Here is a 72,089-nt window from a genome sequence, read left to right as displayed (position 1 = left end):
CCATTTCTTTGTACCGGAACGTGAAGATGAGAAACTGACCTATTATAAACTGAAAGTGATATTTCCCCATTCAAGCATTGAAATCATTGGGTAAGCGCAAGTTACTTGTAGCATAAGCAACTCCTTTGGTTTGTATAGTGTCGTACTCATGCTAAACCTTTCTGTAGGCAAAAGGAAGTGAAGGAAAAACTAAAGTCTATGACACATGAAGGGGAATTCCTTTGGTCCTCTCTTCATGAAATAGCACCTCTTATCATCCCACAAATCAAGTCTTCTTTGAACAAATTCATATACATTTCACCAAATACCATCATAAAGGTATTTCATTTTTTAGCTGCTCAGCTTCTTGCCCTGCTATTTAAGGAATAGACTGATAGATTTCTTCATCAGAAGTTAGCTTAATGGATTGGAGATTTACAGTCACAAGCATACCCTTTTGGTCTGTTTCTCATGGTGCCAAGGTTTTAACTTTTAACTGCCACATGGTGGTGCCATGCCAGCTTGGATTGGCACCATATGTGTTGATCCAAAGCCAATTGGCATGAAGGGCTCCTCAATCCTCAACATCAGAACTCAACGCTGGAACCCAAAGTACTCTAATGCTTAAAAGATGCAACTGCTAAAATATGGTTTTGAAACCTAATATGAAATGCAGTACCTACTACTACAATCCATTGATCTTCTTTGTTACTTTAAACTATGGCCAGCAAGAATGAATTTTCTTTCAAAACATTCACCATCCGCGGTCCATTTTTCAAGTGAAGTGCAATGCGTAGACACCTACAAACAGCATACAAGTACTTAATGAAGTAAAAAAATATCCCCTTTTTTTTCTATAGTTAAATTACCAGACTGTCTGATTATCTGCTTCCCTTTACAAATAAACAAAATACTATTTACTGCACTTTGTTTCAATTTGAAATTGATGTTGTACTCACAGTTAAGTTTGATTTCTTAAGTGTCACTAAGATTATTTTCTTATTGTAAGGGAAACATGCTATTTTAATGATCATTCTACCTATTGTTAGTATCTTTGATAGTTTTATTTTTTTGAAGAGAGGAGTTGAAACCCTGCCCAACTTTATTAAACCAAATTAATCAACAAAAAAGAAGAGAATTACAATGCAAAAGCAGGGAATAAAAGGGCCCCTTAGGCCCTAGCCCTCCCTTTTCCATCTTATCGAATAGGTTCATCAAAGGTTTCCATACAACAGTGTATCAGCAATCCTAGAGTTACACAACACTGTCACTCACGAAACAATTCAATGGCTTGTTTATCACAATCTTAGCCAGATTTAAATTGTTAAGGAGGCTTCTCTAATTTCTTTCCTTTCATATTGCCCAACATACTTCAACAGCCAAGTGATCCTGTGGTATTTGCTATGTTATAGGAATCCTTTTCTTTCTCCATGTCATCCAAAAGGGTGCTAGCAAAGTTGATCTTCCTCGAATGTTGAGAGCATTGGTAACCCAACACCACCAAATCTGCCTAGAATAAATACATGATAACAAAAGGATAAGGAATGGTCTTTATATGTGAGTTACATAGAGGATAATCACTATTAACCGTGAACTCTTTAATCAGGTCCTATCTGATGCATAGCTTATCACTGAAGGCCAGCCACATAAACAATTAGTGGGACTCCTGTAACAATATAGATAAGGGTGACCACATCTCCCCATCATTCAAGAACCTATAGATTGTCTTTAGAAAAAAAAAATTCTTAGTCATACCCCTCTAGGCAATATCATCAAGTTATTCATTTCGAGCAATTTGGCATAATAATGTATTTAGCTCATGGTTTACTGAATGGGCTGAACCTCCTGGTTCACCTCGTACCGAGCTGAACCATTGCGGTGCCAGGTTAGTTCGGTCCTATTCTTCAAAACCACATCCGACCCATCCATATCGAGACATACCATCCTGTACCAAGGCATACTAGTCCCATACCTTACCGAACCGAAGTGCATCGACCTGTACCCAGATAAAAAATATAGAAAAAAATAGTTTGACTCGATCTGTTAATCGGACCGAACCATCCAATTCACCCCGTATCAAGCTAAACCAACCACCACTCGGTATGGGTCTTGGTACCGACTTTGTGGACCTTGATTCAGCTGTTGCCATTTCATTTCAGCCTGCCATGTCAAAGATCTTCAAATCTAACTCAGATACTTCTCAAAGATAGAGGTATGGAGGTTTCGACTACCTGTCCAGTCTGTGGATTGGAGGAGTCGATGGAGCATGCACTCTTCTGCTGTCCGAGGGCGAGTTTGATTTGGAGGATGACGGATGGCTAGTCGGAGGGAGCAATCAGTGTCCCTTGGCTTCCTATCTTTCTAGATGCAATCCGTCGGTCCATGGTCGAGGGTTCGCTCGGGAGCAGCATCAGATTTGGCTGTCCAAGAATAGTCTTGTGTTCAATGCTGAGATTGAGCCTATGCGGCGAGTGCTTGAGAGAGCATATTGTTTAACTGCGGAGTACTGCTATTTCGATACTACTTGCTCGAACCGTGCCATCTCAAGTTTTTAGAACTCTCTTGTGGCGTCTGCAGCGATCCGAAGGATTCTATTCATTTTCTGGGAGTTCCCTCTCTTGGAGTTTGTCAAGATCAACTTTAATGGCAATGTCAGAGATGGCAAAGATAGTTCAAGCTATGTTATCCGGTATCTCGATGCTAGGCTATTAACGGCAGGGGGCTCATAGCTTTTTGAGCCAACCATCTCGCTGTAGTGCTTCGTGTCACTTAGACAGGTATCATCTGCACAAGACAGGAGTTGCGGGCTGAGAGGATCTTCATTGAGGGTGACTCTACCACAGTCATCGATTGGATCCGGGATGAGGTGAAGCATCTAGATGTTCATCCGCTTCTTTATGATATCTAAAAGTCCCTTCGTCACTCCACCAAGACGACTATCCGACGTGTTTTATCAGGAGGCGAGCGGTGCTGCGGAATGAGTTGCTTCCTTTGTTGCCGAGCATACTAAAAATGGACCTAGCACCAAGGCGATGTATGCTCCTGGATCCTGAAAAATATTTTGTATTCTGACTCCTTAGGTTGTACTTGTGCTAGAATGGTGTGACCGCCTGTTCGTACCAAAAAAAAAAAAAGGCCTTCAAATTTTTATATTCCAATTGCTATTTTGTTTGTTGAATTGTAACCTCACTCAAACATTTAGTTTGCAAGCCATTTGATAGCTGTTGGGAAAGAGCCAACTTAAATAGAGATCTTCCAACCACAAATCTTTCCAAAACCGAATCTCCTTCCCATTTCCAAAAATAAGACTTATATGGTTCCAAAGTCCAAGGAAGATTTCACAACTTCTTATCAAATTCCTGAGATAATCTTCTATTTCTTTTTTTCCTTGTAGATGGTCCCACATATTCTCTCTAAGGTAAGCCCATCTGACTTGCCTTTTGCACATACTCTCTTTGTCACAAAGGTATCTCCACTCCCACTTTGATAATAAGGCTGAATTCATTGCTTCTAAATCCATAATGACCAATCCACCCTCTGTGGGATCACAAATCTGCCCCTCAATTTTCATACTAGGATAGACATATGACATGAATAAATAGGGTAAAATCATTTCAAATTCACTATAAGGTAGGTTCCATTATTATATATGGGTTCTTGGCTTCCAATGTATACAAAAAGTTATTGTTAATTACCCCCTAAAATTAGAAAACCTCCAATTAAAAGACTTTTGTAAGCGCTGAAAGGAAAGATGATGAATATAAAAGAAATTTGAATTTCATTATATTGCTCACTTAGTAACTTGGCCTAACCGAGGGCAGACCCTAGGTGTCGATAAATGAACAAGTACACCAAAACACATTTACATGTGTATTTAAATTTCAGTAGATATTCATAGTATACATCATGCCTTAAATATATCCAGTTTAATGATATATAGGTCACATAAGTTTGGATATGCCCAATTTAATGATGTGGAGGTCATTATATCATTTTGAATTTATCATGTACATTTCATCTTTGTTCAGTTTAATGACATAAAAAATGGGTGACCAATGCGTAAGGCTCCTCTTGTAGCGAGGTTCAGAGAAGGTCATATGCATGCAATCTTACCCCACAAGCAAAAAGCCTATTTCCATGCTTCAAACTCATGACATCCAAGTGACAATAGAGCAATCTTATCATTGCATTAAGGCTTACACCCTTTTAAACCTCATTACCCAGTTATGATCCCAATAAACCAAGGTCGTGGGAGGGGCAAATAGGGATTGACCTAATCTTTATATCTATATCTATATATTTATAAAGCAGCTGTCCCAGAACTTGAAGCCACACCATTGCACTTCTCAACCCAAGCCTTTTATCACTGCACCATTGCATACATACATACATGCATATACATTCATATATATATATATATATATATATATATATATATATATATATATAAAGCAGCTGTCCTAGAACTTGAAGTCACACCATTGCACTTCTCAAACCAAGCCTTTTATCACTGCACCAAGTGATGGTATCTTTCTTCAATGTAAAGACACAGTGGCCATATTATTTTGGATTCGTCCAAATGACCGATAGGGAGTCACTTTGTTTTGAATTTGTCCAATTTAGTGACATGGTGATCATTTCATTTCTTATTTGTCTAGTTCAACAACAAGGTGGTCATTGCATTTGGATTTCTCTAGTTTAACAACATTGTGGTCATCATTTTGGATTTATCTAATTCAATGACATAACGGTCATATCATTTTGAATTTTATCCAATTTAATGACATAGCAGTCATAACATTTTGAGTTTGTCCAATTTAACGATATGGTGTTCAATTTAACCTCTTCCTTTGATAGATAGATTGAGCTACAATTTGCTGGGGAAGCAAACACTAATGCGTTTTCTCACCACTCTAGAAGAAAGACCGTTTATAGTTACCCATTCTTCTTCTCAACCAAACTGCCTGTCTAAGGATTGAGACATGGTCGATTGGTAGGGTAGAATGAACTGCATTGAGCATGACCAATAAACCCCTGAAAGACACAAGCTTCACTCTCCAAACCGACATTCTGCTCTCCATTTTCTCAAGGAGAGATGACAAGTCCTTACTAGCAAGGCTTTGTCCAACAAAGGCAATCCCAAATATTTAATTGGGGATTTCTTTGACTTACAATGCAATAAAAAAGCCATGTACTCCCTTATTAATTTATCACATACCAACACCACCAATGAGCTTTTATGAAGATTGATGGATGACCTAAGTTCAAGGCAAAGTAAATTTAACTTCAACACAGCTACTTGTCCTTTCTTTACATTCATAAACACCATCATATGATCAGCATACTGAAGTAGAATTGTTCCCAAATCTTCATCTTGTTTTGCAAAGTTCCACTGTCAAGGCCTTTCTCTTGTGAAACCCAAATAACCCTTGCCAAACAATCAGCAGCAATGATAAAAAGAAGGGGGAAAGAGGATCTTCTTGATCGAGACCCCACTTGCATTGAATCTATACTTGGTTCGCCATTGACTAGAACCTCCACCTCACTAGAGCGACTACCTTTTTAATCTGCTGTACAAAATGAACAGGAAACTCCGTGGAATAGGGCCAACAGCAGGATGTCCCATTAAGGCTATCATATGCTTTTCCAAAATCAATCTTCATGAGTCATCCTTGTACGTCTCATCTCTTACTTTGGTGGAGAAGATCATGAGCAGCTGAGCTAATAATAATTTGTCTTGGAGTCGTCTACCTTTTATAAAGACTGACTGAGATATATTCACCAAATCTGGAAGTAGGGAGGTTAATTTATTCACTAATACCTTTGACGCAATCTCAATAATGCTATAAGTTAGACCTTTTTGCCTGAAATCATTTGGTTTAGTAGCCACCTCCTTCCTAGTAATTACAACCAGGTAAGCATAATTGAATACGAGAGGTCAATATTTTTCTCATAAGTTTGCTTAAAGAGTTTCACCAGGTCACCTTTAATCAAATTTAGAAACGGTGGAAGAAGATCATTGCAAACCTTTCTGGTCCTGGGCTTCTGTCACTTTCCATGGAGAACATGGATTTCTATTCTCTTCCTTCAAAAACAGATCGGCCAAAGAGAAAATATCAGGATGCCATTCTGGATATGGTATCAATTTGCTCTAATCTCAGAATCCCTAGCAGAGAAAATATTCTTTAAGTACACCTTGAAAGCTCCAATAACTTCCTGCTTTTTGTCCAACCAAGTATTATTCCACTGCAGGGAAGTGATAGCATTAAATCCTTATGAAAACTTGCTGTCTTGTGAAAGAATTTGTTTCCATATATTTCCTCTTTGGCATAGATATCCTCTTCTGTCTCTTTTGTCATTCATTTTTCTTTAGATTCCTAGTTCCTCCTTGATATCCAGATCTATAGCCTTTAGCAGGTTCTCTTTCTGCTCTTTTCTATTATCTTCTTCATTCTATCCCATTTCCTTAGGGCTTCCCTCACCATTCGAATAATTAAATCCTTAGCTGCATCTTTAACTTCATCAACCTGACACCATGCTGTGTTACAATATCCTTAACCTCTCATTCCTCCAACCACTATTTTTCAAACCTGAATAATTTGCTTTTCTTCAGTTTTGACTTGAAGGACAGAAATAAAGTAACATGGTCAGAAGTCAGAACAGGTATTAGGAAGAGCTTCCTTGAAGTATAGCCGAAAGACAGTCTTCTGCTCTTGTGATACAAGATATTGATCCGATTGTGCCATTGCTGGGTCCTTCCTGTTATTAGACCAGGCTAACTCTATTCTTTTTAGGGTTAAGTCTATTAACTCCAACTGCCTCAACAACTTTTCAAAGTCAGTTGCTTTACAACCCACTTGAGAAATCACTCTCCTCTCACCCTTCAGCAGAATTGAGTTGATGTCCTTGCAAACACCCATAAACCCAAGAAGGTGACTCTAACCTCCTTGAGTTCATTCTAAAGGGAATTCTAAAAACTTTTACATTAGGATCATATGCAGATGTAAGGGAGAAGGGTACTTTAGAATCCATATCTTCTGCCTCCACCATCAACAAAAATGTTTGAGTTAGGGCTTTTTTAAGTTTGAGTTACTTGGAGTTCTAACCAAGAAGCATACCATCTGAGGAGGCACTCATTGATCAATCAACACTCGTCCAATAGAGTTCAAGATTTTCTTGCATTTTTCAAATGCTCATATGGTTCAATTAGGATACCACCTGAGGAGCCATTAGAGATTAGTTTCTGCCATTGGTTAAGCAACCCTTCTCCAATAGAGTTCAAGATTTTCTTGACAGTTTTCAAATGCTCATATGGTTCAATTACATATTTGAACTTCGCAGATTGTAGATAGTCGATACAATGCTTTCAGAGCTAGTGTCAGACTTCTCCTAAGGTTTTTTGCATGAGAGTTTCCCAACCAACTTCAATCATGCCATAAGCAATCCCCTCCTGCTTTTCCAGAATGTTGATGGATTAAAAATGACTACATGATGCCTTGCTATCTTGTCATCCATCTCTGTATTTTATGCCATCAATGATTTTCTCTTGTATATTTAAGGGAGGAAATTGCTGTGATGTAGTCCAGTCCATGATGTATACTCTTGGGTGTTGTTTGGCGCAGCAACATCCTCTCTCTAAACCAGAGGCCACAACTTTCACTTGATCATGTTCTCTGAACTTTAAATCCATGTTTGGATCCATAGGGAAAATACACAATGCATGACTCTATTTTTCATTCTCATAATGTTTTCAAAGCCTTGAGGATCAAGGAATTATGTGTTCAGTAACTATCTCTGATCAAATCATCAACAGAGTAGGTTGGCTTGACTAGATTGTTGTAGATGTTCAGTTATAACCTCCTCTGATCACTCACTACTAGAACCACCACTGCTCTTATTTTCTTTTCTTTTCCCTTTTTCTTGTTTGAAAACCACTGGACAAATTAATGCAACCTGGTCTGTGAATATGAGGTGGGGAACTGCATAGTCACAAGTTTGGCATTTAAGAACAGTTCATGGACATTCAAAGATTTGGGAATTCTGGAAAAATACAGAATTTGCAAAATGCTCAAAAAGAAAAACCACTAGTTAAAAATCCAAAAAAAAAAAAAAAAAAGAAAGTATAGGTGCTTACATATTCACATGGAAACCAAGCTTGGACAGGCAAAAACTAGCTGAAACTCTACTGTATACAATAAATAGCATCGTTGATCTGTAATGATGAAAATTCCTGAATAAAGCTTTAATAATTTGTGAACAAAATATAAATTTATTAAGATATGATTAATTATTCATTAATTGAATTACCTAAAAAAACTATAGAATCATTTGGCCAATGAAAATATTGTGAACGATTCAAAACGTTGCCAATAGTTCAGAGAACATTTTTACTAATTCACTATGCTGGACTTATGGAATAAACTACTTGTGCAAAATTATGCTGAAGTCCATACTTCATAATGCACCATCCTAATTAGCCCATCATTCATAAAGTATCTAAAACAAACTTAGAACTTCAAACAACTAGGTCAAGGTCTTCTATCAATCTCTGGCAAACTCATCAGACTTTTTAATAAAGCTCACAAGAATATCGCTTCTAGAGGTTTATTAAGTTGTACTTACACAACCATGCATACTTCTATGCAGCTTTGTATTGGCTGCTACTCGCCTTTAAGCATTTACATAAACAATAGAAACAAGACCTTAAAATTATTAGCAAATGTTGTCCATATATTGTGTTGGCTTAATGGATCTATTCAAAATCCATTGAAGATTGGGAATTCTTACGATCAGCGCAAATTTGACATTCTCCCTGAATTGATGCAAACTTCCTAGTCAAAACAAGTATGAGCAAGTGAAGAACTTGCCATGATTTTTAGAAGGCCAATCATTAATGTGGGGAGATCTAAGTTACTGGTCACACTGTATAGACTCATAAATCAGACAGCAATTAGAATTCTTTTTGACTTGAAAGGCATTTTTACAAAGAGAGAAGGCATAAGTTTTTGTAGGGAATTTCATTCATCTCCAAAACAAGTAAAAGAGCCGCATTGAAACATTGCTGCCAAACTGGAAGGGTGCTACATGACAACTCGCCTAGAAGCCTGCCAATTTTGATGCTGCATTTGATTTGCCCAAAATTCCTTACTTTGATTTCAGATGTATTAGGTGCTTTGTTACTCTTACACACCCATTAGATCTCCTGATTGACCTGTCATGTACTCCATTATAGTGGGTTTGCTTCTTAAGGCTACATCCTAGCATAGTTTCATTCCAGAATCAGGCCTGAAATAACTCTTAAAAATTCTTTTGCTGCTGCTAATGTTCCGGCTGGTCTGGATTTCATCTACTAAGCTACCTGTCATATACTCCACTGTGCTGAGCTTTTTTCTTAAGCAAATTCACCAAAGATGGGCCAGATATATGGACAAGTAGGATATGGATGAGATGAGTGGGCCCCTTATTTCTCTAATATCATTTGAAAATCATGAATTTCTGAGGATGTACAAGTACTCTTTTTTGCTGATGTTCTTCAATCTCATGAATTTAGATAATCTTTTGTTTTTGATTCACAAAAAGATTGGAGCATCTTAAAACAACATGATAAAATAATATTTTCCATCCTTGGTTTTAAAAATTTACAGTCTTCTTTTCATGTACAGGGAGATATTGGGGAGCTGTATGATGTTGATTTGAGACTGTATGCTATCGCAGCTGCTGAAGACTGCAGCGGGAGGTTGGGTGATTATGTCAATATCGATGTTTTAAATGCCATTCAGAGGACAGCTGCCAAGCCTTGGGTATCTAACAAATTTTATGACAAAAATGCATGTGTACCTGACTTTAGTGTGCTTTCACTTGATGCAACAAAGCTAGAAAATAATCTAGTGGATGCCATCCTATGGTGGACTAAAGTTCTCAATCTGGGAAGTGAAAGGTTTGCTGTTACGTCCAGTTTACATTCAGTACAAGCTTCCCAAGTTGTCGTTTTAAAATGTCATTAAGGTAGTTACTTCAGGTATGGTCATGACTTTCTACTCGCCTGTATGTGAATTTGCAGGAGCAATCAGATCAACCCAGCTATTGCATTAGCATTCTATGATAAATATCACAAGCTTCCTTCTGCCTGGAAGCTTAGTCCTTCTTTGCCAAATATGACAGATGACAAAACTAAAGTTCTTCATTTTGATGGACCTGCAAAGGTCTGCTCAAAACATGCGCATCAGAGTCAAGGATCAGAATATGGCAATGTTTGGCAGAAATATCTTCCTCCAAATTCTAACATCATCTTGAGCCATTGAAACTGCAGATTTATACAACACCATGTTGGTATTTTGTCTCCATCCTATGAGTGTTCCTCTGTTACTGACTGTGGCTTTTCAAATGATAGCTTGACACTTACAGACCGGGAAATTAATTTTCCACCGTAAAGGAGATGCCTATTTATCAGCAAATTTCTGCAAGAAGAAGTCAAGAAAAATTCACTGAACATTAAGATTTCATGCAATTTGATTGTTTTCCCAAGAAAATGGAGCTTCCCATGCTGCCCATGGAGATGGAACTCTGTAAATTATATTCAAGCAAATTATACAAGGTTGGAGATAAGTGTTGATATTGATGGCCTACATTCAACAAATATTGTACTAGTTGAGCCAAGTTTTTTAGATATTGATTTTGATTAGGTAAAATGATTGATATGTGTGATGTGTGCATATTTTTTTATAATCAATTTCTTAAGGAGAGCAGAATTGGGCATTTGTAGACCATTTTGGTGTTTTTCATAGGTAAATATATTCTTGTGCTTAATTGTTATGAATTATGACGATGCTTTTATGCATACTCATGTAGTCATGTGTATTCATTCTTGGGATAGAATTGGTTGATGCTTGTTGGAATGAACTTGCACTGGAATGGAAGAAGCAGGGGAATGTTAAAGTACTATAATTCAACATGCAGTTTACAGTTAGAATAGATAACATTTACTTTTGTCTGGTTCAGTAACTATTAAAAGTATTTGGTGCTGTAATGGGAACTAGGTTTCTACTCTGATGCTGAACTCTTATCAGATCTTCCAGATACTTGAGCCCTGATATGTTGAGGGTTTTCCTGGCAATGCTACTATCCATGCATGGTCTTGGATGGTAGATTCATTTAACCACTCCTCCTGTTTGTGTATCAGATTTCCTTGTATTCAATAATCTATGCATGTGTGTATATATGTATATGTACGTATATATGTATGCATATATCGATGAATGCATGTATATATGTAAATATATGCATAGTTTTGTTTATTTGTGATGTGTAATTACCAGCTTATGTCTTATCAAAACCCAAGGAGTGGTAGGTAACCTTCTTTTACACTGCTGTGGGCAATCCATTTCTTAGCAAAGCATGGTGGAGAGTGCCTGATATTTTGAGGTGGCTTGTGATGGAAGCATCATTCTAGTCCCTTTTTAGAGACATAGTGGCGGTGACATAGAATACAGGTCTGCGTTGTGGGTGCCTAAAACGTGTGGTACTGAAGGCTAATTTTATGTTGTTGGGCAGTTGGAGGGTCATTTCATGCTGTCACTGGATAGGCCCAGAAATGCTGGACTTTTCTGAATTGGGCAAACTGGTCCCCCGAGGGGGGAACTAATTTCCCATTGGACATAAATGCTGTGCAATGTTCCTTCTCCCCTTTTCTTTCCTTTAATTTATTTTATGTATTTATTTTGTTTTAGTTTAGTTTGTATGTATGTTTGTGTAGGGTATGCTGAATAATGTTCAAGCTGCTGCTGCTGCTTTTTTTTTTTTTTTTTTTTTTTGGGATCGGCTACCTTACAAAATCCTTGAGTAAATACATCAAATTGCGATAGTCACCAAAATATCTTGAAGATATCTTGGCATGATAGAAAAAATCTCCTACGGTATCGAAGCAGTATGTTGTCACATAGGAAGCAATCCAATCAGTTGTCCTATTAACCTCCCAAAAATGTCTCATAGTACATAAAGTTATGCTCGTTTTGAGTCTCCAAACAATGTTTAACCTCAATGCTTTTTAGCCTGTTATGATAAGTGTTGAATGTTGGTGTAGGGTGAAGCAGGGAATGGAAAGTTTAGAGGGTGGAAGAAGGAATACATAATTGAAAGTCCCTTTTTAGGGACACAACAGTAATTATAATTCCTGAAATCCTATATTCTTTGTACCATACATAAAATCCTGCAATACACACGCACACACACAGAGAGAGGGAGAGAGATCACTGCCACTCTTCATCTTGGCGATATATCGGTTTCCTTTGTGGAAGGAAACCTTTATTACGGGCAGATCACAATATGTTTCAATCCCATGTACAAATAACCAGAATTCATCAGCCCCACAAAGGAGCATTTTGGTCCCATCTCTTCTTTTGTTGTTGTAGCTTGTTGGAAGTACATATTTTTGGAGAAAAAAAGGGTTGGGAGTACATATAAAAGTGATGAACGGATGAACAAAGGCCTCATAATTGGGTACTCGGACTGCTGGTGGTGCTCATTAATGTAGCATCCTATACAGCTTCTGTAGACTGTTGCCTCCACTTTTTTCATCCTTTCTCTCAATGATAAAGCTCGTGGCCAAGTTTTAATCAATATTCAACCTACATGAGTGCCAATGGATCTCAGCATCTGCCTTTAGAAGTTGATATGATTTTAGGCGTTCATGCTCAATGTCTGATAGATGTGTGTAAACTTTATGTGAGAATTCATGCAGGTGCATGTTTAGTCCCACAAATCGGTTATGTATAAGATCGATATTAGATACTTATTCAAGACTAAGGAATTCAAATAACATCTCCTGATTCATCTTTGCGGATGAGGTTCTAGATTGTTACACAGTCATCAATCCCATGAACTTCTATGCAGCCACGAGTATCAGTAATCTTGGTCATCTTGGTAAGGTTATAAGCCATCATGTTGCTAGAATATGAGACGTAATGAGGTCGGCTTAGCAATTGGCAGGCATGGTTCTCTACAGCAGGTGTTATGATTTGAATCCCCACGCTATTTTTTTGGCTTGCATTGTGGACTTTGAAGCAGGCCATTCGCACATCTAGAGTTGTATGAAGAATGCTAAGTTTAAACTGAAGTAATTTATGGGAAACAAATCATACTCTTAATTACATTGCATGCATGCTTGCCTCCCCTTTAGAAAAAGAGATTCTTCAAAGTCCTGGATACTTGCACAGCAATACCCACTAAGGAAAGCATGGACGTTGCCACATCTCATGCCCATTTCTATCCCATCACTGCGCATGCTGACCTTCGCAAGCAAGCTCTTATTGCATGCATATGTGAGCTACAAAAAATATAACTTTATTTTTCTTTTTCACCCTTTCTCTATGTTCTCCTTTCCCTTGGCAAAAGGAGGGTTACTTTTTATGGTCCACCCTTGCTCCATTGAGGGGTTGTTTTCATGCCATCAACTTCACTATTGAGACATCTCTCGAGGGGTAAAAAATAAAAAAAAAAAAGAAAGAAACTTTAGAGCGTTTTTCTGAACAAAAGAAAAGCTTCATTGCTGAGACTGGTAAATTTGATTTATACTTCAACTATTATTTAATTTCCTAAAGATGACTTAAGATTCTCCGCTTAATTTTTGATGACCTTGATACATGGAAATTATATACTAGTTCTTCAAGTTCTTTTAGGCCCATTCAATCCAATCATTGATCAGTTCCTTGTTTATGTTCTTATTTCTTAAGCAAAACAGCTGTAAGATTATTGGACAGCTGATTAGTTAATTTAACCCTGCCAATTGAAATCCTGTAATTATTAGAGCAAGAGATGTCAGCGTGAAGGAGATTAATCAATGGATTTGATTACATGAGCTGGCTTCCTAAGATTAAAGGCATTTGCTGATGTTACATGCAATGTTTAAATTGGAGGGAGCAAGTCTGACTTTTTTTTCTGATTTAACAAAATTAATATTAGAGTAGAGGTTCTGCCAAAAAAAAAAATTATTGGAGTAGAGGCCACTCATTGTTGGTAGAGAGTTCAACAGCTTGTCCATAAGGCATCTCATGGCTAATGTTGCTTGGCAAAAAATGGAAATCACCAAGCACAGCCAATATTAAGCTAGCTAAGAGCTTATTTTAGAAATGCTCCTCCTTTTTTTTTTATATACATAGGTTATATTTGGTCAATGGCAATTGAGACTGGGTTCAGATTGTATCCCTTGCACGAACGAATAATTTATCATTTTTTGTGATACGTATCATTCGAACAGGCAATAGCCGGTGTGAGACCTATATGAACACGATTTAGTGGTTGATGTCACAAAAAAAAATTAATTATTCTTTCGCATAAAAGATACAACTCAACAACATAAGACGTGATCTTGTGGTGAAAGACACCACTCTCTTAAACCCATACACTGGGTAGAGAGCTTCTGGGTTCAATACAAGAAGCAGGCATTCTTAATTTCCTAGTGTATTAAAAGCTAAGAAATAAATGGAACATAACCAAACATTAGTACTTGGATTATGAGAAGATCATTATGAGGACTTGGTTAAGGATATCTTACTTTGTGCATCGGAAAATTTCTCTTTGGCATAACGAGAATTTACATAAATTATAAAAAAGAAGTACGGTATAAAAAGATGGTTTAATGATAAATTGTCAAGTATAAAAATATAACGAAGGGATGGACATGATTCATATATAGATCGGTGCAATTTATCAGCAAGTTCTGAAGTAAAGTGCCAGCATCAAAAAGTATTTTTGATATCCGTAAGAGAAAGCAAAAAAATAATAAGAGAAAAAAAAAAAAAAAAAAAAAAAACATGTGCACCAACAGGATCCTCAAACATTTTTCTTTGAGAAAAAATGAGTGGTGTCAGAGAAAGGTGGGATGTGATTCCCACGCGGCAACCCCACACGGATGTGGCCTTGGTTTTCCTTCAAAAATGAACACACCTTTAACAAGTTCTCTACGATCTTACGTGACTCAAAAGATTTTGACTTGGTCAAGAGAGATTTTTTTTTTTTAGAAGTTAAGGGATGATCTTTTCTTATGGAGCCCTTTGGATGTGACCTCTTTAATTACATCAAAGCAGAGGGAAGATGTGAACAGGTCTTGTCACATTAAAGGAGATGAGGTCTTTTCACTCTTCAACACATGAGTCCTTTTGTGGGAACATGGGTCTTCTCCACCCTCTCCCATGTGAGAGCTCATGGTTTTTCCTGCTGGTCTACGTATGTTGTGGTAGCAAATGCACGTATGGTCGGGGTCCATGAAAGTGCCCACACTTTCCAAAGAGAATCTTATTATTTTAGAAAGATCTCTTCATGTTAAGACCGTAAATATGGCAAAGAGTGCCATCCAACCAAATGAGCTACTTTAATAAAGAAGATTCTTCAAGTCATATGAACACCGTTGTAGGTGGTTAAATCATGGCTTGCGTGATAGATCCCATAGCCTTTCTTATTTTTATGGATGGATAAATCAGTGCTTGTAAGATTAAATCTAAAAAGATAGATAGAGAATAGTCTCAGAATTAGGATTGCACCATACTCAATGACTACCATCAAAAATTAGATAACTATCAACAACAATACGTCACAAATACATGATGTATATATGACTGTTTTATTTGATAGCCATCCACCTTCATTATCGAATGATGCAACGGCTATCAAATATTATATAATACTTTATAGTATAAATCATGCACTACATGGGATCTGTGCTCAAGCAGTGAATAAAAGTGTAGAGAAAGGGGGGGAAAAAAGTTAATTAGAATAGGCAAGCATGATGTCACAGGCTTGGTTGATGCTAGATATATTGATCTCATAGATAGACTTGTATGGCTTAGAGAAATCTGCATGTCTGTACTCTTTATGCTAGAAAGACTTGGATTTTATAATCTTTGATGGGTTGTGGAAGTAGCATCCTTTTTGTCTAGTCTAGTAATATCAAAAGCCATCCTATCTCATTGGTCTAATTAAATAAGCTAAATTCACTTATACTATTCCATTAGTGGAGCGTCATGATTTGGTCGAAGTGTCAAGCCAACCACTTCCAGTGATAATTTTTCCCTCAGAACTTCTTTTGTCATCGCTCTCTGAGGTAATTAAGATATATATGGATCCTTTCCAACACTAATGGACTACGTTCAGCTCAATATCTATCTCAAGCTGATGTGAGACCTCTCATCTGGAACAACAGCTTTCCATTTTATACAAAAATTCACTCCCTCAATCACGTTGAAAATTGAAGATTAGCATGGTAACCCTACAAAGATGGATATGATGTGATTTTGGACGGTTATAACATGACTCCAATATATTACAACATGACCTCTAGAAGATTTCAGATTCCATGCCTATATTTAGATCCAGAATCTCTCCATAAGAGGTAGGATGGTAAGGTGACTCAAAAAAATTCTTATTCTTCTGAATCTCTGAATCTTTATCCTACACAATTCCGAAAAATTATACATCTAACTTAAATATTAAAGAACTGCTTAAAGTCAACTCCAGTAAAATTTTTAATAAAGTATTATCTTATAGATGAATGAAGATAATTCATATCAGCAATTCGAAAATTGGCAGCAATAATTTTATTTTTAAAAAGAGAGTTTCTCAGAAAACTTCTCATTTATTAATGCATCTCTCTCTCCCCGAGATTGTGCATGTGTGCAGGCCACGTGTGTGGTGGGGGGCAGGTGTGGAGGTGGGTGGGTGGGTGGGTGGATGTGTACGCGTGTGATTGTGCCAGTATGTGGGCGTGCATGTCTGTATGCGTGCGTACGTGCGGGCAGGCTGTTCCAAGTGACAAGTGCTCTATCTCGTTGGGAAGTCAAAACTCTACAACTAAAATGAATTGATACCTAGAGAAAAAAACAGCGAGCCAAATTAGTAAAGATTGCATTTGGTTATATTTTTTTATTTTTAATTTTTAATTTTTAAAAAAATATTTTTTATTATTTTAATTTTTATTATTGAGTGAAAATAAAAAAATAAAAAATATGTTTGATAACTACATTGCTATAAAATAAAAAGTAATATTTGGAGATGGCAGGTGAAAAGCTTGACGAGAGAAAAAGATTTCGAAAGAGAGGGAGAATGAGGTAGGGAGGTGAAGAGCTCGATGAGGGAGAAGAATTCAAACTCTTTATTTTTTGATTTGACGTTTTAAACGTGGAGAAGCAAAAAAAAAATAAAAAAATAAATTTTGGAAGGTAAAAAAATTTTGTTTTGCATATAAAGCAAGTATTTTAATTTTTTTTTTTTTTTTTATCAAATATTATTTTTTAATTTTTTATTTTTTATAAATTAAAAAATAAAAAAAATATTTTTTTAATAACTAATCAAATGCATATACTAATAATAACGAACGTAAGGACAAATTTGTTTGTAAAAAGCTAAGCAAGTAATGCTAAAATATACCTATAACAAGTCATGATATGTCTCGTGGCAATCACCATTCCACATGCATATCATACTCAAGGAGGAGTTTTGAAATATTTCTACATGAATGACACGCCGAGCATAAGTCATAAATTTCTTCTACCAATAGGCAGGAAACGAACAATTCAAGATTGATACCACGCGACATGGGTTTGAAAATTTTCTAGATTCATTGTGACTTTTGAGGCCTAAAAGATTAGCTGAGATGCTAAAAGCTTCAAATGTTAACTGCTATAATTCTTTACCATATCTTTTGTTTCTCCACCAACTTCATTGCTTATCAATCATAATCAACATGGTCAGTCCCCACAGTATCTTCTTTCTAAAGTTTTTTGTTTTTTATCTACTTAATCTTTAGTCCCACTCAGATTAATTAGCTTTGTATATAGCTTTTAAGGTTCACAACTTCGCATTGTCCAATTAAACTAGCATTAAGCGTGATTTGGTGTCTAAGACAGTTTTGTACAAATTAATGCAAAGCTGGAGCATGATGAAAGTGATTGCAAGAAATGGTGTCTGAGGAAAAAAGTTTTGCAGAATATAAAATCAATGGTTGTAAAGTGGCTGTGGCCGACCAACAAATGCACGGAAAAATAATAAAAAATAGCATCGAGATCATCCTTTTATTTAGCTTTTTAAGGCTCACAACTTTTCATCAAGACTATTCATGCCGAAATTAATATTAAACATGATTTGATTTGGCGACCAAGACAGCTTTGCAAAGCCAAAGCTGAAACATGATGAAAGTGATTGCAAAAGTGGGTGATCGAGAGGAAAAAAGGTTTGTTGAGTCCAAATAGTTGTTCAGTGGTGTGGCCTACCAACACAAAATACATTCAGAAAACAGTAAGGCAAATCTTAAACGTGATGGAAGTGATTGAGAAAAAAGGGTGTCTAAATTATTTGTTGAGTGGTGTGGCCTACTGACACAAATGCCTGCAAATTAATTAAAATAATAAAATAAGAGAAAATCTCCGACCAGACAGATTCGACCTGCGACCTAAGGATTGATCTAGGTAACGAGAGTGCTTGTCAAAACTTTAATATTTAAATAATAACATAAAGGATGGGTTCTGCTGCAGAATGTTTTGTATAATAATATTTTAAATTTTTTGTCATTCATTATATAATGGATGATCCAGATTTTCCTTATGGCAAGCCAGTGAGAAGCTCAGATACACATGACAAATACCATGACTAAGGCTGCAAATAGTTCAGAACGAACCAGAGCGTGCTTGATCTTGACCTGACCCAATTCATGTATGGATCTTGATATTGGACTCGAACTCAATCAAATAGATGATCAGATGTTAGGCCGGATCCATGGAAAATATTTTAAAACTAGCGGGTCATTCAAATCGGGTTGAGGTCATGCATGACCGGGACTTAACCCAAAATATTTGTATCCAAGTCAGATCCAGATCTATATTAACAAGATTTCATGAAGAAAATTTTTTCCTTACTTACAAATTAAACTAAAATTTGATTGCCACAAAATTGTTTGTTAATATGGTCAAAACTTCATGAACTAGTGTTTATCTAAAGCTGCAATATGCTTTGAGAGGTTAAAAATCTCAACAATATTTAGTCTTCCTTAAATTAGTGAGATTAGTTTGAGTGCTTTTATCTTAATAGAGGGAAAGAACAAATGACTTGCAATACTTTCTTAGGGTTAATTCAGGTTAGGTGCGGTTAGGTAACTACTAAGACGGTCCAAAATAAACCTATATAGTGGATCGGCAAGTCGGGTCAAGGTTTATGAAATTCAAATCAGACCCAAAATATGTAACAAGTCTGATACGGGACCCTACTCAACCCCATGAATCATCAAGAATAAGATGGATTAGATTCAGGTAGATAGGTTCCGGTCATGGGTTAATCTAACTCATTTGTAGCTTTAACCATAATTCTGGCAAAATCTAAGGGACATAATTGATAGAAAAATTACAAGGACATCCCTTCAACTTTAAGTAAGTTTTACTTATATCCTCTCAACTTTTTGAAATATTCAAAATGTCAATTAGTCTTTCAAATTTTTGAAATATTTTAAAATGATCCTACCATTTATCTCTGTTGGCAGAATGATATGACATAACCGTCATATAATGGTATGAAATTATATTATGACCAAACTATCCTTTATATCATGAAAGGATCCTATTGCATGTGACTGTCAAGTCTAACCTTCCCCTATGCAAACCCATCGTAGGATCACCTGTTGCATAGATCTCATGCTCAAAACTCCTTTTTCATCCATCCATATAAATTTTAAAGCAATCAGTGCATGACCATAATTATCCATCCATCTACACATATCTCAAAGCAACTAGTATATGATCTAGATTATTTATTTGCCTATGCAACTCTTAAAACAGCTGCATGGATGATCTAGATTATTCATCCTTTTGCATATATCTCAAAATTATTAGTGGATGACCATGATTATTCATCTACTTACATAGATCTCAAAACAACCATGGATCATCTAGATATTAATCCACCTATATAGATCTCAAAGTAATCACTTTGTAAGAATGGGAGTAGCGATGAGGGATTGAATCTTGTGTCCATGGAAGACGAGATCTCAAAAATTTCAATGCCAAATATTAACAAGCTAGAGTTGGAAAATGGAACCAATTGGAATCTAGGAAGATGAGATCTCAAAAATTCCAACATGAAAAACTTGAAACCCAGGATCTTAGACTAATTGGAAGCCCTGGATTGATTGAAAGTAGAATGGGGGTGATCATTATCGAAGAGGTGGTGGCTGGCAAAGAGAGGGAGGAGGCCTCAACCGACGAAGTTGTAGAAGAGGTGGAAGTTGTCATAGCGAAGGTCAGCGGAAGTGGCCGGCAGGCCAGCCGAGGTAGCTAAAGTAGGAGATAGTGATGTGAATCGCCATGGCTACGATCTTGGAGAAATGGAGCAAGATCGGATGCACAGAGATTGATGAAGAGCATAGAGGAATTGAGAGAAGGCTCGAGATCACAGGGAAGAAGCCCTTTCTGCAAAAGAGATCACTAGATTGAGTTTAAAAAAGGAGGAAGTTTGGAGCACTTTAAGATTTATGCGATGGTTAATCTAATTATTCATCTACTCACAAACCAATCTTATGAATGATCTAAATATTCATTAATTCAATTGGACAGTTCTTAAAATGGCCATATAGATGATTTGAATTATTCTTCTATCTATGTAAATCTTAAAATTAGAATAGACTAAGAGAGAGAGAGCATTTTCGTCAATTGAAAAGATAGAGTAACGCCATGTAAAGGATAGGATTACTTTAAAACATTTCAAAAATTTAAAGGATAAATTTCATACTTTTTAAAATAGGAGGGATGTAAATAAAACTGGTCTAAAATTGATTGGGTGATTCTGGGATTTTTTTTCTTTAATCCTAATTGATATCCTGTAACAAAATCTCTGCAGCTTGTTTAGTATGTGTATAAATGATTTGGTCATTTAAGAAAATTTCAAGGGTCCTACTTGACGCCCTGTATCAAGAGGTTATAAGTGTAATAATTCTCTTCCAAAATCCTTCCTCTCCTCTTTCGGAGGTTCCATGGTTTCAAGATGTTTCCCGTGATACCAAATGAAGACCATGGTACTACAGTAGCTGGGAGGAAAGAGAACTAGGTCTGGACCTGAAGCTAGAGGTCGAGCAGTAGTTGACCAGTGGTTAACTCCTCTTTCCTCTTAACCCTTCTATCCCCACCGTTCCAATCCATCCTCTACAAAGAGTCGCACCTTTCTTGCTTCACCCCCTCAAAATCGTCACCCAAAGGAAGGCCCATCAAAATTCTCTTGCCAATATTTCACTCATTTTTTTCTGAACAAATAATAAAAAACATACCATGGCAAGTCCCCATGAAGGTCAGCTAGAATTATGATTTGTTATTTCTCCTGCCACATGTTGTTTTGTCTTATAAATTAACTAGAGCTTGTCTTAGGAGTCACATGTGGAGACTTTGTGTTTCCATTTCGGATCATGCTTTTTTAAGTATCTGAATCTGGACAACTATCGTACACTTGGATCCTTTCCTCTCTTTCTTTCTGGAAAAGAATTAATTCATTCCTATATTTTTCATATAATTATATATTTTTTTAGTTTTATATGATATATGTTGGTACTAGATTTATTGATTACACCTCTCTTCCTCCTCTATAGACCTTGCCTTCTGTGTTTTATACGGCAGCAATAAAATATAGGCAAGTTTGTATATCAATTAGGGCACGTAGAAACAATGAGAGAGAAAGAGGAATAACTTTTTGAGTTCATTATGGAACTCCAGCCCTTCTCAACGGTTGGAAGGCCTGTGGATGCTGCTTATAATCCAATGGCTGCTCGATATTCTTTGACTCTCTTTTGTCTCCCCGTATGTTTTTTCTGACTTGAAATCGCCCGTTGCATCATTCCAACCTTTCACCTCCCCATGCTTTATTTTTTGCATCAATTTTTTCTCTCCACAATTCCTTACTTAAACGTTGATTAATTTCTATGGGAGGATAAGAATTGAATACGGGTGGCATGAAAATTAATACCTTACTAACGGGATGTATGTGTTGTGTTAGTTAATTTGGTTATTTGTCTTGTAGCGGATTCATTGTGTACTATTATTAGTAGGAGTGCAATCGAATTTCCAGCTGAATAGCTGAAATTTCAAACTCAACTTGATTCAAAATATTCAGCCTCAAAACTCAGTTCCGAATTGACCGAGCCTTAATATCCCAAGCTCATACTCAGTTCAATGAAAAATAGACAAAAATCGATATCAACTCTGATCGACTTGAATATCAATTGAGTCATACTCGAGCTCTAATTCGAAGTTGAAATCGAACTTTAATCTACTAACAATGTATATTATAAATAAAAATAATATTATAAAAATATATATAAATTCGAATAAGTTGATGAACTTATTAAACGAATGTCTTACTATTGAAGCTCGATAACAATCAAGTCGAGCCGAAGTTGGACTCGAATCGAACTCAAATAGCTCGCAAGCAGCTCGACTCGTTTGCACCCTTAACTGTTAGTATATTAGTTAATATCTGTTACTAGAACATCCTCCAATCTTGTTCTCCCAATTTCTTCTCAATTAATATTATAATATTTTTCATATAATATATAATCATCCGCCAACTTAGTCTGTAGCCAAGTCGGATGCACGATAGATCAGTGATCTATCAACACAAACTTAATTTTTTTACTAAGCAAGTAAAAAATTCAAATTTGAATCCGATCATTCTATCACGTAGGTAATGAAATCAGTTCTGCAATGGATTGAATCGAGTCAAACGGATTAAATAGGTTAAATATTATCATCCTTGGGTCTTATTCAGGTCTTATTCGTTCCACGTCCCATGCATGCACGTGTAGCCCTGGTGCAGTCAAGTTTAAATTCGTGGTCCATCTCTGTGGGGCTCTGGCGTCGCCGGGCTCCAAAATTTCCAATCCAAAGTTACGAAACCCAATCCTTTTTGAACGAAGTTAATCGCTTGGGATGCATGTGGAATTGTCCGAACGTAGGGTATGTCCAAGGAACCGCCAACACTCTATCAACTGATAACCTTCCGCTAGGAACCGCCAACACCCCATTAAATGATATTCCTCCCCCTACTGCGACAGTAGTGGTTGTAGCCTCCGACCTATGGAGGCAGTTGACTGGTTGTCATGTTGCTCCTTCTAAAAGATCTCCCGACATAACAACGTGACCCCCAAAAAGGCCAGAGCCACTCCCTTCCGTTCTATTTCTCGTCGACATTTCTCAATTTCTCAAAGATATTTTCCTTGTCATTGAACGCTTCACCGCATTTAATATTATTTTATAAATTATAAATTATAAATTAATAAGAGCTCGATATGGAGTATGTATAAATATATATATATATATATTATAATTCTAATAATATGAAGAAAATCATTAGTTTCATATTGATTGTGAGTCAAAGAGATCTCGTACTTATAAAAAAAAAAAAAAAAATTCTATATGAAGTATCTTTTAAGAGACAAAATCGTGAAGTCGATGGATCAGAACGGATAATATCTCATGTTACGAACCGAACCCTCGTCTGCAATAATGGCACGTCAGGTAGGGACCAAGGTCCATCTTGATTCTCTGGAGCTGAGATTCATCTCGACTGACGTCTGTGAGGTTCTTCAGACTATATATAATCGGAGTACTCTTTAACTGGAGGGCTTTGTTATTATTCTAATAATGTGGAGAGTATCATTAATCCTACATTGGTTATGAGTCAAGGGAGACTCGTATTTATAAGAAGAAAAAAATTCTTCCCATGTGAAATGCTTTTTAAAGGACAAACCTGTGAGGCCCATGGATCAGAGTAGATAATACCTCATATGACGGATCAAGACTTTATCTGCAAGAATATATATAAGAATTGTTGGTGCAACTAACCGACCTCTGGCCATGTGACAACATCAGGAGGGATCATCTAAGAATTATATTGATCAAGTCAACTTCAAGATCAGGTCAATGAAATGCCAATCTGGTTTAACCTTCAGTTTGACTGTATACCGATCTAAACTAATCTGGATTGACTCAATTGAGCATTGAGATCAGATAAGCCACCTACCGATCTGCCACCTGGGACATCGGTATGAGTCGATGTGATTCAAAATCAGATATACTGTAAATCAGTTACTCTCTAGCTCTGCTACAGTTGTCTTCTGGCTATGTTACAACTACTTTCTATGTAGGATGAACAACCCATAATCTACATACAGCTGATCATTATGTTATAACAAACAAATAGCCTAACAAATAAATCCTCTGAATCAAGCTATTACTAACGGCTTAAAAACTCTCTCAATGACTTAACAGCTAAGTAATCTCTCTTATATAAAGGGGGACAGGGTACTCTCCGAAAGATAAGTCATAACTCAAAGAGCAGGGACTGTGCTGAAATTTTTTTGAGTTCCCCCACTGAAGGGAACTCGAGTTCTCACTCTTTTCACTCAAAATCAATATTTTTCTCTTCCACTTTTCTACTATCTGCTCTCAAAGCCCCAGCTGACTGAAACATCGGACGGTCCTAAACTCAAGGGTACCCAATCGATTTTAGGATTTCTTTTGCAAATTCATTCATAGTCTTTGTTGATTTTATTGGGGCAATCGAATCTGCTCCCTCGATTCACGGTCGCATAGTCGGTAGACTGATGATAGACCATCAAAGCTGCACTGTCGAAGGAGTTCCAATTCAACCACAACGTCTACAAATCTTATCACCCAATGTTTCATCGATGCCATAGAAACGGACTGCTGACTATTAGTCGGTGTGCTGACTAATTGTCGATAACCCCCAATGACTTCCTTAGCAGCTGCAAAACAACCATAACGATTCAGTCAACTACATAATCGATGGCCAATAGGTATATTAAAATCAATGACCAATGGTCAGTCAGTATATCAAAAGCACCAACATGCAATCGGTACGCCTAGATCATCGATACTCAGTCGGTATATCAGAATCGACAGTTATGATACCACAATCATGGGGAACTACTTCACACCATGACTGTTAGTAAAAATCGTGAAGTCGATGGATCAGAGTGGATAATACCTCATGTTACGAACCGAACTCTTGTCTGCAATAATGGCACGTTAGGTAGGGACCAAGGTCCATCTTGGTTCTCTGGAGCTGAGATTCATCTCGACTGACTGTGAGGTTCTTCAGACTATACATAATCGGAGTACTCTTTAACTAGAGGGCTTTGTTATTATTCTAATAATGTGGAGAGTATCATTAATCCCACATTGGTTATGAGTCAAGGGAGACTCGCATTTATAAGGAGAAAAAAAATTCTTCCCATGTGAAATGCTTTTTAAAGGACAAACCCGTAAGGCCCATAGATCAGAGTGGATAATACCTCATGTGACGGATCAAGACTTTATTTGCAAGAATATATATAAGAATTGTTGGTGCAACTAACCGACCTCTGGCCATGTGACAATATCAGGAGGGATCATCTAAGAATTATATTGATCAAGTCAACTTCAGAATTAGGTCAATGAAATGCCAATCTGGTTTAACCTTCAGTTTGACTGTATACCGATCTAAACTAATCTGGATTGACTCAATTGAGCATTGAGATCAGATAAGCCACCTACCGATCTGCCACCTGGGACATCGGTCTGAGTCGATGTGATTCAAAATCAGATATACTGTAAATCAGTTACTCTCCAGCTCTGCTACAGTTGTCTTCTGGCTATGTTACAACTACTTTCTATGTGGGATGAACAACCCATGATCTACATATAACTGATCATTATGTTATAACAAACTAACAGCCTAACAAATAAATCCTCTGAATCAAGCTATTACTAACAGCTTAAAAACTCTCTCAATAACTTAACAGCTAAGTAATCTCTCTTATATAAAGGGGACAGGGTACTCTCCGAAAGATAAGTCATAACTCAAAGAGCAGGGACTGTGCTGAAATTTTTTTGAGTTCCCCCGCTGAAGGGAACTCGAGTTCTCACTCTTTTCACTCAAAATTAATCTTTTTCTCTTTCACTTTTCTACTTTTCACTATCTGCTCTCAAAGCCCTAGCTGACTGAAACATCGGAGGGTCCTAAACTCAAGGGTACCCAATCGATTTTAGGATTTCTTTTGCAAATTCATTCATAGTCTTTGTTGATTTTATTGGGGCAATCGAATCTGCTCCCTCGATTCATGGTCGCATAGTCGGTAGACTGATGATAGACCATCAAAGCTGCACTGTCGAAAGAGTTCCAGTTCAACCACAACGTCTACAAGTCTTATCACCCAACGTTTCATCAGTGCCATAGAAATGGACTGCTGACTATTAGTCAGTGTGCCGACTAATTGTCGATAACCCTCAATGACTTTCTTGGCAGCTGCAAAACAACCATAATGATTCAATCAACTACATAATCGATGGCCAATAGGTATATTAAAGTCAATAACTGATGGTCAGTCAGTATATCAAAAGCACCAACATGCAATCGGTACGCCTAGATCACCGATACTCAGTCGGTATATCAGAATCGACAATTATGATACCACAATCATGAGGAACTACTTCACACCATGACTGTTAGTGGACATAAATTGTCCACTAACTCTATGATAATGGTCCGATAATAGGAGTTAATTATCCTTTTGTGCCATAATAAGTAGGACTCCATATATTCGACGGTTACACCCAATTGCCTATATAAGGGAGAGATAAGGGGATAGCAAGAGTAAGACATGCTGGGCTAACACTCTATCAAATTTCATATTGATTTACTGTTCACCATTTTTCACTAACTTTGGTATCGAAGGGTCCTGCCAAATACAACGGTGATCAGTGTGGATTTGTTTTACAGATCGTTCGTTACCAGACTCAGACTTACTCGGAGATTGGTCGCAACAGATTTGATCTTTAACAGCTCTCCAGTTTCATTCAAGACCGATCTCGTCAACTCTCCTTCGGAGGTTTGCAACAACAAGAATAATGAATGTGGATGCTATTCATTTAATTTAATAAAAATAATTTTATTTTTTAATTTGATAATTATTTATTTTATTTTGTATCTTATTATTATTATAATTGAAATTATTCTGTTCCAAATCATGATTCAACTCTATTTATTTGTTTCTTATTTCCAGTACTACTACTACATAGAGTTTCAATGGCTCGCGCACAGCACACGTGAAATACTAGTTATCGTAAAAGAAATGTCTATATTGAACTCTACACCGAGGAATAGCTAAACTTTATTTTTATATCATTACAAAAAATATCCCTGTTAAAAAGTGCAGATCAAACTATCTTTTTGGAGCACGATATAGTTTCTTTTTATTTTTTTTTTATTTTTAGAGATCATGAACACGATTTCCCTTTTTTTTTTTTTCCTTTTTTTCAATCCTATCCTTTTATTTTGGAGCTTGCTAGCAAAATATGGCCAAAACACTAGTCATTATAATAAGACAAAGTCTCTGCCTACACCTTCATCCCTTGAGTTCTACTTGTACATTACTTAGGCCAACATTCCATTCAAAATCACCTCTTTCTCTTCCCTTATTTATTTATTTTTTTTTCTTTCTGGTACAACCTCCACCCCAGAGGCTCTCACAAATTCTCCTGGAGCTGATGGCCTTCACTCGCAAGCTAACTTATCTTGGACTCCCTTTTTTATATATATATTTAACGGAAATCCCATGTTCTTTCACATGCATCAAACATGCAAAACTTTAATATCCTAAATTTGATAAGATGTGCTTTCCCTGATCGTCTCCTTCAAAGTAAAATCAATAATAAGATAGAATGAGATATATTTATTTAAAAAAATATATATTTTTATATAATGAAGTTTAGAGTTATTAGCAATTAAGTGATTCAAAATTTGGTTGTGTTAATTTGATCAATAAAATAAAAAACACAACAGAATCAAAAAAAAAAAAAAACAAACAAACAAACGGAATTCAACGATAATTATCCATGGCTATCCCGTGACCATATGTGGCCTACTAAACAATCTAATGTGGCAAATCAAAAATAGATAAAGGTTCATTTTAATTTCTCTTTCATATCTAGAACAATCTCTCCAGGATCTGCAATGGATCCACCTTCCTCTACTGTCCGAAACTATGGTGGGTTGAAGCATTAGTTGTTGCTGCTGTGGCCGGAGGTGGTTATCGGCCCCACCACCACATTCATCGTCGTAAGGCGCTGAAGTTCCTTCCGATAAAAGAGAAGCAACATACACTCATTTTTGTGGCAGAGGTGGTTGTTTCCAAGCTTAATTCGCTCCATCTCGCGCTCGCTCTTTATTTGTGCTAAAGCAAAGCCATTTGAAGCACTAGCACTCCAACTACAAGGCCTGGCTCTTATACCCCACTCGTTGCTCCACCATCCTCCTCTTCAGCCACTGCAACTGTTTGTGCTCCTCGTCTCCTGACATCCCCATCGCTCTAGCTCACTCTTCGATCGGCTCCTTGCCGTTGATGATGATGGGGTTGTGCCATCAGAGAGGAAGCTCCGATCGAATATGACGAAAGGGAGGTGGAGGGAGGATTTGAGGTTGGGGGTGAGGAGGGAGTAGGCGCCAAAGAGGCCGGCAAGGAGCTCGATGCGAGTGAGGGCCATGACGTACATGATTGTTGGTCGATGGAGGAGATGAACCAGTTGAGGAAGTGGCCATCAGGCAAACGGCGAATACATAAAACTCTATGCGGTTTCCTCATGAGTCACGATGATGAGTCCCGGCAAATGGCATTTTGGCATCAATGGTGGGGCTCGGCATTGTGGCAGTTTTCTTACGGTTCACGTGCAACCGCTTGATAGCCAGGGATAAATATGGCATTGTGCTCCCTCCGTCTATTTTTCTAATTTAACTGTATTTTATTATTTTATTAATTAAATTAACGTAATTGAAATTTAGATCGCTTGATTGCTTGCTAGTATTTTTGAATTTTATTATATAATTTTTTTTTTTTTTTTTTTTTATTTCAAACGAAAGCAGTTATAGTAGCAAGTACATATAAACTCTTGCGCATAGCGCCCTGAAGTTTGGATTCAGTATTAAATACATGTAGCTTGCTGAGAGTGTAACAAATGTCAGATCATGCCTAGCCTAGCTCCCTCCCACTTGTGAAGTCTAAATCTAGGATGCTGTAAACTTAGTACCTCCCACTAAATTTTTTAGACCAATTCAGATACAAGTAGGTCACACCCAACTTTATGAGACTCACCCTCAATTTGATTGGTGGCCATGTCTGTTTTTGTGACTGATGCTTGACTTGGTCTAAACTTCAAAAATAGATTTTTTTTTTTCCGTAGAAAACTTCAAAAGTAGGTAGAAGTTAGAGTTGGATCTCAATCTATGTGCTCTTACTCAGCCAAATCCACACCAAACATCTGAAAATGGGACATCCATGACATACTAGCTAGAAGTTTATTAGATCAAATTGATCCAATTAATTCCTATCTCAAGCACAAACACCAGAAAAAGATGCCCTAAAAGAGAAGTAATTATTGATTGAATTAGAATCACTGTTTATCTAATGGACTAATCCAACCATGAAACAACATGTAATATATATTTATGTTTAGTCCAACTTAAAATTTCACAAGAGGACCATCATGTAGAAGTTAGGTAGTGCAGTCCATAGCCACCACGGCCCCCCTTGGGTTTGTACTCTTTCAGGTACCACTACAAAATTTTAAACAGCTGAGAAGTGGCAGGTGCTATAGGAGGAGAAGAAGGGTGACAAGGGAACAAGAGGGAAGATTTCTCCTACGGAGCTAGTCGAATGTCTTCACCATGTATGCATATACAGTATACAATGCATATAAATAGACAAAATAAGTACAAATGGGACACTACAACATCTTGTCAACAGAGATGTTCTCGTCTTGCCAAGTCCATACTAGCTCCCCCCCACCCACCCTTCGCTTTCTCACCACACACCTCCCCCCGGCCTCCTTTTGTCCTTGACTCTTACTTTTTCCCTCTCCTCCTTTATTTGTCTTCTAAAAGGTTCCAAGGCCGAACTGCCCGGAATGGGTGTTAATGTGCAGTTGGCCTTCTAGAGGGTCGGCCAAAGAGTGCAGAATTGAGAGTGGAAAGGAAAGCAGAGAGAGAGAGAGAGAGAGAGAGAGAGTAGTGTTAGGAAGTTGAAAGAGTTTGTGATAGAGTGAGAGAATGAGGGAGGTGGGGAGGAAACAGGGGACGGCGTCGCCTTGCGCCGCGTGCAAGCTGCTACGGCGACGGTGTGCGCAGGGCTGCATCTTTGCGCCGTACTTCCCGGCCGACGAGCCGCAGAAGTTTGCCAATGTGCACAAGGTCTTTGGAGCCAGCAATGTCAGCAAACTCCTGCAGGTCCCTCTCTCTCTCTCTCTCTCTCTCTCTCCATGTCTTTGTTGGCTTTTCTGCTCTTAAATTTTAAGTGTTTACCAAGAGGTCTTAGTTGGAGATGTTTAATGGCAATTCTCAAGGTTAGTCATAAGAAACAGCAAGCCACAGAATTGGGGACATTGTCAACTGTCTTCATGGGCATTTTTTTGGAGAAGAAAAAGTTTAATTGTGTTCAATTATGGTTACTATGGGAAGATATCTCTTAAGAACAGGGATGGTCATTTCCTTCAATTCAAATGTCATTCTCTACCCATAAAAAGGGAGCAAAAATGGACTAGCTTTACATTTCAAGTCAGTCTCAAATTTAAAAGCCTTGAAACTCGAGAGGTAGAGTAGAAGAGACTTTCCTGTGGTGTTTACTGCTGCTGATGAAGGGTGTTTTGGGGTTTTGAGGACATTGAGCCTACTTGAATGGTTGTCGTATATAACATATTTAGAACATTATAGAATGTTATCTTGCTCACTCTCGTTCCTTTCAGCAAATAGACTCATGAAGAGGGGCAGGAAGTGTCAAAAGCTTTTGTCGGTCTTTCTGGAAACCAAAAAGATCTTCACCCTACCATTATTTTTGCGTTTTCACACCTCCACCCTGCCCGTTCTTTTCTCCACTGCAGCACCGGGACTGCTGCTAAGTGCTAATTATTGTTGTCCTTGTGTCAATGGTGGCTATATTCAATTACTGTGTAAACTATGGAAGGAGGGGATGTGTATGTGTGTATCTATTGTATGGGTATCATAAGTATGTATGTGTTTTTATATTTATATTATATAGGTGGGACGTTGTGGCAATCCCATGCATGGTCCCACAATTACTAGGTCTTCCACTCTGGGGGTTAGTTTAAAGAGAGCGTATCCTCTAGAAAGAGCATTTATTTATTTCAACAACCATCCACGAACAACTATAGATATAATACCGAATTAAAAATTATAAATCGACAAAGCGGCCATTGCTGTTGCAGCCTTTGTTGAGCAAGGTGTCCACCACACTTCAGGAAACAATAGTATAAATGAGAAATTTTAATTGTGTATTCTTGCTGATGTAACAATAATGCGGTCTTGTATTGGAAATTTCATTAAGAAACAGCCTGATCAAACTTACCTGTCCTGGTTTCTTTATTCTTTTTTTTAAAAAAAAAAAAAAAAGAGAAGAAATTGTAATAACGAAAAGAACTTATATTCCATGGCGAAGAAGCTTGTAGGTTGAATAATCTGATAGTTTGTAACTTTGCATGAGACAATGTTGGTGCTTGGCCAATTTTCTGTCAGCACCAAGAGTTATCCATCCATGATCCACCCATGTCTCAATATACACTCATTGAGACGCTGATGATGCATGTGTGACTTCCCAACATGATCTCTCTATTACAACTTGGATGCTTGGCAAAATGTCTTCAAACATTTGTAAATTGGACGAGTGCAGGAGCTGCCGGCGCACCACCGGAGTGACGCCGTGAGCAGTCTGGTTTATGAAGCAAATGCTCGGGTCCGAGATCCGGTTTACGGGTGCGTTGGAGCCATCTCCTCGCTTCAGAACCAGATCGAGGCCCTCCAAACCCAATTGGCCATTGCACAGGCTGAGATGGTCCACCTCCGAATGCGCCACGCCACCTACCTCGGCTCCCGGAGTCCCATGATGGTGGAGATGGCGAGCACCGGCACCAGCTCCTCATCCATGTTGTTGCCCAAGCAGCAATTGATGAAGACTGACCAACATGGACCCAAGCCTGTTTTCGCCCTTGACATGGTCATGCTCGACCAGACCAGCTTCGGCGAGCCACCAATATGGTCTTGCTAGCCTGACTATCTTATTTCTTTTCCCCTATTGCTTCGGCATCTTGTAGAGTATCTAAGTCATATTTATCAGCAAAAATATGCAAGTATTTTGTGCATGGCAGGCCAATATTTTGTGTATACTGTCTTACATGAAGCCATATGTATATTCTCGGTATTGTTCGATAGGTACTATGATATTTTGCATAGAATGTTTAATTGTGCAACCTTTGTTGGGTCCAAGTGGTCCATCTCATCCATAAACATGGGGTTGTCAATGATACCCATCACATGAGCCAGGGGGCAGAATTTGTGGATCCCTGAGCTGTGGAGTAAAATCTAGTAGCCCCAAAGGAATTGAACACCCCAGGTAAGGAACATGTGATGAGATGTGCTGCTGGATTTGAAAACTTGTTCCATGGCACATGTGTCTGAGTACCACTCCATACCAGGGAGGCAAATTGTATCAGTTGGATGCCAGGGAAACTCAGAAGTGAATAGATTGAAAGAAGAATGCATTTTGTTATTACTCTGTCCTATTTTCTTCTTCTTTTTTTCTATCGAAGTTGCAAACTAAGAAGAGAAAATTAAGAACTTATTTAAAGAATAAGGCTTGCTTCCCATCTTCCTTCCCCATTCTGTCAATAAATAAACAGAGTACCCCAACAAACTCAACATTGAGAATGAAAAAAGCAGGAGAAAACGGTCCAAAGTCTCTGTTTATTTGTTTTAAGGCAATACTTAATTATTACTCCCTTAACATGGGCAAATTCATTAGTACCCATGGAGCTGGTCAAGCTCAATGTAGCCAACACCTAAACAAGACTCCAAAACATAAATAAGTAGTCCCAAACAACTTAGCAGTTGGGATCTTGATTCACACTTTCTTGCCTTTTCAGAAATAAGATCTTCACCTAGAAATCAGATCCCCTCCATTTTGCGGTTGAAACTCGTATTCCGACGGATTCCTCAATCCTGTGGCATCTAATTGTTATGGGATACACATGCAATGACTACCTTCCATCAGTGACAATCTGGGCCACCATCTTAATCATTACATCATTACATTTCATGCATCAAACATTCAACACCTGCTAATGTTAGATACCAAAGATCGCCCAATCTCTTCTTGCATAATTCTAAGAACTAAAATATCATCTTCACAGAAAGATTTCAGAACGTACATTCTCTATTGCGTAGCACAACCTTGTGTTATTAATATTTAACATGGATGGACTATTGAAACTAGATGATCAAGTAGTATGATATCAGCACCAAGTTCTATTATAGATATAATGATAACCGGAAGAGAATGGAGGAAAGAGATAATAAACAGAAATAGCACCAATGATTAATTGGTGAGATCATAGGAAATATTTATAGTAACCGAAAGCACAGCAGATCAAAATCTTACAACAGCTACGATCACTTGTCAACCTGTAGGCCTTGCTTGCACTATTTTTGCACTCTGAATGTTAATGGTTCTGATTGTTTTGTGCTTCCTGAAGTAGCAAAACTGTACAAAACTTCAGTTGTGGTCATGTCAGATGTTCCTTACAGTAAGCCAAACGAGTCCTGAAATGATAGATACTCTCCTGCCATATTACTCAGCATCTTAACCAGATGTGAAGTTGGGGGATAAATCATGCCTGCAGATTTAGGAGAATGACATTGCATATCATCAATAAAAGTCATCATCCACCTAGAAGATCACACTCTCCTCCATTCAAACATACATGTAGAACCAATTGATCATTCATCACTGACTACAGTCTTGTTATGGTCGATCATCTGGTGCACTTATATTGATTAAGGACACAAGAATCTTAGGCTATGTTTCTTGTAGCGGTTGAGCTTACATCATAGAAAGTCCCAAACTGGTATTGAATAATGACCCTGATCACTGCTCTGGTGGCCCAGTTGCAGATTGCTCCCAACAAATTGCAGGGAGTGCATGTCTGTAGCTGGGCAGGCCTGCACATCATTCTTTAAAAAACAAAAGGAAAAGAAATTTCCAGTTAACATCTTGTTCATCAAAAACCTAATGAACAAGCCATAGAGTAGAAATAACTCGTTTACTGCTTTGAAACCAAAGTTGGGAGTTATATGTTACATTTCAAACCAACACCTTGTATACCACCAATGCAAATGTCAGGCATTCCTGTGTGGAATCATTATCTTGACACACCATATGCATGGCCTGATACCAGCCTCTGGCCTCCATTGGACTTATTAGAGAACACAAAAGGTCTAAACATCCAATTTTTGATGAATTAATTTGACAAAATGATTACCTGGCCTAACTCAGTGTTGCCATGGAATGGTTGTTGATGTAGCGCAGTGGCCGAAGACTCTTGCACCTGTCATGAAGACTATTAACTTTAGGCAGGCAACACAAAACACTCTGAAACACTTAGTTCCATTAAACTTACCTGACTAAATTGTGTCATCTTATGAAAACCTTGAACAGCACTTAATCCAAATTGATGACCGGAAACATATGGTCCCTGTGCAATAGTAAGAAAAGAGGATTCTAAATCAAATTTCCACAAATAAATGATAAAGAACTATTCAAATATCCATAATCAAAAAGCTACCTGCATGAACTGACTAGGTGCAAAGAACGGATTAGGAGGATTACTGGGTTGAGCCAGCATCTCATCTGATGGTGCAGGTGGTTCATCACTCCTAATTGTAATTTCTGCATCACCAGATGGTCCTAGAATTCAGGCAATAATATAACACTATAAACAGACTTACAATTTTTTTGGTCCTTGACTAGCATTAAAAGAAAGAAAAGTATGCAAGCATCTATTTTTAATGCAAACCTTGTCTTCCTTTTTGCCGTTTATTTAACTCAAACCCATTCTGATTCCTACGACGAGCGTCTCCATTCTTCTTCTTTTTCCCACTTGCCCTGGGAGATTCACCATTGTTACTTTCATTTTGATCCAGATTGTGTGGTTGACCCTTTGAAGCAGTGCTTGGGGAAGGCTTCTCAAGAAGTCTTGCTTGCAAAATATGCTCCACCTGTTCCAACAGCTGATCTGATTGGCTTTCCATGAATGAATATGCCTCTGCATTTTCTGCAGCTCTTGCTGCAATTTTGTACAATATGCGGCACAATGAGCTGTACCGCTTAGGTAGAGATGACTGGGAGTCACCATCAAGTGCACAGTTATAATTCTCGCTTGCTGACCCAACTTTTGCATCCTTTCTCCACCTCTTCAAGACATATTGAAGTGGGAGTTCTTTAATATTTCTTAAATCAAGTATTTTCAGCACATGGCAGCATTGAACCCCATCAAAGTCAAACTTTTTGCAGCTGCACATGGCTGAACCATCTGCAGAGTCAAATCTAACAAAATGCTCTTTAGTTTTACCCTTGACAGTAACCACATATTGAGATATTGTCCCAACCTCATCACAACTATAAACAATACAATTCATTATCAATTCAAATTCTAACCTAAATATTTCAAAAACTGCAGGAGTATAAACATTTGCAGCTTGACACAGTAAGCGCAAAGGAGGTAATTTAGAAGCCCCCTGATTTGCATGATAATCAGCTTGCTGTTCTGCATATCGTTGCTCTTCCAGTAAGCTATCATACTGCTTGAAAAAGGACAAAAGATCTGTCTCTAGTTTCAAGTATTCCTTTAGTGTACTGTTCAAGTTTTCATTTCTTAGTGTATTTGCAATGTCTGCGCAAAAGATTTCACGTGCATACACCAAAGCACACTTATCCCTTTCCTCATATAACTTTTGCAACCATTCATTGTCCTTTAGATCATACTGCTCTAACATTGTTTCCCATGCTGATACGAACTCCTCCTCATCTTCACAATCATACAAACATCTACTAAAATCTAATGCAAAATTTTCTGAGCCTTCAAAAACATGACTTAAGTTCTTCATGGCATCTTGGTGGATCTGCCACAAGCATAGGCGATGCATCATGCCTGGCCATATAGCAGCTATTGCATCACACACTGCTGCACACCGCTCTGTCAAAACTGTTCTCGGTTGTTTTCTGCACATTGCAGTCTTGAAAGTCTCAAACAACCATTTGAAGGATTCTACAGTTTCATCATATAGTAAAGCAGAACCAAAGATAGTGATTTGTTTATGATGATTAACACCAAAAAATAATGCTAAAGGCCTGTCGTAATCATTTGTTCTGTAAGCTGTGTCAAAACATACTACATCACCGAAGTAGTGATAGTCCATCATAGATTGTGCATCCGCCCAGAAAATGTTTGTCAATTGATCTTCTTCATCAACTTGTATGGCATAAAAAAAAGATGGGTTTTTGCTTTTCATCTTTTGCAAGTATTCGAGCAGAGCTCCTGCATCACCATTCTTCATGTCCTTCATTCGCTCTGACCTCAGATAGTTTCTGTAATCAGCAGGAATTAGACTGGTATTTTGACGACCTCCAGGTTGAACCTTAGCTAAAAGCCTCTGTGACCTTAACATTTGAATATCCAATGGAGCTGCAAGCTGATGATTGTGGTCAGCTACAAATTCACTGACACAGTATTTACCACCAGGTGTAATTTTGATTGCCATGCGTGCAGGACAACCAGTTCTGGTTTCTGGCCATGGTTTTTGTGCATCATTTGTCAGAGTCTTTGGGCGGAATCCTTCTCTTGAGCACACATAGACTCTTGATCTGGTTACATTTCTTGCAGATTTATCCCACCAACCTTTTCTAACACTGAAACCAACAGTTCCAGCATATTTAACATAGAACTCATAAGCCTTATCTTCATTTGCAAACACCATGCCAACCTTTGGCTCCCCTCCTGCATTTGTAGCATCTTCAGCAAGGACAGCTGGCTCTGCTTCTGTCTTTTCATCCTGACTACTAGAAGGCTAGAAAAATTTAAGAGATAGTTATAGTTTCCCCACCTGAGATTAGGCCTGATTTCACTAAATCCCATGCGGTTTGAAAAGTAGCACTTAACCCATCTGCAGTCAGATCCATCAGACAGTCTTGCTCCGCTACCCACCTGCACGGTAAGATAGGTTCAAAAATTTCTCCACGGCCTCAAAAGGTACCGCGCTTCCCACATCGACACTGGCAGCGGCGGCGAGGGCGCTGGAAGATGCCATCTTCACGATCCACGAGAATACGAAGTGGACCTGTACCTCGGCCAACAACCTCAGGTGGCTGGACCTCACCACGAAGAGTGAGTACCAGGACTTCCCCAGCGACCAGATCACGATTGCCATGGGGTACTTGCGCATCATGGAGATCTCGTGGCTGCCATCATGACCGCCAAGAGCCAAAAAGCCCCCACCTTTCCTTTTTCTTCTCTCTCTCCCCTCTCCTGTGCTGGGCTAAACTGACAGCAGAGGAGCTGAGGGGCAAAAAAGAATAGAAAAACCCAACCCTATACCCAAGTGAGTTCTCTCTTCTCTATTCCCTTGTTCTTCTTATTTCTTTGTTGTTGATCGATCTCCTTTAGGTTCTCTGCCTTTTGGGCTAACCCCTTTTCCTCAAAAGGGGATGTTCTCTGGTGTAATCCACTGCCCCGAAGCTTCGGTTTCTCCTCATAGCGGACCCCAAGCCACAGCTCCGATGGATGGCTGACCTCCACGAGCGGTTCATTGATGATGTCTCCCCTTGTCGGGCCATTGAGCGATTCCGCCACATCTGAGCGGTGATCCTCAAGGGGAAGCCCTGCTTCGCAGACTTCAATCTGATCCCCAACAACTGAGGCACCCACTTCCACTCCCAGGTCTCCGTCATGGCTGCCACCTACCCCTGGCTCAAGAAGCTCTGCCTCAAGAGGATATCCATCGTCGATAGCGACCTCTCCCTCCTCGCCCAGTCCTTCCCTAATTTTAAGGAACTCTCCTTTATTTGCTGTGAAGGTTTCAGCACCGCCGGCCTTGCCATCATTGCCGAGAAGTGCAGTAAATTTTTTTCAATTCCCTTTCCAATCCAAACATCCATTACCGAATAATATATATCACCGATCAAAATGTCAAACCCTACCACCAAACATGCTAACTTGTTCTCAGGCATCTCCGAGTGCTTGATCTGATTAAGGACTATGTGGAGGACAAGGAGAATGAGACGGAGGACTGAATTCCGAGGTTCCCGGAGATGACGACCAGCTTGGAGTCGCTCGGGTTCGATTGTGTCGGCAGTGCAGTCAATTTCGAGGCCTTGGAGGCGATGTTGCCTGCTTCCCCGCTCTTCAACGGCTGTGGGTGAACCACCACGTTTCAATAGAGCAACCCCGCTGCCTCATGGTACGAGCACCATAGCTTACCACCTTGGCACTGGGTCCTTTGGATCCGCTGCCGCCACCCCACTCCTGCGAGGGAGCAGTGTAAGGGATCTGGCATGGACCTTTGCTGCCTCCAAGTCACTTGTTTGCCTCTCAGGCTTTCGTGATGTGGAGCCAAGGGAAGTGAGAGGGGAGGAAAGGGAGAGGATTTGGGAAAATAGAGCATTCAACCATGGTGAAAAACTTTTTAATCCTATTTTACCATGCATGTAGATAACAAAATAAGACGGTGTCTGACGGATCTGACCGCAAGTGAATTAAGTGCTACTTTTCAAACTACAAGAGACTTAGTGAAATCGAGCCTAACCTCATGTGGAAAAACTATAATTATCCAAAATTTAATGATTTCAGAAAAAATCAGTTCGCTATGAAATTAACGGCATAAGATGCAAGGAAAAATGTGTAAGGTAACAAAGGAAGAATAGGCAAAGAGATTCTAGTTGATAGTGTTTTGCACAAGAAGTCATGTTTATAATTACTTGTAGATTTTAAAATTTACAAACATCAAAAGCCATGATATGATTGCACTTTTCCTGTCCAGTTGAAGCCTTGAACATCATTTTATGTAATAACCAAACTGCACCAGCAGCCATGGTTTAAATATGAAGCAAACCATACCAGGAATCTGTATGCAATATCATGTAATGATATGAAACAACTTTAACAATACTTTTATAAAAAGAATCTTGTAGGCATATTGCAATTTCTCAGAAGAGACCCAACTTTATTGATACTTTCATAAAAAGAATCTTGTTGGGACATTGCAATTTCTTGGAAGAGATCCATATAAACCTAGTGCTAGTATTACTCAAATCAACTGTAAAGTAATTATTCATAATAATATATGGTTCTAGATGGAGGTATATCAAGGTTATGTTAGATTTGAATGAAAATGGAGGTCAAAATACAATAAATAAAAGTAGGTTTTTTGTGGATTAGTCCCCATAATCTTCTTTATTTGCATATTAATCCTTGTCTTACGTATATTTGTAGTTTAATCCATAAAATCATGTGACTTATTGCTTTTATACCACTCACATTAAGCTAAATAAAAGATGAATAATCCAGTTATATTCTTCTAATGGTGTTAATTTCATGGGTTTTGGATAATTTTTTTCCCCTAGCTCTTGCACTTAATCAATCCTTTAACCCATGCCCATCAACTATCGGTCTCCTAGAAGCCAAGTGCCAAGTGAGAAGAAAGCAAAGCCAGCAAGAACCGACTAAATCCAAAAACCCATTCACTGTTAAGCTAGGGGCATTTTTGTCCTTCTGCAATCCTAGTTAACCTTAACCAGGGTTCAGTCAATGAAATCTAGTGGAAGGACTGATTTATATAAATGGAGAACTATACGAGGAATTTTATATGTAAATATGAAAAGGAAAGGGATTAATATGCAATTATGAAAGTTTTTAGGGACTAATATGCAAAAACTCAATAAAATGTTATCTTCTTTTTATGATGAAAATAACATTATTTTGAAGAGAAAAGGTGTAAAAGAGTCAACTTCTTCCGCACTGAATGGATTAATCATTTCATGATTTCAATTATGTCATGTTTACTGATGATCTTGAAATATATTAGAGATGGCTTTTGCATATTTCTAAAGTTTTAACATAAATATTTGTATACTAAGCCAAATAAAGAAAAGATATTCCTAAATGCTTGTATGATATGATTTTATTTTGCAAATCACCATACATATAATATTTGAAGAAAAGTATTTTGACATCATCACCATCAATTTTGTCATACGACATCAGTTAATTAAAATATGTGTTGTTAATGGGATTCATTTTAGTTACCCTGATAGCATATTTGTCTTTGGCAAAATATCCATCAACATTGCTTTGATGAAAAACAGAAACTCTTATGCATGCACCCTAGGCCGGACAGCATCCTAGGTGCCCAACTTAGGATCTAAAGTGTCCTGGTCACTAAGCAAGTGTTTTTGTGGCTGCCCAGGCTTTTTACAGTTGAGTGAGGCAAGTCTGAACATTGCTAGGCAGGTAGGATTGTGTTGTCAGGAGAAATGATAAGGTTTTAAAGTGCCACTTCTTCATGTATTAAGTATCTAACAGAATGAGAGAGAAGCTAAAGCAATTGGTGGAGGAATTCTAGGACACTAGCGAGGGAGGTAGAAATAGATATTGTGGTAGCAGCCACGAAATCTATATGCAAGCTATTCCAATACTCCTTACCTTCACCAAGGCTCGAAATACCAGGGATCAATACAATATCAATAAAGGACGGGTACAGTATGCTAGTAGCGAGGATTGTACTGACAAAGGGTATCGATGGGTACACATAAATATGCCCCAAACAACCTTGGTATGGCTTCTTCGGTCTCCAAACTCTAGATTTTTTTTTTTTTTTTAAAATCATATTCTCTTACCAATTGCTATATTTTCAGAAGAACTATGATAAAGTCAAGGTTTCTTGGGTGTGCTAGTCATTAACATGCATAAATATCATATAACTTGCAATCCAAAATACATTTAAAAGAAATCACACTAAAACTAGAAATTGGAATCAAAGCATATAAAGAAAAAAGATTATAACATCAATAGTAGCATTTGCAATCCAAAAAAAATCATTCCAATTACTGCTACTATCATGAGAATAGGGAGGGTAATTGAGTCAGAAGGGCAACTGGAAGGGTATAAGTGTATTTTTCATTCAAAATTTAGTATAACTTCAGGTCTTGGCTCGAGTAAAACATAAGCATGCCAAAATCATTCCGATTATGGATCAAATTTTAGTGGCATATGGCTGTCATTAGTACAAGCATTATTGTAGATTAGTCTATTTAGTGTGAAAACCATTGTCGCAGCTTGTCTCTTTTCCTTCCTCTTGTTTCCACTTTCAAATAGCCGAGAACAAAAGAATCACCTTGTAACTCACTTCCCAAGAAACAGCCAGGTGTATCACTTGGTTTGATGAGAGCAGTTCAAGGTCGGTTCAAGCCTCCCCCTACCAACACTTCTCTTACTCCTAGCCACGATACTGCCTGTGGTACGAGGTGGTTCCACTCAATTTGGACTGAAACAGACTGGTTTGGCTCATATAAAGAACCAAACCTCGATATTGTACCGGTATGCTCTTGGGTCAAGAAGGCAAACCTTGGGGGATTATTTGGTTATATTCTCCAAGAAATCTACCCCTGCCAAGGTCAAGTTTTAGGACAGGTCAAATGTTCGATCCAACAGGGGATCAGGTTTTGCCAATCACTGAGCATGCATTAAGGTCCTCTTCCGCATCCTCAAGCTGCTTCACTATTTCCGCCTGCAGTCAATAGCTCCATCTTGGCTTCCCTCATCCATTGAAAGTTTTGCTAACAAGTTTTCGCAATGCCAGAATCAAAAGCTCCAATACCAAATGGCATGGACCTGTGATATCAAAGAATTAATCAACAAGCCTCCAAATCTAAGAGAAAAAACTTAGGCAATCCTTATTGATGCTTTAGCCCATATAGCTGCTACAATTTATAGACTCTAGAGAACCCTAATAAACTCCCAGTCATAGTGGTAATTGACTCCTATCCAATAACTAAAGTATACCTAAAAGGGATAATGATACAAAATTTCCAAAATAACAAAAAGTTTCTAAAGGATTTGGACTGTATCATAAAAACCCTAATATGTGACCGCTAAACCAATTAAGCTCATCCCCATCTTTAGCAACCCCCTTTCTTCTCCAAAACATCACAAGGTCATCATAGTTAGGATTGTCCCCAATCATTTTTATTTGAACCTCTTCAACTCACTGCAATTGATCTCCTTTTACCCCAAGTAATTTACAATCAATCCTTTTTGGCTGATAGCCCTTTCTCTACCCTAACTATAATTCATGCTGTTCTCTTTAACTATGGTTGTCCCGGCTCACTTCAGCTCACCAAGTATCATGCACTTAGCATATAGGCTTTCATTTCTTGTCATTAGAGTGTAATTCCTATACATGTACAATACTTTGGACCCGATAGGCATAGCTTGTTGTAAATATTTTCAAAATCAACCATTTGATAGAACAGAACATCAGTGCCAGTACTATGTAACAATCAACATGACATATCATCTAAGGTCATTGTCAAAGAGGCAAAGATTGTAATAATATCTAGTGCCATTTGTGCATTCTAAAGGGCAAAACCGGAAATGATTTATTAGATTTACGTGGTGCAGCCTTTATCAAAATCATTGTGTTTGCCTATAAAAAATGATTTTTTCTAACTAATACTTAACTAAAGATTCTTAAAGTTATAAGAAATGGAGAGTTTGAAATTTGAATAAAATGTCATTGGATGAGTTCTCATTCCCTAATATGATACAGCTCTTTAAAGAGTATCGAATATGTAAACAGAAACCAATTTCCATTTATTGAAATTTCAAATTTCAGGCTTTATTGCTTGTGTTGGGAATATCTTAAAATTCTATGCAAATAAAAGAGCTTGCAATGTGCATATATAAGTCTAAGTTATAATTTATGGAAGGATGATTTCCAGCTTTGCACATGGGAACAGTATGCGGCATTGTTTAGCTTATTTCATGGTTGGATTCTTTTTAACTAAAAGCTTAACATAATATGTGGAAAATATTTAAGTGTGTGTAGGATGTGTGTTTATGATAGGAACCTTTTTGTTCAAGATAATATATATGTATGTATGTATGTATGTGTAGGGGTTTGTTGGAGTGAGATCACACAACAAGACAAAAACCTCAAAAGCTCCTTTAATGGAAAACTAGCAAACTGCTAATATATTAGAAATGAAATGAAGCATATATCTTGACTCACTCTCCAAAAAACTTTACAAGAAATAACCAGTATGTTCCCATAAATATACAAGTAATCAAGCAGTACCATGTTCAGAACTGGCTAGATGCAATACATCCATTGTGAAAGAAGGGGACTAGAGAAATAGAGGAGGAGAGGGGAGAACGGCTCTCTTAAAGAATAATATGTTTGAATACATTCTTTGAGTAATTATATATAAAGAAATATATGTTAATAGAAGTTTATTCCCAAATAATCTTTGATAAGTGCTAGAGAAATGAACCAGGTTTTTCGCCTAGGTTGATCATCCAGTTCTATAGAGATCAAATCAAGTTGAAGAGCAGAGAGAACTGCCAGATGCAGCAGCAAAAGACAACTTCTGATTGCAATCCAGATGGTAATCCCTGCATTTATTTGGTTGTCCCAATAATGTGATATTCTAATGACTAAAATATATGTCTCAAAACTGCTGACTAAATTAACATCCAGGTGGCCGTTTAGACTCTTTTGGAAGTGGAATAGCATAAGTGGCATAATTCATTCCTAACTCTCTGTATTCCGGTTACTCTACAGATTAAATGGAATAAGCATAATGCCATTTGGTTTAGAATTTGTTATTCTTGAGAAAGTTTAAATGTTGTTTGGTTGGAAAACTGGAATGAGAATGTTAAAAGGTGACATTTTGCAAATTGGACAAAATTGCCCCTACATATGGGATGATAATTGACCAAGCATATGTGAAAGCCAAATATGTTATTGTTATGTTCTCTATGCTACAACAATGATAATATTACCTTACATCAATAAAATTGAAAATAACATATTATAACTAATGATTGATTGCCAAACATGTTATCATTATGTTCTTTTTGCTATAGCAATGATTATATTATTAATGTTTTGAACACAATTTTAAATCCTGATGGGAGTTAGGGGTGTCCCGTCCATCCCATCCCATTCCTATGAGCAAACAGGATTTGGGAGGGGGGGTTCTTCAAAAGCCATCCAGATGGGGAGAGAAGATGAAGGAGAAAAGAAAGGAAGGAAAGAAGAAGAAAAGAAAAAAAATGGAAGGAAAGAAGAAGAAGAAAAAAGGAAAGAAAGGAATGAAGGAAGAAGAAAAAGAAGAAGAAAAGAAGGAAGAAAGGAAAGAAAGAAAGAAAAGAAGGAAGAAGGGTAAGAAAGAAGGAGAAGAAGAAAAAGGAGAGGAGAAGAAAAAAAAAAGAAAGAAGTAGATAGGAAGGAAAGAAAGGAAAGGAGAAGAAAAAAAAGAAAGAAAAGAACAAAAAAAGAAATAAATAAAGGAAAGAAGTGGAGAGAAACACCAGGAACCTACCAAGATGCTCAATTGGAATGATAGTTGGAATGGAACAGGATAGCAAGGCATCCCATTTAATGGAGAAACAAAGACACTTCTATCCCATGAAATTTAAAACATTGATTTTGAACATTTTTAACGATAACAAATATTAAAATAATATATTCATTAACTAGTGATTGATTGCCAAACATATTATTGTTATGTTCTTTGTGCTAAAACAACTAAAATATTATTTTATATCAAAAAAATTATTTTGAATAATTTAACTATAATAAATATTAAAATGTTTCTCGAGTTTCATTTGGGAGGGAAGAGAAGAAAAAGAAAAATGGTTAGGATTTCATACTTTTGGCAGAGCAACACCAGGAATAAATTACCAGCCATCCCAGTTTAGTAATTTACTAGGTGGAATCTGGGTTAATCAGCTTAAATTCATGTAGTAGGGCAGAATAGCTGCGTTAACTCCTTTTTATCTTCCCTTACTCCATTTCCAAACATGGCCTTAGATGTTTGTAAGGAAAGTCAAGTGGAGTGCTATGAAAATTGTGAAAGCTTAGCTCAAGGCCTTGGAGGAGAAGAATTACCTGTGACTCATCTCTTCCAAGAAACCTTCCTCCAATGCCTCGCTGGCGCCTTTCAGCCAAAGCTCGTCGTGAGGGAACCTGCAAAGAACAGGAAGCATATTGCTGTGCAACTGAACTTGAGCCACAGAACTATAAAGTGCAGAGATGCAGCCAAAGATACCAGTAGTTTAACACCAAACACATATCTGTCATTAACATTCTGATGTCACAACTACAACTATCTGATATCTACTCATCTTTCATAGATCCATACAACCGGTGCTTTCCTTTTTTTCAAATGCAGCGCATGTATCTGACAACATTGAAGACAAAAATTTGCAGCTTTACCTTAACAGGCCTCTCTACACCCTGCCTATTTGTCCGCTTCATCATGTATCTGATAATTATATCTCTCCTTTCTTCTTCAGTGTATCGAGACACTCTTACACCAAGCTCCCTTAGCAGCCGAGACTCAGCAGTATTGGCTACTGGGATTGCCTTCCCATCATCTTTCCCCTTCTTACCATCCTTCCCAGCAGCAGCTGCCACTGCCTGTGCTGGCATACCGATAGATGGAGTAGGTGGTTTCTGCCCCACATCCTTCTCTGCAACTGCTTGTTCTTTTACTGGAGGACCACTCTGGACCTCGACCCCACGGTCATCAACTGCCACCCCTCCCTTCTCTGTTGAACTCTCTACTTGGATGATCTCCACCACATCCCCATCTTTCTTTGCTGCGGCCGCTGCCTCCTCTTCCAACCTGCGAGTTCTCTTCCTATATGGTCCCCGCCTCCGTTTCCCTGCATTAGTATCTGTGATCTTTCTGTACATAAGATAATTCCCTCTCCAACACAAGAACCTCTGCATGATTAGAGCCCCACTGCCGGCCGACCGCCTGTTGGAACCCGTCCGAGCCTTAAACCCGGACTTCTCACCATACACATAATATAAAGCCTTTGCAGCCTCCACGGACTCAAACTCCATGCCCATGACCGGCACCAACACTGCACCATCTTTACCGGCATCCTTGTGTGGCAAGAGCTCATGGTTGTGCTCCACCACGAGCTTCGACACTGTCCACTTCCCATGCACCTTCCCGACCACCTCCATCATTGCCTTACATCGGTCCCCCACCGGCGCCGCCGCCTCCCCAGCCGGCGGCCCCTGTCCGGAAACGGGGACGCCTGCCTGCCGCATGTGGAGGTAATTCCGCATGATGCAGGCCACCCGGAGGGTGCACTCCTTGTAGAGCGTCTGCCCCGCCGACGACCCCTCCGTCCTCTCGGCCGGAGATTCCTTTACCTCTCCGGCGGCAGCGGAGCTCTCCGGCGAGCCCTTCTCTTCGTCCACCTTCAGCTCCTCTTGCGCTGGCTCCTCCCTCGGCCCCTTCTCCTTCTCCTTCCGGCCCTCGTCGTCCTCCTCGTTCAGTGCATGGTCCGTAATCTCCGAAATCAGCACCATTTCCACGAACTGAAATCAAAATCCAACCCCTGGAACCAGAAAGATTCGGTCCGCTACACAAATCGAAGCTCTCCGAACTCTAGATTTCGGAATCGTGGGCAAGAGATTTGAAATTCGAAACCCTAGAGGGAGGAGACATCGCAGGAGCTGAGAGAGAAGGAAGCAACCCCAACAAATTTTGGAGGGAAACGGATCTTACAGGGCTTTTCTTTTCTATATTTTGTGTATATTTTTTTATCTTTAAAATATGCGACGAGTCTCGGTGTATGCTTTGCTTGCAACGCTCCCCGCAGGGGATGGGCGGACGGGGGAGAGCTGCGGGGCGAGGGCCGAGAGGCTCGCTGAAGGCGCGAGCCTCCCGGAGCAAGAGCGCGGGGCCTGTCCTCAACTGGACCAATGCCGTATGCCCACGTGTCCGAGAGGGCCCCACCTCGCGTCACGTTAATTTCTTCGAAGGGTCGATTGGAAGGAGGAACTTCGAATTTAGGTGATGAGTTGACAATACGGATTGGCAGAGCATTTCTGGTGCCACGTCGTGAGAAAGATAGGGAATTTGAAGTTTTAGTTGAGATTCGGATCGGAGAGAATAATGGTAGGAGCTTACGCTTTGGAGGAGAAATAGGAGTCTTCACGTGAATACCACGTGATAGAGGCCCAGTGTGACGCATCGCTCATGACGTCAGCCGGTAGGGACCCGTGCTCAATGTGCTTTCAACGTTTTTTTGTTTTCTTTCACCTTGCGCGCGCCATACAAAGTTCGTCCGCGATATCCTCGCTAGTGGTTTGCATAGATTGATATGGACAGATTTCTTTACGGTGCCAATTTAGGATGGACAAGATCATAGCTGGAGCTCCGCCACAACAAGATACCATTAATCGATTCGATACTAGATGGTCAGATAAGAGGAGCATGTATGAAAATGGGTAAAGCCGCATGCAAAAGAACGGCACAAGCATGCGTATGCTCAACTGGACGAATGCACAAGCCCAAAAGCTATGCACAATGAGACAATTCCACGCAGCAGGATGTACGGTCAAATATACAGCAGGATGTACGAGAGTACACGGTATGATGCACGGGCGCATGCTGTAGGGAGCTCTTTTCCCGAATAATACAAAAAAAAAACTTTTTTACCAAAATATATTCAAACCAAACTTATTTACCAAAATGATGTGAGAGGGAAAAATGCCATTTTGAATGGCTTTTTTTCCCCTGCCACGTCACCCCCCATTTCCACGGTGGCATCGTCCCAAAAAAAAAAAAAAAAAGAAGAAACGCCATTTGGAATGGCGCTTTTAATTTTCCCACCCAAAAATAAAGGAAAAAATCGTGGGAAAATGAAAAATTATGTTTTTTAAAATTTGAAATTAGTAAATAAATTAAAAATTTTAATTTTGATTGAATTTTAAAATATAAAGATTTGAATTTGTAATTCATTAAAAAAATTAATTTAGATTTTTTATTTCAAATTTTTTTTAAAAGATGTCCAAAAAAATCTTAAGAAATTAAAAAAAAATTATCATAGAAAATAAAAAAAGAGAAAAAAATATGAAAGAAATAAAAATTTGAAATTAAATTGAAAAACATCATTCGAAATACTTGTCTTCAAAATTTTTAAGAAAATTAAAAATTATAAAATTTTTAAAAAATAAAAAAAAAGAATTATAATGTAAAAATAAAAAAGAATAAAATTTTAAAGATAAATTGAAATTAAAATATTATTTCAAATTACTTTCTCAAATAAAAAATAATAAATTAAAAAAAGATTCAAAAAAATTTTAAAAATAGGCTAAAAAAATTTTATAAAAATAAAATAAGTCTTTAAAAACGCCATTTTGTAAATTGAACTTTAGAAAAAATAATAATTTTTTAATTAAAGAAAAAGAATACGTAATAGAATGCTAAAAAGAAAAAAATGGAAGAGAAATAAAATTATAATTTCAAATGATAACTATTTTAAAATAAATAAAAAAAAGTATCATAGGAAAATAAAAAATAACAATAAAATAAGAATTATAATTATAAATTTTAAAGAAATTTAATTTTAATTTAAATTAGAAAATATCATTTAAATTATTATTTTTATTATTTAATTAAATTTATTTATTAAATAATTATAAATAGATAAGTAAAGATATTAAAAAAAATAAAAAATAAAAAAAAAGAGAAAACGCCATTCTCTCCCCTCCCCAAACCCCTTTTTCCCCTCCTTCTCCCTTCTCCTTCTCCCTTCTCGATCTTCTCCTTCTTCCTTTACAAATTTAAGTAAAGGAAAAGAATACATAATATATCATAAAAATGAAAGAAAACTAATATTATATTTTTAAATTATAAAAATTACAAATTAAATTAAAAAATATATCATAAAAAAAGTAAATAAAAGATAAAAAATGGTAATAAAATAGAAATTATAATTTAAAACAAAAAATTATCTTTAATTTCAATTAAAAATTATCATTCAAATTACTATCCTCATTAAAAAATTTAATAAATTAAAAAAAATAATTAAACAAATTATGAAAAAAATTTTAAAAAATTTAGAAAAAAGAAAAAGAATAAAAAAACATCGAAGGAAACGGCGTTTTCTCCTTTCCCCCCTTCTTCTCTCCTTCTCCCTCTTCTTCTTTCTCCCTACTCCGGCGTCTCTCCGACAGCACGACGGTGAGCTGCCTCCTCTCTCCCTCTTCCTCTCTCTTCCTCTATTTAAAAAATTTAAAAAATAAAAATTACTAGAAAGAAAGTCAAGGGATCGACTCACAGAGTGTCGCAGTCAAAAATTTTGCGTGCCGTTAAACTCTTTTAGCCATGAGTCGATTCATGGGGTCGACTAAAAAATATAAATCTATTTTTCTTACAATTTTTTATATTATGTATTTGTAATCTTTTAATAAATAAATTAAATGAAATAATGAAAATAATAATTTAAATGATAATTTTTAATTTAAATTAAAATTAAATTTCTTTAAAATTTATAATTATAATTCTTATTTTATTGTTATTTTTTATTTTCCTATGATACTTTTTTTTATTTATTTTAAAATAGTTATCATTTGAAATTATAATTTCATTTCTCTTCCATTTTTTTCTTTTTAGCATTCTATTACGTATTCTTTTTCTTTAATTAAAAAATTATTATTTTTTCTAAAGTTCAATTTACAAAATGGCGTTTTTAAAGACTTATTTTATTTTTATAAAATTTTTTTAGCCTATTTTTAAAATTTTTTTGAATCTTTTTTTAATTTATTATTTTTTATTTGAGAAAGTAATTTGAAATAATATTTTAATTTCAATTTATCTTTAAAATTTTATTCTTTTTTATTTTTACATTATAATTCTTTTTTTTTATTTTTTAAAAATTTTATAATTTTTAATTTTCTTAAAAATTTTGAAGACAAGTATTTCGAATGATGTTTTTCAATTTAATTTCAAATTTTTATTTCTTTCATATTTTTTTCTCTTTTTTTATTTTCTATGATAATTTTTTTTAATTTCTTAAGATTTTTTTGGACATCTTTTAAAAAAAATTTGAAATAAAAAATCTAAATTAATTTTTTTAATGAATTACAAATTCAAATCTTTATATTTTAAAATTCAATCAAAATTAAAATTTTTAATTTATTTACTAATTTCAAATTTTAAAAAACATAATTTTTCATTTTTCCACGATTTTTTCCTTTATTTTTGGGTGGGAAAATTGAAAAACGCCGTTTTGACGTTTTTAAAAACGCCATTCAAAATGGCGTTTTTAAAAGCGCCATTTGGAATGGCGTTTTTAAAAGCGACATTCCAAATGGCGTTTCTTCTTTTTTTTTTTTTTTTGGGACGCTGCCACCGTGGAAATGGGGGGTGACGTGGCAGGGGAAAAAACGCCATTCAAAATGGCGTTTTTCCCTCTCACATCACTTTGGTAAATAAGTTTGGTTTGAATATATTTTGGTAAAAAAGTTTTTTTTTTGTATTATTCGGGAAAAGAGCTCTGCTGTAGGTCACACAGACACGCACATTCCATGCACAATCAGACATGCAGTAGGATGTACGGGCGTGCATAGTGTGATGCATTGGTACATGCTGCAGGTCACACAGGCATGCGCAGTGAGATATGCAGAAGCAAAAAGTGGGACTCGTGGCTTGATTCGCTGCGAGACACAGGACTCACAGCAAAAAATGTGCAGCCATGCGCAAGGGCACTCGCATTCAGGTACTAGACCGTTTTTCAGTAATTTCAAGCTCATTGGGCCGATTGTCTAAACTTTTTGAACCAGTTGATAGTGGTTGGCAGTGGTTTTAAAAAGTTTTCAGATGTTGGGGGAGTTGTCCACTGCTTCTCTTAATATCTATGCTCGTTAGCTATTTACAGCAAGCCATGGGAGTATCTCTTTAATTAGATTTAGAGACTTTGGATGGATCTCTTATATTCAAATTATATGGGAATTGCAATAAAGAGATGTGCATAATTTTTTCTATGTGCCTTCAGTGTTTATCTTTGTTTAGCTTAGTGTTCCAACCCTTGGGGTGAGGTTTGTGAGTAGGTCGACTGGATGAGGTGTCCATTGTCGCACAAGATTGAAGTTCTTGTGAAAAATTTTGGTACAAGAATCGACCCTATAACAGTTGATATCAAAGCCATGTTTGGGGGCTCTGTTGGTGGATTTTCATCAAAGTTCTTGCCTCATTTTGCTTGAGCGAAGGGGCGACGCTCATGTTTGCTGCTAAAAGCAACATGGAGGTCCTTAGGGAAAGGATGGCATGATTGGAGGCAATGATTAGGATGCCTCGAGTTGATCTCGAAGAAACCCTATAGATACAGGTTGAGAATCTAATGGCCATGGTGGCTTTGTTCCAAGACTTCTGTGAATCAACACAACAGCGGATGAAAGAAATAACATTGGACATCAGGCTAATCAAATCTATGATTCAGAACCCTTCACGTGATGAAGTTACTGTCAAAATGAAAGTTTCAGATCCAAAACCATTCAATGTTACTCATAGTGCCAAGAATCTGAAATATTTTTTGTGGGATGTGGACCAATATTTCAAGGCTGCTCGGGTTTTGAAAGAAGACAAAGTCTTAATCACTAGCATATATCATGTTGGGTATGCGAAACTGTAGTGGAGAATCAGAACTGAAGATGCTGCTAGGCTATTTATTGAGACATGGGAGGTACTGAAACAGAAGTTGAAAAAGCAATTCCTTCCTTGCAGCATGACCTAGGTTACAAGGGACTCCTTGAAGAGATTGAGGTAGACCGGATTAGTGAGGAAATATGTCAAAGAATTTGGCTCTCTCATGCTGAATGATTTATGTCACAAATTGACATAAAAAGTATCAATTAATATCTAAATTATCTAACTTTATTAAGAAATTGATATTTGTTATTATATTTTACAGAAGAAGAAGTCATCAATAGAAAGAACAAGGAAAGAGGATTCCAACGGCGTAAATTTTACGCAAAACGGAGTTAAATTGACCCAGAAATTGAAGAATGAAGAAAGAAGACTCAATTGGGTCAAATCCGAGTCAAATCAGGTCAAAATTGATCAAAAATCAACTGATTTAGTGATCTGGTTAGCCGCCTGATCCACAGCAACAGGCGCCTGGACCATGGACCCATCGGCGCACCATAAACCAGCCAATCAGCGAGTCTCGGCTCACCGCAATGCATCGCGAGCCCGATCCACGCGCGCGGTCCAGGGCTCATGAGGAGAGAGAAGAAGGTCCGAAGGGCAACTTGGTAACTTCACATTACCCGATGGTCCGATCTTCTCTGATCAAGATCCAACGCTCCACATTTTTGTGCCATCGGACGGCCACCATCGCAGCCGATCAAGATCCAACCGTAATCAAGGCAATTGCAAGAATCAATAAACACTAGGACAACACGGGATCCTTCTGCAGCACTTCACCCAGATCGTGATCCGATGGCCCAGAATCGCTTTTGGCTTGATTTATTAGATAAATTGGGTCCTTTAGATGAAGATCGGACGGCTGAAACAATTTCTAGGATTTCTTGATGGATTTAAGTACTTTTTGAACGAGATTTGAGCTCCTAAACTCCCCTAACAGCTCTCTAAAACCTCTTAGTCCCACATCTAAAGTTTTGAAAACCTTATAACCCCCAAATGCCTATAAAAAGCCCCCAAAGGCCCTTGTTTTAAGGATTGGGGGGCCTTCCGATCAAGCTTGTAACTCTAGATAGTGGATTTTTTTAGCTTTCTTCTCAAGCCTCGAGCTTTGAGGTTTTTGTAATAAATTTTTTTTTATTTATATAAAATCTTATTTTTATGCAATTTTATCTCTTTACATTATGCAATTTATTTTTCTTGCAATTAAGATAGTTTAATTTATGCAATTTAATTTTATGCAATTAGGTTAGTTTAAATTATACAGTTTAAATTGATGCAATTAAGATAGTTTAATTTATGAAATTAGGGTAGTTTATTTTTCTGCATTTAAATTTTGCAAGTAGATTTAGATCATGTCTAGCTAAGCATCCCTTCTAGGGTTTGCGATGAAGCTAGATCATGAGTAGGTTTTACATAGGGTTCTTTCTTTTTCTTAGGGTTTCTTTTTCTTCCTCTTTTGCCAAGAATTTTTGATGAACTACAGTTGGGTCAGAGTCCCTTCATAGTTCATGCTTGATTCAGTGCATAGGAGGAGAAAACCCTAAGAGATCCTAGTTACTACTCCCCTGTAAAGAATCTTGATGGGTTATCGTTGGGCCTTAGTCCCTTCATAATCTATGCTTGGGAAAGACAAGAGGAGTAGTCGTTAGGATCAATAAGAAAAATTCTAGGTAGAATTTTCTAATCCAGATCTAGTGGATTCAAAACCCTAGATCCTTAGTCTTATTGTCTTTAGCAAACAACTTTCGATTTTCGATTTTCGTTAAAGCTCGCTTGAGCATAGATTTGAAAATCATTTTTAAACCAAGTCTCTGTGGGATCGATTCGTACTCGCTGGTCGTGCTACTCTGCACACTGTGCACTTGTGGTTTTATTTATAAATTTTAAGATTTGCACATCAAGTTTTTGGCACCGTTGTCGGGGATTTGGCGTTTTAAATTATTTTCAAATATTTGTTCTTCGTGCTTTATAACTCTCTTTCTTTTTCCTTTAGGTTTCTAGATTTAGTTGGTGATTGCTGGAAAACTTAGGTACGCTTCTAATTTTTCTTTTATTATTTTTAGTTAATTACTTTTCCTTTTAGACCTAATCATTTGAATTTACTTAATCACAAAAAAAAAATAAAAAAAAAAATAAAACAAAACAAAAGATATTTCATAATCATGAAGTAAAATATCAAAATAAAAAAAAAATTCTAAATTAAAATCTTTTACATTCTTGGTCATCTTGTTTATTTGTATTTGTATTTTCATAATTAATCTAAGGGCATCAACCCATTAACAAGATAAGGTGGGGATTTCATTACCCTTCCTTAGCCCAAAAATCATCTCCATCATATTGCATTACCTAGACCTTTAATCTTAAAATCAATTAGACGTCAACCTTAAGGAATTCGAGCTCAATAGGACAAGGAACCTTAAGAGTTCTACCAAGTTTGAGTTATTTGATTAGTTGGTGTCTAGGCAAGTCTCTGAGGGTGGTTTGTTAAATTGGTTCAGTTGCTGACCTGGCCAACTCGTTTGGTGTCTAGAAAGGCAACGATGAGTGAACCTCCCACCTCTTATACTTACCTGGCTAACTAGTTGATCAATCTCCACTTAGAAGGCTTGAAGGGTCATCTTGGAACAGTTAGGAGCTGTCTAGATTTAGGTTAACCCTAGGATAGATTGAGTGTAATTTATTGTTTCACTTGTTTAAAAAATAAAAAAAAATTATTAAAATTTAAATTAATTTGGTTACTTTTCTTTAGATTTAGGACTCCTTAGGATCTTTTCTTTAGAACTTTTTCTCTTTTCTTTCTTTTTCTTATACATAAAAATTTTTATAAAAAAAAATTGTATAAACATTGAGAACCGTACACCTCGTGTGTGGAGAAGAGTATCGGGTCGTCTAGTTAGAATTGAGTCAATTCCTGTTGTTCCCATGGCTGAACCAATCCAACCCATGACCCTTAAGGATTTATGTTATCCAGTTGGCTCCATCCAACCATCTTGTATCAGGTTGCCACAACCCACAGCTAACAATTTTGAAATCAAACCTCAAATCATAAATATGCTTCCAAAATTCACAGGATTAGAGGATGCTAATATATTTATTAGAGAATTTGAGGAGGTATGTGCAACCATGAAACTGCAATTAACAGAGGATGAGGTCAAACTTAGATTAATCAACTTTGCCCTTAAGGATAATGCTAAGAAGTGGCTTTATAGTCTGCCAAACCATTCTGTCACTACCTGGGAGGGCTTTGTGAGAACATTTTTGAAAAAATATTTCCCCCATCATAAAACAGCTAGGATTAGGAATGAAATAAATCAATTTTACCAACTATCTGGTGAATCATTTTGGAAGTACTTTGATCGTTTCAAGAATCTTTTGACCCAATGTCCACACCATAGAATAGAAACTTGGAGACTATGCCAGATCATCTATGAGGGGTTAGATTCAAACTCAAGAACCATGCTAGAGTCCATGTGCCAAGGCCAATTTATGGACAAAGAAACTACTGAAGCTTGGCAATTCTTAGAAGACCTAGCCGAGAAAAATTTACAGTGGGAAACAACTAGGGAACCTGATAAAGCTACACCTTCAAGAGGAGGAATGCATCAAATTCAACCAACCCTAGCATCAGAGGCCAAGATTGCAACCTTAACACGTAGATTGGAAGCCTTAGAATTACAGAGACCAGCCAATGTAAATCAAATATCTGCACCCATGTGTAAAGGGTGCAATGCACCAGACCATATCTTAGAAGAATGTTCCTACTCGAATGAGTGTGCACAGGTGAATGCCACCTATCAAGGACCATTGAACAATCCTTATGCACCCACATATAACCCAGGTTAGAGGAATCGCCCGAATTTCTCATGGTCCCAGAATCCTAATGTAGGCAATCCAAATTTCAATCAGCAAAATCTAAGGTCCAACCCAGTGATGAACAACCCGCCAGGCTTCCATGATAATGACAAGAAAATTACCTCTTTAGAAAAAAGCCTAGAAGCCATGATGAAGACACATACCAGCTTTATGCAAACCACGGGTCAATTCATAAATAATAACACCCAAGCTATAGCCCGTCTGGAAATGCAAGTAAGTCAGTTGGCTTCGACCATTAGTGAACGAGAACATGGTAGGTTACCTAGCCAACCTGAGCCAAATCCTAGGAACCAAAATGGTCCACGACCCCAACAAGGAAACCAAGTTAATGGTGTAAATGCCATTCATACCTTAAAATCGGAAAAACAAATAGACAATAAGGTAGTTGCACTTGATGATATAGAGGACTCATCTGCCGAGTCACCTTCTAAAACTACTACCTTTCAACCTCAAGCACCAGAAATTGAAAATTCACCTACTCCAGTACTTAAAAGTCCTAGAGCTCCTTTTTCAAACAGACTGAAATCCAATAAATCTGAATATTTAGACAAAATTTTAGAGGTATTTAAACAAGTCCAAGTTAATATTCCTCTTTTAGATATAATCCATCAGGTTCCAACTTATGCCAAAATTTTAAAAGATCTTTGCACTAGGAAAAGGACCACTAATGTACCAAAGAAAGCATTTTTGGCTGCAAGTGTCAGTTCATACCTATCTAGCCATGTGCCAATTAAATATAAGGACCCTGGAGCTCCAACAATTTCTTGTGTTATTGGAGAAACCAATATAAAAAAGGCCTTGCTAGATCTAGGAGCTAGTGTGAATATCCTTCCATATTCGGTGTATGAGCAACTAGGATTAGAAAAACTTCAACCTACTGGGATCACATTACAGTTAGCCGATAGATCTCTCAGGATCCCTAAGGGAATGGTCGAGGATGTTCTGATAAAGGTTGAAAATTTTATTTTCCCTGTAGATTTTATTATTTTAGAGACTGAGCCAGTTGCGAATCCTAAAGGACATATACCTGTCATTTTAGGAAGACCATTCTTAGCTACGGCCAATGCTGAAATCAATTGTCGAAATGGTCTAATGAAGTTATCCTTTGGGAATATGACCATTGAGCTTAATGTTTTTAACTTAGAACAGGAATCCTCTTCTCATGCTGATGTCAATGTAGTCCAAGATGGTATTTATGAATCCATTGACATTAGTGATGATGAAGTCGACCTAGAGTCTAACCCCTGGTTAATCCATGAGTCTGAGGATGTCAATGAAATACTTAAAGAAAATCAGATTAATCAGGAATCGACACTTCCTACTGAACCAATCATTGAGATGATGAAATCATCACCTAAACCATTGATAGAGGAAGCACCCATTTTAGAACTGAAACCCCTCCCAGAACATCTCAAGTATGCATATCTAGGACCCAAAGAAACTTTGCCTGTAATTATTGCATCAAACCTAGATCCCAAGCAAGAGGAGGAGTTAGTGTCAGTTCTAAAAGCAAATCAAGAAGCAATAGGTTGGACCATAGCAGATATCAAAGGAATAAGTCCTTCTATAGTTCAACATAGAATATACTTAGAGGAAGAGGCTAAACCAACAAGAGAAGCCCAAAGAAGGCTTAATCCAGCTATGAAGGATGTAGTTAAAAAGGAGATTCTGAAACTTCTAGATAGTGAAATAATTTATCCTATTTCTGATAGCTCTTGGGTAAGCCCAGTTCAAGTAGTACCCAAGAAATCTGGGATAACAGTGGTCCAAAATGATGCAAACGAACTTATCCCAACTAGGACCCAAACGGGATGGAGGGTCTGTATAGACTATAGAAAGTTGAATACTGCGACAAGGAAAGATCACTTTTCTTTGCCATTTATTGATCAAATGTTGGAAAGACTAGCCGGACAAGAGTTTTACTGTTTTCTTGATGGATACTCTGGTTACAACCAGATCCCCATAGCCGCTGAAGATCAAGAAAAGACTACATTCACCTGTCTATTTGGTACTTTTGCCTTTAGACGAATGTCCTTTGGACTATGTAATGCACCGGCAACCTTCCAGAGATGCATGATCAGCATATTTTCAGATATGATAGAATGATTTCTAGAAATTTTTATGGATGACTTTTCTGTATTTGGCCTAACCTTCTCCGAGTGTCTGAATCACCTGCAATTAGTTCTAGAATGATGTAAGGAGAAGCACTTAGTTCTCAACTGGGAAAAATATCGGTTTATGATCAAACAGGGAATAGTTCTTGGCCATGTCATTTCTAAAAAGGGGATTGAAGTAGACAAGGCCAAAATAGATCTAATTGCAAGTCTTCCACCACCTAAATCTGTGAAAGAAATACGTTCATTTTTAGGTCATGCTGGATTCTATAGAAGGTTTATTGCCAACTTTAGCAAAGTAGCACGTCTACTGACTAATCTTTTGGCAAAGGATATCAAATTTGAATTTACTCATGAGTGCTTGGAATCTTTTGAATTTCTAAAAAAAGCACTTGTATCAGCTCCAATCATTCATCCTCCTGTCTGGTCTGAACCATTTGAATTAATGTGTGATGCGTCCGATCATATTGTGGGCGCAATCTTAGGTCAACGGATAAATAAGCTGCCTAGAGTGATATATTATGCAAGTAAAACCTTAAATGATGCACAGCTTAGCTACACCACAACTGAGAAGGAGTTCTTTGCCGTTGTCTTTGCTTTAGAGAAATTTAGATCTTATTTGGTTGGGACCCACATCATTGTTTACACCGATCACTCAGCCATTAGACATCTCCTAGTAAAGAAGGATGCCAAGGTACGCTTAATCAGATGGATTTTGCTCCTTCAAGAATTTGACCTAGAAATTAGGGACAAGAAAGGCACTGAGAACGTTGTAGCAGATCATTTATCCCGAATTCCAGTCGCACCATCTAGTGAACCACCCATCAATGAATCTTTTTCAGATGACCAACTCATGTCTGTGTCTACTGAACCTTGGTTTGCTGATATTGTAAATTATTTAGCCATAGGTAAGATACCTTCTCATTGGACTAAGCAGGATAAATATAAATTCTTTGCCCAAGTGAAGTATTTCATTTGGGATGATCCTTATCTTTTTAAACAATGTCCTGATCAAATTATTAGGTGTATCCCAGATAACGAAGTCATGAATATTTTATCTTTTTGTCATGATCAAGCATGTGGGGGTCACTTCGCGTCTAAGAAAACTGCTGCTAAGGTTCTCCAATGTGGTTTTTATTGGCCCAATTTGTTTAAGGATGCTCATGAATATTGTAAAAATTATGCTCAATGTCAGAAAATATGTCGAATCACCAAGCGACACATAATGCCACTCAACCCAATCTTGGTAGTTGAAGTTTTTGATGTTTGGGGGATCGATTTCATGGGACCATTTTCAAATTCCTTTGAAAATGAATATATTCTAGTAGCAGTTGATTATGTTTCAAAATGGGTAGAAGCAATTGCATGTAGAACATCCGATAGCAAAATGGTCATTAAGTTTCTTAAAGAAAATATTCTCTCCCGTTTCGATATTCCTAGGGCAATCATTAGTGATCGGGGAACCCATTTTTGTAACCGACCTTTTGCAACATTGATGAAAAAATATAATATCACCCACAAATTGACCATACCATATCATCCTCAAACTAGTAGGCAAGTTGAAGTGTCAAACCGACAAATCAAACAGATCCTGAAAAAAACTGTTAGTGCCAATAGAAAGGATTGGTCTTTGAAATTAATTGATGCACTTTGGGCATACCGAACCGCTTTCAAGACCAATCTAGGAATGTCTCCTTATAAGATTGTGTTTGGTAAACCATGTCACTTGCCTATTGAGATAGAACACAAAGCCATGTGGGCCATCAAACAACTAAATACAAATTTGAACGATGCTGGAAACCATAGGAAGCTTCAGTTGAATGAATTAGAAGAACTTAGAAATGAAGCCTATGAAAATGCAAGGATATACAAAGAACGAACCAAAGTATTTCATGATCAATCAATTATGAGAAAAACTTTCAATATCGGACAAAAGGTGCTCTTATATAACTCTAGATTACATCTGTTTCCAGGAAAGCTTAGGTCTAGATGGACAGAATCATTTTTAGTAAAGAAAGTCTTTTCACATGGAGCTGTTGAGATAGAAAACCCAAGTAATGGTGTTATCTTTAAAGTTAATGGTTAACGATTAAAACCATTCTTGGAATTACCTGTCGAGACTGTTGAAGATGCCATGGTTCTTTATGAACCAACTTATTCTGATTAAATTGCTTCGAGGTTTGGTCTAGCTGAAGACATAAAACTTAGCAGTTCTGGGAGGCAACCCAGCTTATTTAATTTTTAATATTTTTTTTTATTTTCAGACAAATAAATTAGATAAACTCCATTGGGGACAATGTTGGTTAAGTTGGGGGGTGTGATTTATGTCACAAATTGACATAAAAAGTATCAATTAATATCTAAATTATCTAACTTTATTAGAAAATTGATACTTATTATTATATTTTGCAGAAGAAGAGGTCATCAATAGAAAGAACAAGGAAAGAGGATTCCAACGGCGCAAATTAGAGCTTGAACAAAATCAGGTGTTATCATTTCCTTTTCCTTCCACTATGAGTTATTTCTTGCATTTAATATATTAAAAAAAAATTTTGAAATAAATTAATCTAGAAAAGAAATAAGAGTAAGTTAGAAAGTATTTGCTAATAAATGTAGTGAGTCACGGAGAAGATTAGCTGGTTAGACTCTTGGTGGCATAGGTCATTTAAAGACTATTAGCACTTCCAATTGCACATGCACACTAACAAGGTAAAGTAGGTGTTCATTGTAAGGCCAATTAAGGATTTGAGTATTATTTAAATTAGATAATTTTTTCTACACCCCAATTGAAGAAATTTGAATTTAAGGAAAGAGCTACCTGCCTGAAATAAAATGCAAAATACAGAGTAAATATGGATTGCCCTAAGCCTAGTAACCGGGTCTCTTTACCTAAGTCAAGTGTTGAGATTCGCATCAAACGGTGGTGGGAAGGCCAGGATGCTCAGCAAAAAAAAAAAAAAAACAGTGTGAAAGCTACCTTAGTTCTTTGTTTAATCTGGGGTGTATAGAAAATTAATCGAACTAAGTTATGAAAAATGATACAATTGGCCTGTACAAGTTAATACTGAAATACTAAGTTAGTTATCACTCACACAAGTACTATAAAACTTTAAGTGTACTCTAAGAAAGCTCCTAAGTAGACTGACTACCGATTCTAATTCGAAGCTCATACTTAGTAATACTAGAAAACTTCTTGAATTTCGATCTTAAATTAATTTACAAAGGAAGGATCTTTTTGGAATATGATCTTATTTTGGTACATTGCTAAGGGACTAGCAATGATTAAGTTGGGGCGTGTGATTTATGTCACAAATTGACATAAAAAGTATCAATTAATATCTAAATTATCTAACTTTATTAGAAAATTGATACTTGTTATTATATTTTGCAGAAGAAGAGGTCATCAATAAAAAGAACAAGGAAAGAGGATTCCAACGGTGCAAATTTTATACAAAACGAAATTAAATTGATCCAGGAATTGAAGAATGAAGAAAGAAGACTCAATTGGGTCAAACCCGAGTCAAATCAGGTCAAAATTGATCAAAAATCAACTGATTTGGTGATCTGGTTAGCCACCTGATCCACAGCAACAGGCGCCTGGACCATGGACCCATCGGCGCACCATAAACCAGCCAATCAGCGAGTCTCGGCTCACCGCAATGCATCGCGAGCCCGATCCACGTGCGCGGTCCAGGGCTCATGAGGAGAGAAAAGAAGGTCCGAAGGGCAACTTGATAACTTCACATCACTCGATGGTCTGATCTTCTCTGATCAAGATCCAACGCTCCACATTTTTGCGCCATCGGACGGCCACCATCGCAGCCGGTCAAGATCCAACCGTAATCAAGACAATTGCAAGAATCAATAAACACTAGGACAACACGGGATCCTTCTGCAGCACGATCCAATGGCAGCGCTTCATCCAGATCGTGATCCGACGGCCCAGAATCGCTTCCGACTTGATTTATTAGATGAATTGGGTCCTTTAGATGAAGATCGGACGGCTGAAACAATTTCTAAGGTTTCTTGATGGATTTAAGTGCTTTTTGAGCAAGATTTGAGCCCCTAAACCCCCCCTAACAGCCCTCTAAAATCTCTTAGTCCCACATCTAAAGTTTTGAAAACTTTATAACCCTCAAATGCCTATAAAAAGCCCCCAAAGGCTCTTGTTTTAAAGATTGGGGAGCCTTCCGATCAAGCTTGTAACCCTAGATAGTGGGTTTTTTTTAGCTTTCTTCTCAAGCCTCGAGCTTTGAGGTTTTTGTAATAAATTTTTTTTTTATTTATATAAAATCTTATTTTTATGCAATTTTATCTCTTTACATTATGTAATTTATTTTTCTTGCAATTAGGATAGTTTAATTTATGCAATTTAATTTTATGCAATTAGGTTAGTTTAAATTATGCAGTTTAAATTTATGCAATTAGGATAGTTTAATTTATGAAATTAGGATAGTTTATTTTTTTGCATTTAAATCTTGCAAGTAGATTTAGATCATGTCTAGCTAAGCATCCCTTCTAGGGTTTGCGATGAAGCTAGATCATGAGTAGGGGTTTTACATAGGGTTCTTTCTTTTTCTTAGGGTTTCTTTTTCTTCCTCTTTTGTCAAGAATTTTTGATGAACTACAGTTGGGTCAGAGTCCCTTCATAGTTCATGCTTGATTCAGTGCATAGGAGGAGAAAACCCTAAGGGATCCTAGTTACTACTCCCCTGTAAAGAATCTTGATGGGTTATCGTTGGGCCTTAGTCCCTTCATAATCTATGCTTGGGAAAGACAAGAGGAGTAGTCGTTAGGATCAATAAGTGAACGTTAAGGATATGTTGGAGGTAGACAGGTTATTCAATTTTTTGTTTGATCTCCAACCATGGGCTCAATTGGAGTTGCAACAGTAAGATGTTAAAGACTTGACTGCTGCATTGGCTGCCGCTGATGGATTGATGAATCTCCAGATCACAAAGTCCAACAATGGTTCTTCTTCAGGCAAGATCCGATATGTGGAGAAGAACTAAAAGAAGAAAAATAAATACAAAGATGTCGAAGACAAAAGGACCAAAGATGCGGATAAAGAGAAGACCAAAGTAAAAAGTTTTCATCCAAAGATAAAGATAATCCTCATCCTGGTTGTTACGTTTGCAATAGATCTCATTTGGCTAGGAATTGTCCCAATAAAAGTAAACTCAATACCATTATGGTAGAGAATGACAAAGATGGTGAATTCGATTCAGATGGTCCACAAAGAATTGCACCACTGCAATTACTTAGTGTAATTCATATGATGAAGGCCAAAATTTGTCCCAAACTAATGTTCGTGCCTATAGAAGTCAATGGGCATCCGATTTCAGCAATGATAGGCATAAGCACCACTCACAATTTTGTGGCTAAAAAGATGGTAAACACATTAGGCTTGAGTATAGCAAAACATCCAAGCCAGATCAAGGCTATCAATTCGCAAGCACAGGCTGTGTAGGGCATGGCTTTTGACATCCAATTAGCCATCAGCAGATGGGATAAAAAGATTGATCTAATGATGGTTTCATTGGATAACTTTGATACGATCCTTGGCAATGACTTCTTTGTTGCAACCAAAGTGGCTATATTGCCACATCATTTGGTTTGCTGATCGACAATGAGGAAAAACCTTGCTTTATCGTAGGGCACAACATCCCTACTGATATTGAAATTGGCGAACCTAACATGGAGATGGTCTCTGCTATGCAATTGGCCCATGGCTGGAAGAAGAGCCATATGACTTATCTTGCTGCTCTCATCGAATTGGGCTAGGAGGAGACAACAAAGGTACCAAAAAAGATGGTTGCAATTCTACATGAATTGAAGGATATCATGCCCCTCGAGTTGCCAAGGGGGTTGCCATTGAGAGGTGCTGTGCATCATAAGATTGCACTTATACTTGACACAAGACCTCCTACCAAAGCTCCTCACAGAATATCGTCAAAAATAGTTGGTGGAATTGAAGAAGCAGTTGAGAGAATTGCTAAAAGTCAGAAAAAATTCAACCAAGACTCCATTCGGTGCTCCGATGCTATTCCAAGAAAAAAAAGATGGTTCTCTTAGGCTATGCGCAGACTACAGAGGTCTAAACAAAGTTACCATCAAAAACAAGTATCTGGTACCCCTGATTGCAGACTTGATCAATTGATTGTCCAAAACTGAATACTTCACCAAGCTAGATCTATGATTGGGATACTGGTAAGTCAGAATTGCATAGGGGGATGAACCAAAGACTACTATGGTTATAAGATACAGTTCATTTTGAGTTTCTAGTTATGCCATTCAACTTAACAAATGCACCTACTACATGCTGCAACTTGATGAATAATGTGTTTTATGACTATATCGATCAATTTGTAGTAGTTTACTTAGATGATATATATAGTGGTTCATTTGGGGATATTTAAAGCATCTTAAACTTATGCTTACTCGATTGAGGGAATACTATTTATATGTAAAAAGAGAAAAGTATGAGTTCTGTCTTAAGAAAATTGAATTCCTAGGGCATGCGGTGGGCCATAGCATGATGAAAATGGACCAAAGGAACATGCAAGATATCTTAAAGTGGACTACACCAACAAAAGTGATTGAATTGAGGAGCTTATTGGTGAATATAAAATTCCAAAAACTATGTATTAGTTTGCTTTAAGGTGTGTAATGAATCACTAGATAACTAATTTACTAAGTGTATGTCATTTGGCCATACACTATATACGGATAAACATCATATTCTAAAAACTATATATCGATTTACATAAATATATGTATTAGTTTGCTAAATGGCTAATTTATTTAGTGTCTATTATTTAGTCGGGATATGTATTGATAAAAGGCATGTTTTGGAATTGAGGATGAAAAGGAATGTCACATGTTATTTTCTTTCTTTTTTATTTTTTTATCATAGGATTGATATCTCCATTAGAAGAAGTCTCCAACTTTTAGATTTTTGATTTAAAATAGATAATAGGAGAAATGTGGTAAGATAGGAAGTCCACTTTATATTTCTTTCTATAGTGCCTGCCCCATATGATTTTTATTCCTATTTTTTACTTTATTGACCAACTTATTTATATTCTTATATTTTTTAAGTGGATAAATTATTTTTCTCATAAATTATATTTATCTATAAAATGAGAAAAAAATTTTACTCATCAAATTTATGCATAAAATAAAAGACCTACTATAAGCTGAGATTTTCTAAAGATCTGACCTTATGGAAAGATGACAAAGTTAAGTAAAAGCCCCACGTAACAAAGTTCAGGCCACCTGAGGTCAAATCAAACCCAAGCTTTCCTTCATAGAGAAATTCTTTGTGCACCATGGGCAGTGTAGAAAATCTGATGTGAAGCATACCGCCTTGTCCGATTGGTCTATGTAGTCATTATTTTTCAACACATATTTAATGCTTGTAAGTCAACTTTTTTGTTTAAAAATTTTGTATGATGAAAATATCTCTGCCCTTTGAAAAAAATTATGACATCCTATGACATAATATAACCTAGGATATTATAATATGGCTTAAGATATTATAATATAAAAGGAGTATTTTTTTTCAACTACTTTCTAACACGTATTTAATGTCTGTAAATCGGTTTTTTCGTTTGAAAATTTTGAATGATGAAAATACTCCTATTCTTTGAAAAAAAATTATGACATCTTGTGCATATTATGATATCCTACATTATATCATGACATCCTGTAGACAAAAATTATGGCTTTTTGGATGCAAGATGTCATAATATGGATATAAAATGTCATAATTTTTTTAAAGAATAGAAGCATTTTCTTCATACAAAATTTTTAAATGAAAAAACTAATCTGCAGATATTAAATGCATATTGAAAAATGATGATTACATAGACCAATCGGACAAGGCAGTGCACTCCATGTTGGATTTTCTACATTGTCTGTGGTGCACAAAGAATTTTGCTTTCTTCATAAATGCTGAGCCTCTTCAACCAGGTAAATGAGTATTGAATGGAAGCTTCACGCTTTCACATTCTTCATGGCATGCATTAGTGTTACAAAATGTTTCAGGCCACTTGCCATAGTAACGATGCTAAAGGGGCACATTCAACCACATGGCATGACCAGAATGGCTCGACCCATAAAAAATGACAGTGCAATGGAAGGGTCAGTGGTTGAATTATTGATAATTTCTATTGCTGCTTGTTTCGGCTAGGTCAGAAGGCAGACGCCTGATCTTTATATAGGAAGTGTTGGAGTGACCTATAAAATAAGTCCAAATCAAAAGTTTTTGCTCCAACGAGAACCCTCTGACGCTCAAATCAGATTTCAGAGAACAAAGAGAACAGCAACAAGTTCTCTGAGAAGGATTGCTTATCTTGATCCTCGAAACTTTGATTGTTTATATAGAATGTCATTGAATAGCTGGTCGAATAGCTATGAGATTATGTGATTCTGAGATTACATGATAGTTGAACATGCCATTACAGATGAGATATTTTAGTCCTTAATCACTTTCGTGAAATCAGGCGAGACGGTTATCTCTAAGCCTATCTATCCAAGGTGGATAGCTATTGTACATGTTAGGAAATAAGTCGGCCGAGGTAATGGAGGTAGCTCACGTGCCAGACAAACCACGTGACAAGCAGTAAGTTAGTAGCTCAGCTCTACATACCTCAGCTTTGCTCTTAGGTTGGCAACCACAGCAATAGCTCGACAGTCTAAGGTATTCTACGATAACAGATTGATGCGAGATACTCACAGTACCACCATAGTACCACCTCCTACTCTTGAGTTTGAAAATCAGATGAAAAGAGTGCTACAAAAGTTGTACCTTGGATCAGGGGATGCACGTGCTCATGCTTTCATATGTACCTCCTATTGAAAAATATATCTTAAAATCAATCGTTTGATGATTATGCTAATTATAAATATATATAAATTGATAAATAATAAAAATTATTTAATCTTTTTATTACAATGTTACATCTTTTAACGAACTCCTATATTGTGATGAAGTTCTTAGGATTACTTTGATCGATAAAGGAGGATTCATCACGTAGTCCTTAAACTGATTCGTGATCAAATGATACGCTATTACTAGACGATGGTGATATCAAGTGTAGATCGTTGTGTGCTATATACATTGGTTGTCCTCATAATCAAATGGTGTGGAGATACTGGTATGATATGTAGGTAAGATGTAGGAGTACATCATCACTGAACGTGACCAACTATGGAGCACTCTGCTATCAAGAATAGCTCACGAAAGATATGAGTATAAGTATCTCTCTGATCTGAGATCACCATAGCGACTTCCAAGCAACTCACTGTACTTTAGTATCGGACTAATAGAGTTTTAAATTCAGTGACAGAAAGTTTCTAGGTGCAATCAAGTACTAGTCAAGTTGGTGCATGAGTCAAGATGGGATTGATCCCTCCAAATTAGTAGGAGTTAATGTATCAATATATTTCAATTTAGCAAAATCTGGGTCCAGATAATCCATGTGATGGATTTGAAAGATTAAAATATAATATGGATGACTTATCTAGGATTGACAGTTAAATCATAAATCATCTTCGAGCATTAAGGTCAAAAGGATGAATTATACGGTAACCACACGTCAATAGGTTCTTGAATGTTGCTTCGCCATCATTCGATCTATTCGGATGTCAGGTCACCATTGCTAGATGGTTACATTGATTGGTTTAAAAAATTATTCTTATGTTATCGGCTTAGGTTCGAACCTATGGGATTACACTCAAAAAAAGTTTCTGACTGATCATATGGTTGATCAACGATTGAGAATCATTCAAGGACTTAATCATCAATTCGATTGATGATTAATCTTATACAAAAATTATAATAAATTTATTCATCAAGTGTTAGTGAATTAATGAAAAAATAATTAATAATTAGATCATTGATTAGCTCAATTTGATTGAGCAAAGAGGATTTGATAAAATCTAATTGAATTAGATTCAATTAGGTTTGATCCGATTAGGATATGAGATGATTTAATCGCTAAGAGAGAATTGTCCTTGATTTGATTAGAACTTTAGTTCAATTAATTTTTAATTTGATTAAAATTTAATTAAAAATTTATAAACTTAATTAGATTAGATTTCATATATTTATTTGGACTAAATCAAATGTGATTTGGTTTGGAGTCAAATAAGAAAATTAAGAGTCTATATAGCATTGGACTCTTCTCCCTTGCGCACCAAATTTTGCACGCATATTTCTCCATGCTAAAATATTTTTTGCATGTAATTTTTTCATGCCTAAGAGTCCCTCACCCTCTCTATCTCACATCCAAATTTGGATAAGTTTTGATTTTAAATGGTATGTTCAAATTAGATTTTAATAGGATACTATATAGATAATGTTGGACATTATCTATAAGACATTGCACCAACTTATTTTATTCTTTTCATTTGTACGACACTTTGAGGAGGATTTTCATCATGGGAAATCAGTTGAAGAATTGATTTACCATGAAAAAATAGGAATTGGGGCATCCAATGTTTCCTTGGGCGTGAATTGGTGAGAGGAGGTGATAAAAGGCAAGTTAGAGTCCAACATCCCTAGGACTCTTCACCCTACCTTATTACATGCCAATAAAAAGGGGTTTATTTTTCTCTTTTAAACATGTAAGAGAGTAGAAAAAGGGCTCTACACGTTGAGGATCTTGGGGGCATGAGTTCTTGGCATGAAAAAGAAGAGGAGAGTCCTCCTCTCTTGTGTGTGCATAAAACCTAGTTTCTAGGATTTTGACCTCAGGATTTGGAAAGAAAGAAAAACAAAAGAGAAAATAGTTTCTTCTCCATCTTTCTTGTACCTCTTTATCTCCTTCAGAAGTGCATCTTCAACCTCCAAAAGATTCAAAAAATTTGAAGAAAAAATCCAGATCAGCCAATCAGATGGTCTTCATGCGATCTAGCACTCCTGAGAAGACCGATCACATCGGGACTTCGAGTGGACTTTTCATAGTGATCGGACATATGTGCAGCTACGAGCAACTAACAAAGATCATCTTTACCATATATCTCAGCAGCGACAATCATCGATCTGCACTTAGGTATCAAGTTTTGAACTCAGATAGGTGTAGATTTGATCTACTACTTACATCCATGCATGCAGATTTTATCATGTGATTATTTTAGATTTTATATATAATATATCATGTCATAGATTCTAGAGTAGGTTGATTTGATAATTAGATCATATGCATGTTAGATTAATATGATTAATCTAAATACCTTTTGCTGTATTTTATTTTAAAAATTTTTGAAATACATGCATGAAATCATCTACATTTTTCAACAGTGATATCAGAGCCTAAGTTCATTATGATATATTATATGTGCATATTAAATCTAAAATTTAATTTTATTTAGATTTTATATATGATATTTTAAATCTAAATTTAATTAATGATTGATCATACAAACTAAAATAAAATTATCCTGCTGAAGGGTTTATCCCTTACAGTGAACAGGTTATCCTAATTTGTACTGATCTATGATAAAATCTGATTTTATATATTGCATGTGATGTTTATGATCTGATTTAGATATGATCTAAGATTATGATCAGATCTGATGTAATTTAGATTAGATCTAAATTCAAACATATATGATATGTGATTAGATTAGATGATCCGATTAGTAAGTATTTGGATTAGATTGATCACCAGGCCATCCGATCATAGGAGCAAGAAGGATTTAAAGATCCTCTCTTTTCAATCGATGAGGTATTCTTATGATGTATAGAGATGCCATGTGATTAGATCCTATGAAAAAAAATACAAAAAGAAGAACTTATTTTTCTATAAAATTCTAGACTTGAAACTCTAGGTTTATTGTATGTGATATAAAATTTTATAAAAAATAAAATGTCTAGTCTATATTATTAAAATTATTTTAATCATATGAAAATAAAATCTTGAATCAAAAAATTTTTTAGATATGATCTAAAAGGTGTTTACGATTGATTTTATTTTAAAATTATCTAGCTAAAACTTCTTAAATCGTGCTTGTACAATTACTGAGCTGATTCAGTTTTGAGCTGAGTTGATCCAGTCCCTTTGTGTAGCCGACTCAATATTGACTGAGTCGACTTAGTGTCAGAATAAAAAAATTTTGTATAATATTTATTGTAAATTATTTATAAAATAAAAGATTAAAATTATTTCAAACTTAAACTTAAACCCAAATCCATGTTTATGCTTAACTTAATTAAAAATTAAGTGTAGAATCGATTAGATTTAGAATTACGATTTAAGATCTAATGACATTGCATAAAATATGGGGGCATGGGTTAGTTCAAATCAGGTCCTTTTAATTAGGTTAGACCTAAGATTAGAATCAAAGAATTAATTAACCATACAAAGAAATTGATTAAGTCTAACCAAATATTGAATTAGATTAATTAGGATTTCTCTAATATAATAGTTATAGATGGTTAAGTCATGTCTTTGATTAGACCAAATGGATCTTAATTGTGACTCAATGGTTGAACCCGAATCATTAGGTTGGTCAAATTAAAACTAATTAATCAATTGATGTCTAAAGTAAGTTTGACATTTTGATCGATAGTTTTTAATTAGGAGCGGCTTATCTGATCATTTCGATGGTGTCTAAGGTAAGCTTAGCAGACCCTCCCACTGATCTTACTTACCAAGCTAATTTGATGAATTAGATTTTGATTAGATCGCTAAGTGATTTGAGTTAACCCATATCATTGAGGTAAATCAGTGTGACTGATCTAGGTGCCATTTCAACCAGCATGACCCTAATCCAATTCAATGACTTGATGAAGTCAGTGGGAGGATTGTAGTTTACTGGTTAATCTCTTCTTTTCTCAATTCATAAATTAAATCCTCTGAATTATTAGGTTCCTAAAATGAGATAGTTATGGTGATAACTAAATCATAGCCTCCCATGAAGTTCAAAGATAATGGATCCATTAGTATGATGATCATTGGAGGCCCAAAGGCCTGGTGCTCATCTACTATTAGAATTATCATTCATAATATGATGACTCAGTCAAGTCTCTCTTACAAGTGGTCAGGTTAGCTAGCCAAAGTCGGACCTAATTATTTGGTAGTTAGATTCCTAAGTATGATCATATTAATGGTTGGACCAAATCAAAATTTTTAGTAGAGGTCCATCGCCTACCGAAATGAAATCTGAGATAAAATTAATTACTAAAAATTATTTACTGAAATAATTGATTAAGAACCTATCCATAGATGTATATGGGTGAGTCAACCAAAATTGGACTCATGTGCAGTCTATGTGGATTCTAGTATCCGCTAAAGAATTAGAGTAATTTCTCAGATTGGAGGTAGAAGCTACTAATTTAACTAAAATAGTGGAAAAATCTTTAAACTAAAATTCAAGTCTTTAGACTTAATCAATTCATAAACATAGAGGTCTTGTATTTTTTTTCAGTTATGGCTAGATGTCCGTTACTCCGTTCACTGTTTGACAATGACTTATTTAGAGGACCCAACTTCGATAGTTGGTATCGAAAGTTGCAAATAGTTTTAGAGCACGAATGGATCCTATATATGATTATGGATCTAGCACCTGATGTTTTCATGTCTAACACACATGATGTGATCAAAGATACTTATCAGAAGGGGCCAAATGATCATATCGTTATGTGGTATTTTTTGGGAGCAACGAGGAATATGAATTTAGTTGTAAATTCGATGATGTTCAGTGGGAGAAAATCTTTCAAATATTGAAAGAGTTCTTTTGTACCTCCGAAGATGTGTCTTCAGTGAGGTAATAATCTTTTGAGAAAGAAAAGAAAAAGAAGATGCAAAGAGTTGTGCTTGGGCTAAGGAGCCTAAACTGACAAAGGAGTCTAAGATGAACCTAGTCTGACAGAGTCTCTTGAGCCAAACAGGCTAAGGTAGAGAAATCAATAAAGGATTGCTGGACAAAGTACGTATATGATCACATCTTGTGATTTTTCTATCTATGATACTACTACCTAAGTATTGGATATTGAAAGTCCATGTAAATTGTTGCAACGACTTCAGGTTAGTAGAAAAATTGAAAATCGTAAGAGATTTCTGAACATTAGAGATGAAAGTTATGTTCCAATCCTGATTTTAAGAATCATCGAGCCTATTTTTAATTCTAACAATATTATTTTAGTGATTGTCATTATTGTCTAATGATTTTTATGATATCATTATGAATGATGTTAAAATTATGTGGACAACTAAGAAATAATTTTTATACAGCCTGTTAGTATATTGTACACACCAAACAAATCTTTTAGAGTAGATAATGTCATAGATATCTACCTTTGGTATTATAGGCTCAATCATATAAACAAAAATAAGATCAACAGGAGATAATTCTCGAAGTCAATGATTGTGAATCATTATCAATTTGTTAATCCTATCTCTTTAGTAAGATGACTGAATCACATTTTGCTGGAAAAGATGAACGAGCCAATGATATTCAGAATCTGATAC

At 36.8% G+C, this 72,089-nt stretch overlaps 3 protein-coding genes and 1 non-coding gene across 4 annotated transcripts in view; 2 read left to right on the top strand and 2 right to left on the bottom strand.

Moving 5' to 3' along the window:
* The window catches only part of LOC105046748 (probable galacturonosyltransferase 6), a 12,614-nt gene extending 2,012 nt beyond the window's left edge, over positions 1-10,602 (top strand). Inside the window, exons 3-6 of the mRNA XM_010925439.3 lie at positions 1-90; positions 168-318; positions 9,642-9,916; positions 10,040-10,602. The exon at positions 1-90 is cut by the window's left edge and continues 21 nt beyond it. Coding sequence (XP_010923741.1) covers positions 1-90; positions 168-318; positions 9,642-9,916; positions 10,040-10,280 — 757 coding nt within the window. The 3' untranslated portion in view covers positions 10,281-10,602. The remainder of the gene's footprint in view (positions 91-167; positions 319-9,641; positions 9,917-10,039) is intronic.
* A 19,197-nt stretch (positions 10,603-29,799) lies between these two features.
* LOC105046749 (LOB domain-containing protein 4) lies at positions 29,800-32,569 on the top strand. The gene is made up of 2 exons (XM_073259667.1): positions 29,800-30,273; positions 31,730-32,569. Exons 1-2 carry the CDS (start codon positions 30,097-30,099, stop codon positions 32,102-32,104), a joined length of 552 nt encoding a protein of 183 aa, XP_073115768.1. The 5' UTR covers positions 29,800-30,096; the 3' UTR covers positions 32,105-32,569.
* Positions 32,570-33,378: 809 nt separating this feature from the next.
* On the bottom strand, positions 33,379-46,840 carry LOC105046750 (protein FAR1-RELATED SEQUENCE 12). Its single transcript, XM_010925441.4, has 7 exons — positions 45,385-46,840; positions 45,058-45,135; positions 34,908-36,957; positions 34,677-34,798; positions 34,512-34,586; positions 34,374-34,439; positions 33,379-34,065 (listed from the first exon to the last, which is right to left on the bottom strand). Exons 1-7 carry the CDS (start codon positions 46,495-46,497, stop codon positions 33,940-33,942), a joined length of 3,630 nt encoding a protein of 1,209 aa, XP_010923743.2. The 5' UTR covers positions 46,498-46,840; the 3' UTR covers positions 33,379-33,939.
* Positions 46,841-54,913: 8,073 nt separating this feature from the next.
* Positions 54,914-55,020, bottom strand: LOC140858901 (small nucleolar RNA R71). Its single transcript, XR_012142305.1, has one exon. It is a non-coding gene; the product is annotated as a small nucleolar RNA R71 (small nucleolar RNA).
* Between the last annotated feature and the right edge of the window lie 17,069 nt (positions 55,021-72,089).

This window comes from Elaeis guineensis, chromosome 6, assembly GCF_000442705.2.
Source record: "Elaeis guineensis isolate ETL-2024a chromosome 6, EG11, whole genome shotgun sequence".
NCBI lineage: Eukaryota > Viridiplantae > Streptophyta > Magnoliopsida > Arecales > Arecaceae > Elaeis > Elaeis guineensis.
This window is presented reverse-complemented; position numbering and strand designations above follow the sequence as displayed.

Excerpts from the sequence above, each read along its gene's own strand:
- LOC105046750 (XM_010925441.4), bottom strand. The coding sequence starts at position 46,497 with ATGGTGCTGATTTCGGAGATTACGGACCATGCACTGAACGAGGAGGAC. Across the intron at positions 36,958-45,057 it reads TTGGAAGAGATGAGTCACAG|CCTTCTAGTAGTCAGGATGA; the intron begins GTAATTCTTCTC and ends AAATTTTTCTAG. Across the intron at positions 34,440-34,511 it reads AGATGACACAATTTAGTCAG|GTGCAAGAGTCTTCGGCCAC; the intron begins GTAAGTTTAATG and ends TCTTCATGACAG.
- LOC105046749 (XM_073259667.1), top strand. The coding sequence starts at position 30,097 with ATGAGGGAGGTGGGGAGGAAACAGGGGACGGCGTCGCCTTGCGCCGCG. Across the intron at positions 30,274-31,729 it reads ATGTCAGCAAACTCCTGCAG|GAGCTGCCGGCGCACCACCG; the intron begins GTCCCTCTCTCT and ends GGACGAGTGCAG.